Consider the following 72,089-nt stretch of genomic DNA (forward strand, 5'->3'; position numbering starts at 1 on the left):
AACGGTGATACAAGATATATAACAGATAGAAACAAGGCACAACATGTAAAATCAAAGCAGAGGGGCCTCCAAGAATCCTCTCAAATTGTCTTTGAGTGAGGATGTCATGTTACTCCAGAACTTAGTTTTACTGCCATCTATTTGTTTTTATGCCATATAAAACCATATTAACTAGGTCTTATTATGCATTTGTTCTTGGCCTCATTAACGTGCATTCAGCATGTCAAGCTGACATATTTGTTGCACTGATAACTGCAGAACATTCAAAGACCTGGAACGTCATTATTAATTCTTACATTAAATTTTTATGTGTGGGAAAATAATTACTATATCCCACTGTATTTACTGTAAAACAGCCTCCTGCTATAGCATTCATTACTTGACAATAAATTATAATAAGAGATCATTGGCAGTTCCCTCCTTTCCACCCAGGACATAGCACATAAGCGTTGCTTGAGCAGGGTCTGCAAGATTGTCTGGGACACTACACATCCTCTTCATGACCTGTTTTCTTTGTTACCTTCTGGGAGGAGGCTTCGTGGTATCTGAAGCAGAACATCCAGATTCAGTCACAGCTTTTTCCCATACAATATTAACCTTGTGATCTCTAAAGCTTCCTCCTTCCGTTATGTATTTATTTATTTATTTATTTATTTATTTATTTATTTATTTATTTATTTATTTATTTATTTATTTATTTATTTATTTAATTTATATACCGCCCTTCTCCCATAGGACTCAGGGCGGTTCACAAGGTTTTTTTTAAAAAACAATACAACAATTACAAAACTGAAAATTAATTAAAAAGATTATATAGACCTTGCAATAAAACCCCAGTTAAAAAACAGTTAAAATCCCAATTAATATGCTCAGACCAGGCCAGAGAGCTCAAAGAGCCAGGTCTTCAGGTCGCAGCGGAATGAACAAAGGTCAGGGGCAGTCCTAAGCTCTACAGGCAGCTGATTCCAAAGGGCAGGCGCACCCACAGAGAAGGCCCTCCCCCTGGGTATTGTCCGCCGGCAATCTTTTACCGGCGGTACCCTGAGAAGACCCTCCCTGTGGGAGCGCACAGGACGAAGGGAGCTTGATGCCGGCAGCAGGTGTTCCCTCAGATATCCCAGACCCAAGCCATTTAGGGCTTTATAGGTCATCACCAGCACCTTGAATCTCACCCAGAGGGCAACTGGAAGCCAATGCAGTTTGCGGAGCAGAGGTGTTACATGGGAGTATCGGGAAACCCCCATCACAATCCACGCGGCTGCATTCTGCACCAGCTGAAGCCTCCGGGTGGTCCCCAAGGGCAACCCCATGTAGAGAGCGTTGCAGTAGTCCAATCGGGAGGTCACGAGCACATGAGTGACCGTGCGCAAGGCATCTCAGTCCAGGTAGGGCCGCAACTGGCGCACCAGGCGAACCTGGGCAAAGGGCCCCCTTGTCACAGCTCCTATATGGTCTTCAAAACTGAGCCATGAATCCAGGAGGACGGCCAAGTTGCGAGCCCTATCGATGGGGGGTAACACCTCACCCCCCATCATTAAAGGTGGAATAGGATGATTCACACGAGATGCCTGTATGCACAGCCACTCAGTCTTGGCAGGATTCGAGTTGGAGCCTGTTTCTCCCCATCCAAACCCGAACCACCTCCAGGCAACGGGACATCATGTCGAGGGCATCACTGAGCTGGTTTGGGGTGGAAAGAAAAAGTTGGGTATCATTGGCGTACTGATGATACCCCACCCCAAAACCACGAATGATCTCACCCAGCGGCTTCATATAGATATTGAACATGATGGGAGAGAGGACCGACCCCTGAGGAACTCCACAAACGAGAGACCTCGGGGTGGACCTCTGCCCTCCCGTCAACACGAACTTCGAACGGCCCAAGAGGTAGGAGGAGAACCACCGTAGAACAGTGCCCCCCACTCCCAACCCCCTGAGACGTCGCAGTAGGATACCATGGTCGATGGTATCAAAAGCCACTGAGAGATCTAATAGAACTAGGACAGAGGAGCAATCCCTGTGCCGAGCCCGCCAGAGATCATTCACCAGTGCGACCAATGCCGTCTCCATGCTGTACCCAGGCCTGAAACCCAATTGGTACGGGTCCAGATAATCAGTTTCCTCCAGGAACAGAGGAAGCTGATGCACCACCACGCTCTCCACAACCTTCGCCAAAAAGCGAAGGTTGGAGACAGGACGATAGTTGTTTAAAATTGCTGGGTCCAGGGCAGGCTTCTTGAGAAGGGGCCTCACCACCGCCTCCTTCAAAGCGGCGGGGAAGACACCCTCACTCAGAGAGGCAGATATTACTGCCTGGAACCAGCTTCGTGTCTCCTCCCGAGCCGCATAAATCAGCCAAGAGGGACAAGGGTCCAATAAACAGGTGGTGGAACTCAGCCTCCCCATAATCCTGTCCACATCATCAGGGGAAACAGGATCAAACTCAGTCCAGATAACATGCTCAAGACCGTCCGATTCCTCCACATCCGACTCTGCCCAGTTAGAGTCCAAACCGGCCCGAATCTGAGAGATTTTGTCCATCAGATGATGACTAAACTCCTCGGCCCGCCCCTGCAAGGGCTCCTCTCTCATTGTCAAGATGGACAATGATTAATATTTATATGTTACTTATATGTAAGGGTGTAGTTGTACATAGTATGCTTTAAATGTGTGTTATGTATGTGTACACTTTGAGAGGAAGCAATTAAATTTCATTTTTAATGTGTGCCAGTGTCCACAGGAAAAAATGACAATAAAGGTAATCTGATCTAATCTAATCTAATCTAATCTAATCTAATCTAATCTAATCTAATCTAATCATAATAATATAATATAATATAATATAATATAATATAATATAATATAATATAATATAATAATATAATATAATATAATAATATAATATAATAATATAATATAATAATAATATAATAATATAATATAATATAATAATATAATATAATAATATAATATAATAATATAATATAATATAATATAATATAATATAATATAATATAATATAATATAATATAATATAATATAATAATATAATATAATATAATATAATATAATATAATATAATATAATATAATATAATATAATATAATATAATATAATATAATATAATATAATATAATATAATATAATATAATATAATATAATATAATATAATAATCAGTTGGGCCTATTGATCACGTACCTGTCTCCCAGCTGCGTGTCATCGGCCCTACCCAAGCTTCTTGACATCTTGTCCGGGTTGGCGATTGAGTTCCCCAGGCTTATAGTTCTGGGGGACTTCAATCTACCTTCCGTGGGTGAGGCGTCTGAGTTGGCCCGGGAGTTCATGGCTTCCATGACGGCCATGGACCTGACTCAAATAATTCAGGGCCTGACCCATAATGGAGGTCAAACACTCGACCTGGTTTTTATCTCTGGGCAGTGGATTAATGATCTGGGTAGGGGTGATTTAACCGTCCAACCCCTGTCATGGTCCGATCACTTCCTTCTCCAGCTAGACTTTCAGTTCGCCACCCCCCGCCACTGGGAGGCGGAACTGACCAGGTGGTTCCGCCCCAGGCACCTGATGGACCCTGAAAGGTTCCAGACTGAACTTGGGACATTTCCTGCTTCCCTTGCCCACGACTCTGCCGAGGCCCTAGTAGAAGCCTGGGAAAGGGCGGCTGCTGGGGCCTTGGATCAAGTTGTGCCTTTGCAGCCTCTGACCCGGCGCAGACCCCGGCTGGCCCCCTGGTTTACTGAGGGGCTCCGAGAGATGAAGCACCAGAAAAGACACCTAGAGAGCTGTTGGAGGTCCAGCGGATCCGAATCTGATCGAACACAGCTAAGAACTTATCTTAAGTCTTACCTAGTGGTGATGGAAGTGGCAAAGCGTGTTTACTTTTCCGCTCTCATTGCGTCCGCAGATAACCGCCCAGCCGCCCTGTTTAGAGTGACCCGCTTCCTGTTTAACCAGGGACAGAGGGATGACCCCTTGCAGGGTAGGGCTGAGGAATTTGTGCAGTATCTGCACGACAAAATCGCTCAGATCCAGACTGGCTTGGACCTCGACTGGGCAGAGTCTGGTGGAGTGGAGAGGGCAGGCCTTGATTATACCATTTGGGATGAGTTTGACCCTGTGACTCTGGATGATGTGGACAGGATCATGTGTAAACTGAGCGCTACCACTTGTTTATTGGACCCATGTCCCTCCTGGCTGGTTTCAGCTGCCCGGGAGGTAACAGGGGGCTGGCTCCAGGCAGTGGTCTACGCTTCTTTGACAGAGGGTGTCTTCCCCTCCACCTTGAAAGAGGTGGTGGTGAGGCCCCTCCTCAAGAAGCCTGTCCTGGACCCGGCCTTGTTGAATAACTACCGTCCTGTCTCCAACCTTCGCTTTGTAGTGAAGGTTGTTGAGAGTGTGGTGGCACGTCAGCTCCCACAATTCCTGGAGGAAGCAGACTATATGGACCCGTACCAGTCCAGTTTCAGACCCGGCTACAGCACGGAAACGGCATTGGTTGCACTGGTGGATGATCTCTGGCGGGCCTGGGACAGGGGCTGTTCCTCTGTCCTGGTCCTACTTGACCTCTCAGTGGCTTTTGATACCATCGACCATGGTATCCTGTTGCGACGGCTCGAGGGGTTGGGAGTGGGAGGCATGATTTTACGGTGGTTCTCCTCCTAACTCTCAGGCCGTTCACAGTTTGTATTGGCAGGGGGACAGAAATCTACCCCGAGGTCCCTCACTTGTGGGGTGCCTCAGGGGTCAGTTCTCTCCCCCCTCCTGTTTAACATCTACATGAAGCCGCTGGGTGAGATCATCCATGGCTTTGGGGTGAGGTATCACCAATATGCGGATGATACCCAGTTGTTCATCTCCACCCCGAGCCAACCCAGTGATGCCCTTGACGTGATGTCCCGGTGCCTGGAGGCGGTGCAGGTCTGGATGAGAAGGAACAGGCTCAGGCTCAACCCCTCCAAGACTGAGTGGCTGTGGATATCGGCATCTCGTACTGTCCAACAAGTTCCTTCTCTTTTGATGGGGGGGGAGGTATTGCCCCCCTCAGAAAGGGCTCGCAACTTGGGTGTCCTCCTGGATTCACGGCTCAACTTGGGTGATCATCTAACGGCCGTGACCAGGGGGGCTTTCGCACAGGTTCGCCTAGTGCGCCAGTTGCGCCCCTTATTGGACCGAGATGCCCTATGCATGGTTACCCACACCCTCGTTTGGATTACTGCAATGCTCTTTACATGGGGCTGCCCTTGAAGAGCAACCGGAGGCTTCAACTGGTGCAGAATGCGGCCGCACGGGTGCTTATGGGAGTATCTCGATACTCCCATGTTACACCACTCCTGCGCGAGCTGCATTGGCTTCCGGTTGCCCTCCGGGTGCAATTCAAGGTGCTGGTTATAACCTTTAAAGCCCTACATGGCTTAGGCCCGGGGTACTTGCGAGACCACTTGCTGCCATTGTCAACCTCCCATTGCCTGGTTCGCTCCTACAGAGTCGGCCTCCTCAGGGTGCTGTCGGCCAGGCAATGCCGGCTGGCGACCCCCAGGGGCAGAGCCTTCTCTGGGCATGCCGACCCTCTGGAATGAATTGCTCCCAGAGCTGTGGACGACCCCTGACCTTCAGTCCTTCCGCCGTGACCTGAAGACGTGGTTGTTCCAACAGGTGGGCCTGGACTGACTACGGTTTTAATTAGCTTTTTACTGGTTTTTAAATTGTCATATAATTATTGTATTTATTGTTTAATTCTTTTTAAAATTTTCTATTTTATGTTTTTAATTTTTATTGTTGTAAGCCGCCCTGAGTCCTTAGGGAGAAGGGCGGCATATAAATTTAATAAAATAAATAAATAAATATAATCAACCAGCAGAATGAAAAATACCCTGATTTACCTACTCAGACTTTACCTCTTTTAGTTGTTTAGCTTGGCTCTGATGAAGACATAGACCTTGTGTATGTTATAGGGAGGTTCCCAAGATATTTCAGTATCTGGGAAATAAAATCCAAATGGCAATTCTCTCTCTTCCTTTACCCCCCATTCCCAACCCTAATCAACCTTATGATCTAATATAACGAGTAAAAATTATAGGCTTCTATTTTATTAGTCAGATACTAATCTTAACATAAAAAATTGTTATGTGTTCATTACAAGGGCTTGTAGTGCAGAACAAAGTTTTCCTTTCCTTAAAAGGTAATTAGAAGCTTATAATACTTATCTAACATAGTTTATATATATGCATGTGCCTATAGGTTAAGCATAAGATGAGCAGGGGGTTGGACTAGAAGACCTCAAAGGTCCCTTCCGACTCTATTGTTGTTGTTGTTGTTATTTACATTTGAACAACAAAAGCTAAAATCTCAGTTAAGGTCCTACTGGTATGTTCAGTAGGATTCATATTTTAGTAATGGTAGAACTGTCACTTTAGGGAAGGTTTTGCTGTGACATATAAGTTACATTACCAGCAGCTGTTAGAATGCAGTATTGCAGGCTAACTCTGCCCACAGCCAGGAGTGTGATCCTGATGGGCTCAAAGTTAACTCAGCCTTCCATCCTTCCAAGGTTGATAAAATGAGGACCCAGATTGTTGGGGGGAATATGCTGACACTGTAAACTACTTAGAGCAGGGGTGTCAAACTGCTGGCCCGGGGGCCAGATGCTTTATCCAGAAGCCACGCCCACCCCATTGCCGGCAATGGCAAAACCGTCCTGATAGGTTGCGCAACGTCACATGACATTGTTTTACATGTCTGACTTAAAGAGTGCTGTAAAGCATTATGAAGTGATATATAGGTCCAAGTGCTATTGCTATTACTCAATCAGCTACTTACTGATTAGGGATAGTATGTCTCCAGATATCCAAATGCTAGGGAATAACTGTGGGAATAATGGTGGGAACCCCTTCATGGATTACTGCCTTGTCGTGGCGAAGTGGCTTGCATAATTCAATGAAGCTATGAGCTATGCCATGCAGGGCCATCCAAGACGGACAGGTCATAGCAGAGAGTTCTGACAAAACATGATCCACTGGAGAAGGAAATGGCAACCCACTCCAGTATTTTTGCCATGAAAACCCCATGGACAGTACCAAAAGCCAAAAGATATGATGCTGGAAGATGAGCACCTCAGGTCAGAAGGCGTCCAATATGCTACTGGGGAAGAGCAGAGGGCTAGTACTAGTAGCGGCAGAAAGAATGAAGCGACTGGGCCAAAGCTGAAAGGACGCTCAGCCGTGGATGTATCTGGTGGTGAAAGGAAAGTCCGATGCTGTAAAGATTTTTTTCTCCATAGGAACCTGGAATGTAAGATCCATGAATCAAGGCAAGCTGGACGTGGTCAAACAAGAGATGACAAGACTGAACATCGACATCTTAGGAATCAGCGAACTAAAATGGACAGGAATGGGTGAATTTAATTCAGATGACCATCAGGTATGCTACTGTGGGCAAGAATCCCTCAGAAGAAATGGAGGCCGGTGTGTGGTGTAGTTGGTTCACATGGTGTGGTGGGATGGAGGGTTTGTTGTCACTGTGTGTTGGGGGGAGAGAGCACGGGGGGAGGCTCAGCTAATTTCAATGTACACATGTTGTACTTTGACAATAAAGGTTTATTATTATTATTAGTAGTAGTAGCCTTCATAGTCAATAAAAGAGTAGAAAAAGCAATACTGGGATACAATCCCCAAAATGACAGAATGATCTCAGTTCGAATCCAAGGCAAACCATTCAATATCACAGTAGTCCAAGTCTATGCCCCAACCACCAGTGCTGAAGAGGATGAAATTGACTGGTTCTATGAAGCCTTACAGCACCTTATAGAACTAACACCAAAAAATGATGTCCTTTTCATCATGGGGGATTGGAATGCTAAAGTAGGAAGCCAAAAGATAACCGGAATAACAGGCAAGTTTGGCCTTGGAGTACAAAATGAAGCAGGGCACAGGCTGATACAATTTTGTCAAGAGAATACGATGGTCATAGCAAACACTCTTTCCCAACAACCCAAGAGACAGCTCTACACATGGACATCACCAGACAGTCAACACAGAAATCAGATTGACTATGTGCTCTGCAGCCAAAGATGGAGAAGCTCTATACAGTCAGTGAAAACAAGACCAGGAGATGACTGTGGCTCAGACCATGAGCTTCTCGTTGCAAAGTTTAGGTTTAAACTGAAGAAAGTAGGGAAAAGCACTAGGCCACTCAGGTATGAACTAAGTCATATCCCTGATGAATATACAGTAGAGGTGACAAATAGATTTAAGGAATTAGATCTGATAGATGGAGGTTCACAACATTGTATAAGAGGTAGCAACTAAAACCATCCCAAAGAAAAAGAAATGCGAGAAAGCAAAGTGGCTGTCAGAGAAAGCTTTGCAAATAGCTGAGGAAAGGAGGGAAGCGAAAGGCAAGGGAGAAAAAGAAAGACGCACCCAATTGAATGCAGAATTCTAGAGAATAGCTAGAAGAGTTAAGAATGATGTCAATGCTGCAAACATTGATGTTGCGATGAGCGACCGGTCAGGGTTCTGGCCTCAACTCTTAGAGCCCCGTAACAGGGGTGAGAATTTAGAGGGACCCTCGCAAGGGTGAATACCTTGAATATGGAAGGATCTTGCCCTTTGCCACCGACCCAGTGTGCCGGACGTTCCAACGGTCACACTTGGGAACTGCGACAGCTCAGGGACAGAGTCCTGGGACAAACTGAGGCACCAACACAAGTTTGTTCAAGGTGAGAGAGCACAAAGTGCCCGGGGTGGATGTTTTGCCCCCGAACAGCTCCGGACACCCTCCTTTTATTAGGCTGTTTCATTTGGGAGGGGGAAACACACTCATGAGGGAGGTCAAAGGAAAACATAACTCATTGTATACAACTGCTAATGAAGAGAGCAAAGGTCATCACAGGAAACAATAAAGCATAGCTTATCATATTACAAATGCTAACAGAGAATACAAGGGTTGTCATCAGTCAAGAAGGCATATCTTAACTTGAAAGGCATGACTTGAAAGGCATGACTTGAAACATAACTTGAAACATAACTTGAAACATAACTTGAAACATGGACAATTATAAAAGACAAGTCTTGTTATAAATGAAGCAGGGGACAAAGGTTTATCACAGGAATGCAGACTTCATAATTATAATTGGGGAAAGGCAGAGGTTTTATCTTGAAGCAAGGACAATTATAAAAAACAAGTCTTGTTACATACAAGTGTAAAGAGATTTATCACTACAACTCAAGAATGCAAAACTGTACAACTTTTAATATAGAAATTAACAAGTGTAAAGAGATTTATCACTACAACTCAAGAATGCAAAACTGTATAACTTTTAATATAGAAATTAAAAGGGTCTTTTGGAGTCTGGGATAACTACACATTGACATGTTTTTGCACTGACAATATAAGAGGCAGCCTTTTGCTTTAACTGTTGGGTTTTGAATCACTAAAATATAGGAGAAATGCAACCTGGATGTTTTGACAAGATAAGGGAGCTGCTTCAGAAGGGAAGTGAAACTTCATGTGTTGAATTAGTTGGTAAATGTGATTCATGACATGTAAATAAGGGAGGGAAATTCTGTATGATGTGGGGATCAAGGGGAGGAGAATTCAGATTCTGGCATCCATCCATGAGTGCCAATGCTTCGTTTCATTATTATAGACTTTTTAGATAAAACAATGCCTGAATGTTGTTTGAACTGGACTGACAGGGATTTTAATTATGTTTTTAATTTTTAACTTTAATTTTTAACTTATTTTAATTTTAATTTTAATTTATTCTACAGGGCCATTAATTTAATTTTTCTTTTAACTTCTGTATTATTGTATGTTATTGTTGTTAGCCGCCCTGAGTCCTTCGGGAGATAGGGTGGCATATAAATCCCAATAATAAATAAATTAATCGGAACCATGACAAATGCCTTCTTAAATGATCAGTAAATAGAAATAGAAGAAAACAATAGAATAGGGAGGACCAGAGATCTTTTCAAGAAAATTGGAGAGATGAAGGGAACATTTAATGCAAAAATGGGCATGATAAAGGACCAAAATGGCAGGGACCTAACAAAGGCAGAAGAGATTAAGAAGAGGTGGAAAAAATACACAGCTCGTTCTTATACAAGAACAAGCTTAATGTCTCTGATAACCACGATGAGGAGGTCACTGACCTCGAGCCAGACATCCTAGAATGTGAAGTGAAGTGAAGTGGGCCTTAGGAAAGCTGAGCAACAACAAAGCTAGTGGAGGTGACAGTATTCCAGCTGAGCTATTCAAAATCTTAAAAGACGATGCAATGAAAGTGCTACACTCAATTTGCCAGCAAATTTGGAAAACTCAACAGTGGCCACAGGATTGGAAAAGGTCAGTTTACATTCCAATTCCAAAGAAAGGCAGTGCCAAAGAATGTTCTAGCTATCACACCATTGCACTCATTTCACATGCTAGTAAAGTTATGCTTAAAATCCTACAAGCTAGACTCCAGCAGTATGTGGATCGAGAACTAACAGAAGTACAGGCAGGATTTCGAAGAGGCAGAGGAACTAGAGATCAAATTGCCAACATACACTGGATCATGGAGAAAGCTAGGGAATTCCAGAAAAACATCTACTTCTGCTTCATTGACTATGCTAAAGCCTTTGATTGTGTGGATCACAACAAACTGTGCCAAGTTCTTAAAGAGATGGGAGTACCAGACCATCTTATTTGTCTCTTGAGAAACCTATATGTGGGTCAAGAAGCAACAGTGAGAACTGGACACAGAACCACTGATTGGTTCAAAATTGGGATAGGAGTTTGGCAAGGCAGTATACTGTCGCCCTGCCTGTTTAACTTATATGCAGAGCACATCATGAGAAAGGCAGGGCTAGATGAATCAAAAGTTGGAATTAAGATTGCCGGGAGAAATATCAACAACCTAAGATATGCAGATGATAATGGCAGAAAGTGAAGAGGAACTAAAGAGCCTCTTGTTGCGGGTGAAGAAGGAGAGTGCAAAAGTTGGGTTGAAATTTAATATTAAGAAAACCAAGATCATGGCTTCCAGCCCTCTCAATTCCTGGCAAATAGATGGGGAAGAAATGGAGGTAGTGACAGATTTTATTTTCCTGGGCTCCAAGATCACCGCAGATGGGGACTGCAGCCAAAAAATTAAAAGACGCTTGCTCCTGGGGAGGAAAGCCATGGCAAACCTAGACAGCACACTAAAAAGCAGAGACATCACTCTGCCAACTAAAGTGCATATAATCAAAGCTATGGTCTTCCCAGTTGCAATGTATGGCAGTGAAAGTTGGACCATAAGAAAGGCTGAGCACCAAAAAATTGAGGCCTTTGAACTATGATGCTGCAGAAGACTCCCACGAGTCCCTTGGACTGCAAGGCGATCAAGCTGGTCAGTCCTAGAGGAATCAACCCTGACTGCTCTTTAGAAGGCCAGATCCTGAAGTTGAAACTCAAATACTTTGGCCACCTAATGAGAAGGAAGGACTCACTGGAGAAGAGCCTAGTGCTGGGAAAGGTTGAGGGCAATAGAAGAAGGGGACAACAGAGAATGAGGTGGCTGGATGGAGTCACTGAAGCAGTAGGGATGAGCCTAAATGGACTCCAGAAGATGGTAGAGGACAGGAAGGCCTGGAGGAACGTTGTCCATGGGGTCGCGATGGGTCGGACACGACTTCGCAACTAACAACAACAATGGTGGGAAAGAAATGACTCTACCTGGAAGCATGTCAGCAGCAACGCATCTGTTACACTTATAAAGAAAACATGGATTCAATAGTCTTTGGTTTTAATCTGGTATTAAAATGTAGATATGCTCTTGGACTATTGATTTTCAACCCCTTGTTCTAACTCCATTTTTCATCTAGGTAATTAACTTATTTAATAGTGTAAAAACTCCCATTTGTGTTTCTGAAGTTCTTGTCTTCAGATTTACAGACCAAATAGAAGAATACTATTTGTTATAATAGTTGTTTTTCCACTATCAAAGTAAAGATATAAGAATTTTCTTATTTGAACAACTGTGGAGTCCTTGGTACTCTCTGACCTTTGTAGTTTCCTTGCAGATGTTCATTACCAAATTTGGTAACCTCATCATATTTAAACAAGTATTTTCCCAGCTTTCAATCCTGTTGACACATTATGAATTGCTATGCAGATGTGCCTTTCTGTATCTCAACTACATGCTTCCCTGTCTCCCATTCATGCCTGAGAAGTTTGCTAGGTTACAGCTCTAAATGGTGCAACAGTCTAATTAATATTATTTGTTTGTTCTTTGGAAATATCTAGGGACCTCTTCAACAGGTACTGTTTACAAAAATGTAAAAAAGGATGAAGCAGACTAAAGCAATAGTGAAATAGAAAGGACCTGCAATGCATAGCATTGACCCTAATGGACCACAAAGAAGAATTCAATAATGAATAGATTCCTCTCTTATAATACTTAGAAGTCACTTGGATATAAATAGAATGTCTATGGAGATTCTCAATCGTCCAGGTCACGGTTGTCCCAAAAGTGTTTTTTCAAAAGGCAACTGGACTTTGGTTTTTCTTTGAAAACGTTTCGCTTGTCATCCAGGAAGCTTCTTCAGTTCAGCTCAACACCTGTGGGACAATATAAATAGAACTGAATGGTAAGGTTTGCCTAACAAATTGAGCTATGTGGCAGAAAACTCGAAAACTGGGTAATCGCTAATCTGGATAAAGCATACACATTTATTACATATGCATGGATGGGTAAATGTGTACCATGGTCCGATGACAGCGAAGGGAAAAAAAATTGAAAAAGAATTTGCATTCCTTATCAGGTCCTTATCATGCAAACCAAGAGCTGGTCTATTCTGCCTAGTGTTTTATTCCAGAAGCCTCGTATTGGAACCTAGCAACCAAGATGGAGCACAGGAAGTCAACAAGAACCCCGCTGGCTCAAGGCTCAATTCAGGCTCCGAAAAACCGGCGAGATCAGCTGTTGTCAGAGCAACCAGAGAGGGAGGAGTCGGCCGATTCACGGAGAAAGAGGAGGAGCTCTCTACAACAAAGCCCAGTCTTTCAGATTCCAGTGGGCGGGGTTTTACCGAAGCGGAAGTCAAAGAACTCTCGCCCCGGAAGTATTTGGAAGTGTTTATGGCTCGCCGGTCGAGGTTATTTGAAGTTTTTTTTAGACGGTTCCGTTTGCCATGTTCCTGACGGTGGTCAATTGTGAGTTGACTGGGAGTCCCCTTTGGGGGGGAAGTTTCGTGTGGTGCGGGTGCAAACGGTACCGAGCCTCCCTTGGTACGAACCCATTGCCCGGTTCCCCTGGGACACGGCTCAGGAACCCGAGGTTACGTCTTGGATTAAGCCTCTTAAGACGCTTCTCGTTAAGGCTGACGGGGAAGCAGCAACGGGTCCACGCTCCCCTTAGCGCTGGCGGGGTGGCTGCAGGGCGAAGGTCCCGTTTCTAAGCTTTCTGTCTGCCTGGTTCCTGTAGGGTCGGCCGCTTAGTGATTGCGGTCCTACATTGTGGTTACACTAACCCAGGAAGTAGGCAACCTCGGCTCTTTTATGACTCATGGACTTCAACTCCCAGAATTCCTGAGTCAGCGTAGCTGACTCAGGAATTCTGGGAGTTGAAGTCCATTGAGTCATAAAAGAGCCGAGGTTGCCTATCCCCTGCACTAACCTATCCCATCATTTGGGAATCGAGTAGAGATTTTTATAGACGTTAGTCGTCCTTTCTGCACAGAATGTAGGCTAAACGGAGGTTGCTTTCTGCTGCATTCCTGAGATAAGAATTGTTAAGGTTTACCCCTGAAGTAGGGAGAAGACTGAAAAAGTGGAGAAAAGCCAATGAACATAACAGGGATTTCAGGGAGGGAAAGGGTGCTTTTGGAAAATGTGGGCGACTTCTACAGAATCCGTTTGCATCTGTTTGATATAGCTACGGCTTTCCCTAGCATCAAAGGGCTGCCCTGTGCAACTGCACCACACACAGTCTTGGGAAAAGACGTTGTTGATATAACTGCAACATTTATTTTTTATTTTTATTTTAATTCCATTTATATCCCGCCCTTCTCCGAAGACTCAGGGCAAATTTCCTCCATATGAATAGCACAGAGGTGCTGCATTTTCCCATTAAAAGCGATGCCTCTGATTTAATTTTATGATCTGAAAAGCTATGAATAGCACAGAGGTGCTGCATTTTCCCATTAAAAGCAATGCCTCTGATTTAATTTTATGATCTGAAAAGCTAATGAACTATGGTTTAATGATACACAAATTATATTCTTAAAAAGATGAGAAATTGACTGTTGAGCAAAGTTACATAGGGAGGGAGAAGTTGTAGCTGTCATGATGTTACAGAGCTACAGCTGCCAGCAGCTTTAGTTAAGTATACAGGACCTTGGAATGTTAAGAACTGTTACTAGGCAGCGTACAAAAAACAGTGCTAAAAGCAAAATGTGATAATGGTAATGATAACAGAAAACATAACTATTAATAATCATGGACTTACATTTATTGCAAGTCACTAGATGGGAATCCTACTCATTCCTCATCCAAATGTCTGAGGAAAAAACCAAGTCTTCACTGCCTTTCTAAAGGCTTGCAAGGTTTGAGCCAGCTGTAAGTTGGGGAAGATTGTTTCAGAAGGCAAGTGCCACCGCAAAAAAAAGTATGCCTTCTGGGTCTCATAAAATGACCTTTTTTTTCAGAGGAGGGACCTAAGGCATTGCCCTTCTGCTGAAGTGTACGGCACAGGTAGAGGACTTGCAAATATTCTGTTTTGAAATCTGTTCAGAAATTATTGATAGCATCCAGGAGTCAAAATACTTGACTTGAAAGGACAAAAAAATGTATATACAATATATTTATATAGTGACATTGCTACTCACCAAGAATAGATAGCATACTACCTAAGTAAATAAACTATATCTTGTCTGGAATCTTTAAATTTGCATTAGAAAAGTACCGGTATGTTAAAAATATGGTGAGTCATGAGGGTTTTTTTTGAATATTATTTAAATGCTTTTAAATGCTGCTCATTTTTCTTCCACAGCTGGATTTTCAATGTGCTGTATGCCTTTGAAAACAGCCTGGAAACTTTAGTTAATTCAAAATAGACTGCTCACTAGGCTAGATTGCTCACTGAGATAGTTGGTACAAACATGTCAGTTCTTCACCATCTAGACTGGCTGCCAGCTCATTTTCAGATCCAATTAAAAATATTGGTTTTGATCTTTAAAGTCGTAAACAGCTTAATACTAGGTTACCTGGATGTGAGTACTTTCTATATGTAATGAGACCCTTCTCTCACCAAGCCTTCTCACCAAAGGAAATGAGGTGGGTCTCTACAGAGGAGAAGAGACTTTTCTGTGGTGGTACCCCTTTTATGAAATCCCCTCTATTGAGAGGCTTGACTAACACCCATATTGGTTGCATGTTAGTGCCAAGTAGAGATATTTTTGTTCTCCCAGGTCTTCTAATTAATTTCCATTCTTAGTTTTTGAGTGACTGCTATGCTGCTGCCTAGCTAATAGGTTTTTAAAATTTTATATGTTATTTGATTTTTATCATATTGTATGCTTTCAGTCAGATTATATTTTAGTTCATTTAATTGTAAATTGCTCATAGGTTAGGTTATTAGTTGGTTTAACAAAATAAAATATATGTTAGAAATAATTTGTATATTGGTAAATAAATTAAAATTAAAACATTTTAATATTTTTTCTTTTTTATTCTGTAATGCCAGTGGCCAAGAAAGCCAAATCAAAGTAAGTAAACATTTTAATTGCATTTACTACTCTAAAACTGTACAGTTCAGATAACTGCTGCTATTAATGGCAGTTGGGTTCTTTCTGTAATGGATTGCCATTTGTATCAAAAATAATTGTTAAGAAATCATATGAGATTATTTGAAAAAGAGCTGTTCATTTAAGTAAATATTAAGAGAACACAGCTTTTCCTTTAATCTCTCAGATTGATGTAGTGGTGGAAGAAGCAGAAATTTAGGAGACAAAACCAGCATGCTTAGTTATGTCAGTTATGCATTTTAATTCTTCCATATTTAAGAGCTAATGTAGTATCATATAGAATGTGGCCAATTCAGTTCTTTAGAGAATTGCTTTCTTGATTCCAGTATGGGTGGTTATAATAATTTATTAAATCTATATGCCACACAACCCTTTGTAGCACCCAATGATGGATAATGAAACTGTATGTACCTCACACTGTTTTCCCAGTAGCTCTTTATGGGTATTGGTGGGGCGGAGGGTTGGTAAGACATACAGGGCTACAACAGAAAAAAAAGATAGCTAATAAAGGCTTGCTTTTGGGACTTCTCATTGCAAGTAATTGTCTTATTTAAAAAAATCTTAATCTAAAAATATTATGGAAAATAGAGAAATTCTAAATTAAATATGTTAATAGGCAATCATGCATGCACCACAAAGACAAAAATAAAATAAAAAGGTGTTCTTGATGTTATTATTCTAGGTATATACTTGTGAGAATGGTCAGTGAAGCAGGAACAGGTTGTGCTTTTAATGTAAAAAGACTCCGACTTGAAGACAAGCTGGTAATGCTAAGATATGATCGCACTGGTAAGAAATTGAAGAGTGTTTTATAACATAGTATCCAAATGGTCTGAGTAGGAATATTCAAGGTATTTAAATCTTAAAAATCTCCCAAACAGTATGAAAAAATATCAGACTTTGGTACATACTACAGTAATAGATAAAATTGAGGCCTGTTAATGTAATGCATTTGTTGTTAAATAGAAGCACTGGTCAAGGTTGAGCTAAAAAGTAAAGTTTGAAAAAGGTAAAGGTCGATTCTGGTCAGGTGCTGGCAGTAATCTTCTAAGATACAAATAATTTTGCAAAGATACTGAGACACAGAAAGTTTTAAGGAGGGTTTTCTCAGTTGGAAAGAAAGTTATAAAGTATTCTGCCATAAATACTTGAAACTGAATGTTAGCATCAGAGCTTGTGGTTCTTTGGGTTGTACAATGTAATTGCAGCAACACGATGGCCTACATCGTCTTTGTAGCTATCTTGTATTCTACACATGTGAGGAGGTTTCCCCAGTACTGTCTGTTGTACTCAACATTTCTTAAAAGAGGTGGTTCTCTTAAGTAGCATCCCCTCCGTAAGGTGTGTGATTCAGCAAATCCAGTACAAATGCCTACAGAAACAATCTTAGAGCTTATATTGATATGCTGTTTCAGCCCTTCAAGCTAGAATAAGAAAGCAAAACTGAATGCTAATAGAATTTTATTGTAAGAATCTTGCAAGTCTGCATGTGCTTCCCATCCTCCCTCTTTATCTACAAGAGAACTAGGAAGGGTCAAGCCTGAGATGCTTTCTCAAATTGCAATTCTGTCTAGGATTCAAATTTCTTTAGCCTGTCCAATATCTTGGTTGCAGTTCTTCCTCCTGTTCCTCAAGATTACTCTTACAACCCATTACAGCTATTTGAATTCCTGCTTGCTTTCTCTACAAATATTTGTACTGTGTGCCTACATCCCTGAGGGAAGTTTATGTCCCATTTCTAATTTAAGGACCATATTTTCTCAGCAGAGATTTATTCCTAAACATTGTGATTATACTTCAGTAAAGCTGCAATCCAATTTAGATCTGTTTAAAATGAGCAGCAGATGATACTGATCAGTTCCTAAATAAATTGTAGAGTCCTTCCCAGAACTCTTGATCTAGTTGATCAAATGATCCAAGCAAGAAACAATATCTGATGTAAACTAGAAGGAACTGTATATACTTTGCTTTAGGTGAAGAATTATTTTAGAAGTTATAGAAGTTTAGAAGTTATATATCACTGATATAAATTAGATTAGAACTGTAAGAAAAATTATTCAGGGAAAATGTACAATTAATGATCTCAATATTTTTAAATTTTGGTGTTAAACCGTTGAAACCTATAAAGAATTTCATATACATTGATATTCTTTCTATTTGTTCCTTACCATTTAGGTTTCAAACCATAACGCTTTAAGTAAAATAAGTAAAGTTTTCTTTATTTATTTTGTAATATTTGTAATGCACTCTAGGTGGCCTACAACATATTTGTTGTACATCATATTCATTTCCTTCCTCATGTGATGAAAGACATACAATTGAACCAATCATTGATTTAGTTGTATTTATGTAAACATGTAAGTTGGCATAATTTTAGGGATTTTCTTTTCGTCTTTTCATAGTCAAACAGAAAGTCCTTTTCAAAGAGCAAAAAAAGATCTGTTCTGTGTAACTGATGCTTGGCTAAGAAGATTTGTGAAGATGTATACGAGGAAATACGAAGTTGGCAATGCTGAAAAGAAAATGAACTGAGATAGTCAAAGCCAATTGTAAATAAAAACATCATGGAAAATTACTGATATTTATCAATTATTTTGTTTTCACACTTGTGAATTAAAATTCTGAATCCTTTGTGTATGTTTCATTTCAACACGTGACGAAACCACCTACAAGAGGCTTCTTCAGTCTTTTGCACTGAAATTCTATAGATTCCAGCAAATTGTAGACACGATAGTTCAAACACATCTGGGAGAAACAGATTTAGGGAAGCTTATATTCTCCTGAGAAACATTCATTCCATGTAGCTACAAAACTGAACAGTGGAATAATTTGCCTACTTTGGTTGGCGGTCTCAGACATACGGGCAGGCAGATGGACTTATACTGCTTTTTAAGTAATTTTATTTAGCAGTTACAGTTGACTGGTGGTGTTATACTTTTATTAGATTTCTGTACCGCTGCAAAGATACTTTGTTGTACCCCCCCCTCAAAAAAGACCATATCCCATAAACATCCATAGCACAAACTGAAACAATCAGCAAAACAAAAAGTTTTTAAAAATTCATATCATGGTTTCATCTCAAATACAATAAGTGCTTCAGGAGAGTTCTGTGAAATCCCTCATCCCATGCATTTCAAGATGCTGGTCATTCCTTTTAAAGTATCACAAAGCTTAGGAGAACCCAGGTGTCTAACAGAATATTTAAATTCTATTCAAATATCCCAAAAGTGCTTTTTCAGGAGGCAACTGGAGTTTGTTTTTCTTTGAAGACGTTTCGCTTCTCATCCAAGAAGCTTCAGCTCTGGTTGGATGGTGGGGGATCCGGTCAGAGCACCATCCAGTCAGAACTGAAGAAGCTTCTTGGACGAGAAGTGAAAGGCCTTCAAAGAAAAACTCTAGTTGCCTCCTGAAAAAGCACCTTTGGGACAACCGTGACCTGGATGACTTGAGAATCTCCATAGATATTCATCAAATAGAATCTACACATCCAAAATATGCCTGCAGAATGAGGTGTAGGAGGGCACTTACATGCATTTTCTGGAGAAACTGCTTTCTTGTGGAATGGACTCCAACCAGAATTAACACATTCACCTTGTTCTTGATATTTAGGGAGTTTATAAAATTTGGCTTTTCCAAAGAGTACTTGGAATTGAGGGGTATGCAGTGGTTTTACTTGCGATTGTGGGAACAGATGAAGATTAATCCTATTGTGATTGCTGGCTGTATCAGTTTGAATGTTGTAAAGTAATTATGTTTGTAGTGTATTATTGCATATATGCTGTGAACTGCTTAGAGCGAGTGAAGCAGTATAGAAGCATTTTAAACAAACATAAATGAATGCCTTTTGGCACATATATTCAGGAAAGTAGAGGGATCATGACAAAGATTTTTCAAATTCCATAGTTTTTTAAAAAATTAACTTCTACAATTATGTCTGGAAGTTGAGAGTCATGGCAACTGGATTACCACAAAAGTGAAGCTTACCTTTTCGTGTATGCTTTGCCTAGGTATAAATATTAAACAGTTCTTTCCGCTTTGATCATCCTGTTTCTCAGTGCAAACAAAGACTTTCCAAATTGTGTAAAAAATTTATTCTCGGAGTAGGATTAAAATTTTAAAACATACATTAATAAAAGGGTCCTTGCTTAAGTGACCAAGACCTGGAAATAATCTTACTGTATCAGCTGAAATGCTGTATCCTAAACTGGAATTGCAGTGTGTGACACCATGTACACCTCATTCAGGATAAGGCTAAGCAAAAACATGCAATTTATACAATTTTCATTTTGGCATCCGTGTAGTTGGCATTTGTTTAAACGTTTGAGCAGAGAAATATCCAATGTTTTACCCAGATTAAAATAGGTTTTGTGGCAGATCCTTTCTGTAAGGGAAGGAAGTCTGTGTCCCAGTTGTTTCAGTGCTAATGGATGCTATGAAGTTACTTCTCCTCAGCATTTCATGTAGTGATAGATTGGGGTAGTGAGCCAGGTAGAATGCTAGTGCTCCAACAAAACTGTCACCAGCTCCCTAGAGAAAGTAAAAGGGGGAAAATGAAATACTGCAAGTGGTAAATAGAAAATACTGTAAACAATGTACTTTAAAAATTACTCATGAAAATGTATGCATTGAATTCTCAGTCTTAAATGCATAGATGAATGTGGATGAAATGGACATAACCGATAAGACTTGTTTAAAGATGACTCAACTTTTGCTATCTGTGGTTCCCAATTGATGCAGCCATACAAGGGCGGAGGATGTTTCTCCATCCCTAATTTAGAAAGGCTTTCATTCTATGTTTTGGAAATTACTTCCTTCATTGGCAAAACAATACCTAGAAAAGTATTTATTGGGTTGTTTATGGCTTGAAAATGATTTAGAAGAAGTGTTTTAGATCTTATTCAAGTGAAACCCACTTCTGCCTCTCATATGGGGGGGGAAGGGCAGTTTAAGAAAGCAATGCACTACATGAAATTTAAAGGAATTGTTCCAAATATTGTTTCAAGTAAAAGTTGGATTGTTTAATAGCATCTGCTAGAAAGGGGTTGTCATAAAAATTAAAAGGGAGGCAGAAACAGGACAAAATGCTCTAACTTTTATATAAGCATTGAAAATTGTATATTTTGTGTGCAGAAGCTATTTGCCTCTCAAAAGTTGGAAAAGAAAGGCGCACATAGGAAATGTTAAATGTAATGAAGTTATTGTAGCCTGTTTTTAGGAAGTATTTTACTTACCCAAACAAGACTGGGATATTCCTTTGCATGCACAGTTGAGCCACAGACTTCTACAGTTAATAGAAGCCTCATCCATCTATGGCTATTAGAATTTTACATTTCCCCAAAATATCAGCAACACTCAGAATTATGTTTCCTTTTCAGAGAATTTATACTTCCATTTTCTTGAAAAGTTCAGGTCTGATTCATGGTATTCTATATCCTTCATGCAGCTAAAACCTAGGTTTTGGTGAGGCTTAAATATTTAAATCCTTCTCTCATATCAGAAAAAGCTGTATTTGTTGGCTTGATTTGTATATAATACACGATTTCTTCATTACTTCCTCAGAATGTAATGAGGAAGAAAACATACAGGATGATTCTAGATCAAAGTTTTGCAGTTCAATCACTGCAATGGCAGGTTCAGATCAATGGTAGATTGCAAGATTTTAGAAAATTAGAAAATATGGTGGAATTACAATAAAACTCTGAAATGGCCACTATGTCCCATGTTCTTAAATTTTGAAGTTTCCATTCTTTTTTTTAATTCTCTTTTTAATTTTTATATAATGGGACAGCCAAGAAAAAGTTTCTACAAGTTTCGTTTCAACTTGTTTCATTCCTCAGCCAAATTCACACCAGAGTCAAATATATATCTAGTTTTATTTCAACCCTGACATTGTGCTTCTCATTTTCCTTTGGATGGAGTTGTTAAGCTTTATTCAAGTTAGTGCCCTCCAGTTATTTGGGGCTATAATTTCCAGTGAACTTAGTTACTATAGTCCCATACATGTGGAACATGTTCAGGGGTAGGCAACCTTGGCTCTTTTATGACTCGTGGACTTCAACTCCCAGAATTCCTGAGCCAGCTATGCTGGCTCAGGAATTCTGGGAGTTGAAGTCCACGAGTCATAAAAGAGCCAAGGTTGCCTACCCCTGCCCTATATTTATGCTTTCTACTCTTCTATTTAACTATCAGCCTTTTTTTAAACCTCTGGATTGTTTTTTAGGTAGTCCTTGACTTACGACCACAATTGAGCCCAATATTTCCATTGCTAAACAAGACAGTTAAGTGAGTTTTGTCCCATTTTACAATCTTTCTTGGCACAGTTGATAAGTGAATCATTGCAGTTGTTAGTAACACGGTTGTTAAGTGAATCTGGCTTCCCCATTGACTTTGCTTGTCAGAAGATTGCAAAAAAATCACACTACAATGATGAATGTGTTTATACATTTTTTTTTCAGTTGTGTTCAATTCTTGAAGAGTTTCTGAGTAAGTCTCTAGTTTTCTTGGCAAAGATTTTCAGAAGTGATTTAAGCATCAGAAGTGGTTACTTAATTATTAATTTAGAAGAAAGAATTCATAATAGGAAAGTAAATTTTATAATATTTTAAGAGCTATCTTAGCAATGCCTGAGAAGTTATAAAAATATCCAAATACTGATAGATAAACAGAAAATCCTCTATGATTATTACAATTTCTGCAACTATAAAATGGCAACTGCTTCCAGATATGACATGCATTTAGACAGGAAAGCTCTGCACAGGATCTACACTTAAGATAATTTTGCATGTGAAACGCTAACGTGATGGTAATTTTCCAAAAAGCTATGTAGTAGGGAAATGACAAAGCACAATGAGCACAAGAGACAGGCCTCATCACTGCTGATGGCAAAGCAGCAGAAAAATCTGGTTTTGAGATAATGTTTTCCATGAGTAAAGCAAATGACAAGATATAATGCCTATAAATCTGAGCCTGATTTGAAAACCCCAGCTGACTTTTGGCAGGTCATTAATATTACAAAAATACATAGGCTAGTATCACATTTATATTACCTTGAATCTTTTGGAAAAAAGATTGCAAAAGTACCGTAATGAGTCTCCCCCCCCCCCCCAAAAAAAAAAAAGATTTATGTTCTCAAGTGTTGGTCTGCAAAATTTACAATTCCAAGTTAGTATGATCAATTGTCAGAAATGCTGGAAAGCGAAGTACAACAACTTCTGTGGACAATAATTGGGAAAGATAGCTAAATGATACACAGCAATACAGACAGGAAAGGATTGTGCAGACCTATCAAGCAGATAGTTCGAAACTGGGAAGAAGAAACAGCATTGGTAAGCAAATGGTCCATTGAATGTGCTTAGAGAATTTAAAAATGACTTTTTCACAAGCAAACAACTCCCAAGAAGCTGGGAAAAAAGATTCTACTATTCTACATTCTTACCCAGCTGGATGTTATGAAGAAAGCTCTTGGGCTGAAAAGACTGCTGTTTTGAATCGTTAAAAATCCATAGCTAAGCAATCACATATGTAACCCTTGGTGTCTTCAGTAAGGATTATTTAATTCAAAAATAACAACTGTGTTGTTAGAGAAGTATATCCATGCAATACTTTGCATCAGTGCTCAGGAATCTAGATCCATTTCCTGGCTGATTTCCTGATAGGTCATTTGCACATGATTAAATAGTACTTAGTGTTAGCCTCATACATTCCTAAAAGATGAAGCCAGATAAAGTGTCTGCTGTATAAATGATTTTTTTCCCTACTTGAAAATATCTTACTGCACAAAACCATTCAAGATCAAAAGCTAGGAGACTTTGGAAAGTTGTCTAGTTTGTGGTTTACTTTATAAAAAAAACCAGCAGTATAAATCTCTCCTTTGACATATAGCTCAAAAAGGTCTGCAACTTGTTAATTCTTGTCATCTCCGTAATATATATTTTTGAAGTCCATTGAGTCAGTCACCAGTCAGATAGGCAATAGACCGATTTCTGGACAGACTTGAAAATAGGTAGAGTAATAAAATGAGTATGCCATGCAAACTGCTAGTTGTCAACATCCAGAATAACACGCCCCGGTGATTTTTAAAGGGTTACCACAACACTTCTCTTGCAGCAATTTTAAGGGTCATGCATCAAAGCATAGACTTATAGTTTCCTAGCTCTGGCAGAATTATTTTGTGCTCCATGATGTTTTGCATGTAGCATCAAATTGAATGTGGAATGTTTTATTATATTAAGAAAAATGAAATGTACAGGGCTTTGAAAGGTAGCATAGAAACAGAATAAATAGATTAAATAAATAAGTAGATCAGTTATCATCTGCTATGGAAAATAATTCTGCTAACACAGAGCGAAGAACACTGCTATTATTCATAAAATACCATCTGTGGGCCTGATGTTGTGCAAACTGTTGTACGTCATTTCCCAACTATCAGAACTGTGATTGGAACTAAGAAATAGTATTTCAATTATGTAGATATTTGCTATTTCCAATTGGGCAATGTTTAACAAGAATTTCTAAACATGATGGGCTGATTTTCATGAATTTTGCTTTATGTACTTTGGAAAAAACAAAAGATGCAGCTTTTTAATTTAAATGTAATTTTGCAAGGGAAGTCCTTTACTTTTAACTGTCTGAAACTTTAATGATTGTAAGTTTAATTTTCATTTCAAGAGACTAATGATATTTATCTCATAACCAATGTATTCTTGACTGTCATTTGAACTCTGCTGCCTTAAAAACAAAGGGAGTAGTACATTTAATCTAGAAGGCAGGTTCCATGGGGAAAAAATGAAATTTTGCTTGTGGGCTTTACCAATTAGATAGATTTGACGTTATTGAAATGGCTAGTTTATATTATTTTGTAAAAGTAAAAAGTTGAGGTTTGAAGTTGATACTTTATTGCACCAAAGAAAGTCGGAAGTCAATGCCTTTTTTCCTTTTTTTTCTCCCTTACCTCACTTTGTATTTTGATTGTATCGTATATTATAAACTAATAAAACTTTTTTAAAAAAAATAGAAGGCACGTTCCGATGGCTGTTGTGGTGAAGCTATTGATACAGATATTGGTATCTAATCAAACCAATGACAAACCAAAATATCTTGTGGTACCAAATTTTCTAATCAATTAAGAATTTTATTTAGTATTCTGTATTACAAGGGAGACTACAACTGTACAATTTTTATAACGTTTTATAACATTCACCATTTGTTTCATTTATTTCGATAATATTCTTCATTCTAAATTATGATGTGCCAAGAAGGAAGTCCTTTTCAGCAGTGTTTTTAATTACACCACAGATTTACCCAGAACATTCTTGTAGCTCTGTTTAAATTTTCAATAAACTTTATGAGTTGCCTTCTTAAAAAAAACCTGTAGTCATACAAGAAGTTCATGTTTTCATCAAGTACCCAATACAATAACAGCATCTTTCACTTGCCCTAGGCAATTTGAAATTCATTCAATATATAACCAATTGGGGATTTCCTGATAGGTGGCAAATACATTTAATAATAAATAAAAATAGATAATTTTTAGCCATTGTCCTCTCATACGATCATATCTAGGAAGGGGAGGGGACAGCAAATCTGTTTTCTCCCTCCCGATAAAAAATAATTGCTCTACTAATGTTGATGCTCAACATGATTTGGACTCCTGTATAATTAATATTCTAAATATGCATAACAGGTTCTCTCCAATCACCCCTACCCTGACTGCATGGAACATGAGCAAAAAATTGTCAAGAATGTAGGTGTACTAAGTAAGCATGGATGTAAAAGTAAAATCCTTATGTTACTCTGCAATCAGGTGCCCTGAATAATTTGGTAACAAGCCTGGCTACGATGTTACTCATCTCTCATTCTAAATCATTTAAGAATATTAAATTGTATCTGTTCTAAAGCAGATCTCTGGAAAACTCTTAACAGAAACTCACTAAAATTATTATTTTTTTGCTATCTCCTTTCATCATTAGTCATTTAATGATCCAACCATTTCTCTGCTGATTTTGTGTTCTAAGGTATTCCAACAAAATATTAAAAGCATATTAAAAGCTTATTTAATATTCCCAGCAAAAAATCTCTTTTTATTATAAGATTTTTTTGACATGGTTTGAGTTCTTCTATATAGGAGTTGTGGCCAGGAGGGCATTTGCCCAGGTTCGCCTGGTGTGCCAGTTGCGCCCCTATCTGGACCGAGATGCTCTACGTACGGTCACTCATGCACTCATTACCTCCAGTATAGATTACTGCAATGCTCTCTACGTGGGGCTGTCCTTGAAGACCACCCGGAGGCTCCAGTTGGTGCAGAATGTGGCCGCATAGGTTGTGATGGGAGCATCCCGATGCTCCCATATTATACCCCTCCTGCGTGAGCTGCATTGGTTACCGGTTGCCCTCCGGATGAGATTTAAGGTGCTGGTTCTTAACTTTAAAGCCCTACATGGCTTAGGCCCGGGATATTTGCAGGACCGTCTGCTGCCAGGAACGACTTCCCATCACCCGGTGCGCTCACACAGAGAGGGCCTCCTCAGGGTGCCGTCGGCCAGACAGTGTTGGCTGGCGACCCCCAGGGGGAGCGCCTGCCCTGTGGGAGCGCCTGCTCTGTGGAATCAACTTCCCCTTGAGCTCCGGATGGCCCCGGACCTCCGGTCCTTTCGTCGCGGCCTTAAAACATTTCTTTTCCATCAGGCTGACCTGGACTGACAATAGGGATTTTTAAAAATGTTTTTAATATTTTATCATTGGGGCTTTAGTTTAATTTTTTTTTAACATTTGTATTATTGTCTTTTATTGTTGTTAGCCAACCTGAGTCCTTCAGGAGATAGGGCAGCATATATAAGTCCCAAAAATAAATAAATAAATAAATAAAAGTTTTTTTTTAAGTTCCAAGCACACCCATTCATTTTCCTTTTAAGTTACGGGATCAGTGAAATAGTTGTTTGAAATTATTTCACTTAAGATACAACTATAAATTTCTAACAGGTTATATGGAACTTTGTCAGTCAGACACATTTGTAAAGAAATTTAAAGTTTTGATTTTGCGAGTAAAGGGGCTTTCCTATGTTTGAATCAATTATTTCATCTGAGCAGAAGAAAAAGAAATTGGTCAAATTTCCCCACATGTAACAAACTATTTTACTATTTTTGGACATGTTTAGTAGGAATTCCATTTTAAACTAGTAAAAAAGGTGTATTTAAAATGAGGAAAGTAAATAATACAAACATTAGTCTTCAGCTGTAAGGTTTGGAAGCAACCAGATCACATTAAAAATCTGCTATTCTGCTTAGCACGCCACATCGGCAGATTGGAAGGAAATCATACTGGAAATTGTCTAATAGAAGTTAGCAAAAATATTGTAAATCACCTGGCAGTGCCATTCAGTTTGTATCTGCCAGTCTAAAACCTGAAATATTTAAGACAGCCAGAGGGCAGCAGATTGCCAATTATTTATTATTGTGTTTTGATTGCACAGGTGAGGTGAATTTTCCATCTCAGGCATCTGAAGTTTTATAAACATTTAAAATTACAAAGAGGCAACCTTTGAATTCTAGGCCTTTGGGGTTTTCCCATTTCTAGCTACTGCTCATTTCTATATTTAATTTGAAAATAACAAATTCATAAGATGATAATTGATATTAAGTAAATTATCAAGCATGTAAGTTAAGCAAGGGAGGCAAGACTTTGCTATTACTTGTTTGCCTGCAAGTATTCAAATCCTGGACCTATGCCTTAACATTCCATTATCTTCAGGGCCCCAAGCTTTGGTCCATAACACAAATACTCTTCTCTAAGGATTAAATGAGCATCATTAGTCATTAAAGGTGGCAAAGAAAGTAGTCAGACAGAGCTCCTACACACCTAATTAGCAAATGCTTCTTTACAATCTTTTTTTTACTCCACAATGAAACAGCAGATGTCTATTAGGACTTAGATTGTCAGTTACATTAAGCAGAATATACGTTTAAAAGTCCAACAGAAGTGCCTGCTGTTCCGAGAAGTTACACCCACAGCCTATTAGCCCTTTTCCTATTTCTACCATGCAATGATAAGCTCTACTGATTCATTAATGAGCAGAGGGCACTCTCTATATTCCTATGAACATTTTCTATTATAGCATTTACCACCGGGATTTCTGATTCTGAAAACCATGTTTTGTGTTAGGCCCAGAGCTATATTATGAACGGCAAGGCTTCTTTTAAACTCAGAGGGAGAAAATGACTAGACACTGATTTTCATCAACGTCTTGATTTATGACACTGCTCACAATTCACATGTTTCCAACAGCTGGATCATCATTAAATTACGCATTCCCATCTGGAAGAAAAGTAGGAAAGCTGCAGGCCCTCTCCCCTCCCCTGAACACAAGGAATAGAAAGGGATTTAATTAGGTAACTGGATGATTTGGAAATAAGATCAGACCTTGACCTGGGTGGTCCTTTGCTTCTCCCGCTGCCTTATGTTAAGACCACAAGCTGTACACGTAGGGACCTGTTTACATTTGCTCAATTTGCTTAAATTACATTTCCATTCATTATCAAAAAGCCATTTCAACTGAGAGGGAAAAGGTCTTTATTAAAAAAAATCATATGGTTATGTCTAGAACTAGTCAGGACAAGACCATGGGATCCAGCATTATAAGGTTACATATCTGGCTGTGCACTGATGAATCAAAGAGGAACCTTCATTATGTGGAAGTGATATTTCAGGGGTCAAAATGCCTCATTTTTTTCTTTCTGGAAATGGGGGAGAATAATACTTTTTTATCTCAGTAAGTAGCCAGATGCTTCAAAGCTTATAAAATGCTTCTCAATCAGCAAATGCATAGAACAAGGGAGTCAGCAAATGGAAGCAGATGAAGTATTTTTCCACTCATTATTAAACAATCTGTTAGTTCTGGTAATAGAAATCCTACAGTATACTGCAAATACATTTAAGCACATCACTCATTAGCCTTTCAGGCTATTCTTACGTTAAAGTAGCAGAAGCACACATAGGCTCAAGCATGTTTGATGCTAAGCTTTATTAACGATTTCAACAATATTTTAAGGTGTTTTATTGTTAATATCATTACTGCATCAACTCAGTTTGTTATCAATAATATGGTATCCTGTCCCTGTGACTTAAAATGGAGAAGCCAAGCCAGAATGGTAGTCATTTGGTGATCTGGACAGGATAAAGAACTATTCTGGGACAAATACTGAGTAAGCATCTTTTCATGCCAAAGCAGTTCAAACTTGGCAAAGTATCGTTGTAGACAAGCAAAGATTCTCAAAATGGTCTTAAAAGGTTGAGAAGGAACATTGGCAGAACTCCAAAAGTCTGATGGTATCCAGTTGTGTCTGGAGTTGCAGGGCAACTTTCCCTAAAAATAAAAAAGGTTGGAAACAAGCAGGGTTGGCGGAGAAATCTGACTCCACCCATGTTTATTTTCTGAGAAGCACTTTTATGTTGTTTTCTCCGAGCAAGGTGCTGTAGCAGCACTAGTGACTATACCTATACATCAATTCTGTGGAATGTTTAATCACAAATCATTGATTAGGATAAGACTCTTAGGAAAGTTCGCTTTCATAAAACTATTCAAAGCACTTCTTGGAGGAAAGCCCTCTAAATTTATCTTAGCAAATGAACAAATCCTTGTTTCTTTCACAGGGGCAACAATGTTACCAGGAAAGGCCCCCAGCTGTCTGTATCAGGATCAGAAGTTAGGGTGACCTATTCTCTGTCTAGAATAAAAGCAAGACAAGTCAGAGAGAATGATTTCAGCTCATGCTACATTCACAGCCAAGTTGAACTTTAGCAAATAATAAATGCAGTGTTAAAAAAAATAACAGTTGCTGATTGGAGCAGCTGGTGGTTTATTTTATTCTGTACGGCTCTTTGTATTTCCAAAATTCATTGGATTGCATATTTGAGGCAAGAAAGCAGAAGGCTTAAGTCACAGGGTTATTTTGGCTACCGGATAAATAAAGGCAGCTATTATATTATCACTATCTGGGGCATAATTTTCTACAATAACACCCTCCATTTCGCCATACTTCTGTGCAATTAGCCACAATTAAACCCCAACTGCTCTCCCAAATTAAAGTTTCCACTGTTAACAAGCTTCCCACACTGTGGTCAATGCCATATTTTGCTATTATGCTACCAGCCATATCCAGGAGAAGCTGAACTTTAGTCTGTCCTCGCTTCTTGGTGAGCTGAGGAAGTTGCCCTCAGCACTCTCTTTGCCAACGGCTTCATTTCCTAGCAGCTGCTGTTTTTCACTGTCAAAAGGTTAACTAAAACCAAAGAAACTCTGCAAAAAAGATAGACAACTCCAAGGGATATTATTGAATAGCTAAGGCATTTGATAGTATTTGAGTTAACCACAGGTTCCACTTCTGCTGATGCACAGAGTTTTCAGCAATTAGTCATTGGATTGAGCTCATTATTTATAGTTTTTTAAAGTCGTTGCCGTTAGGCCACAAAGCCAGGAAACAAAGAATGGATGCTTTTAAGAAAGGCCTGGCTTTTTGGTATGTTGATAAGATTCCATTTTATTCCAGTCACAAGTGAGCTTTCCTGGTGTAGGGTTAGGCCAGAATTTGGAAAGACTTTCAAGAATATAATCAATGACCATAGATGAGGCTGAAAAAGGATGTGTGGTGTCAAGGTACAGGCCTAAACAGGAAATGGATCTGGTAAGAAAAATCTTGTGTGTTAAAAGCAAACAAACACTACTGTATGAATTTTGTTCTAAGGAATTGTTAGTCAGTGGAAAGGGAGACAGAACACTGAGCAACAAAGATTGGGCAATAAGAAAAAAGCGCCGTAAGAAGCACAAAAGCATAGTAGTGTTGAGCTGAAATAAGACAGTGATCACCTAGTAACTCAAAAGTCCAAACTTGTCAAATCACAATTTGTCTATTGGACATCTAAGTGCAAGCCATGAAAATTTTCATGAAGTCTATATGGATTTCCATATTGTGCTAAACCATAATAGCTTATCTTGTATGAACTCAGCCACTGTGGTTTATAAATCATGATTTATGACTCAGTGTCTTAGGCGAACCCAGAAATAAATGAGCCAACTTATTAATTTAACCAGCTGACAGGGATTAATTTTTACAGGCACTATCATTGTTCTTTTTATTTATTCAATTTTCTATGATAAGATCCAACGTAACCGTTAAATAAAAGGATAAGTAAAAAAAACTGAAGAAAAAAAAGAACTAGAAGCAAACTAGGACAAAATGACACAAGACTCATTCTCAATAATACATATAACAAGAAGGAAAACAAAAACCTTTCAGAATAAAATAGCTTTAAGAGCCTGTTTAAAAGGAAGCAAAAAGAAACTCGCTTGGGAAGATATTCTATACTGAGAAAGCCCTTTTTCATAGCAATACTGTAAAACTGATGCTGGAAAATAATCATTGGGAATGTTTCTGTTTCCCTCCATTTACTGTTGCTATACTGCAGACATGTCAAACACAAAGACCGGGGGCCGGATCTGGCCCACAAAGTGGTTTCATGTGGCCCACGAAGCCATCCTGGAAACAGTGAGGGAACAGCCCCCACTGCCATCCTTGATGTGAACGATGTAGAGCTGGCCATGCCCACCCAGTAGGCCATATGCACTCTAGCCACGCCCACCCAGTAGGCCATGCCCACCCTGGCCATACCCACCCGGCCCCTTGTGGGCAACCGCAATGCTGATGCGGCCCTCAATGAAATTGAGTTTGACACCCCTGCTATACTGCTTCTTTTACTTTTTTCAACATAATAAAGAAAGCAAGCTAAAAAACCAACAGTAGACCTGCACAGCTATGATGTGGAGGAAGCATAGGTCACTTAATTTTTTGACAATAAACAATTAACCTCTGGCATCTTGCTCTAAAAAAGGAAATGTGGGAAATTATGCAGAAAACTCAGTATTCTAGCCGTGTTACACATGGCCTATTGTAGCTATCGTTCAACACGTCAGACAGAAGGCAATTAGACAGAAGGCATTTTGGACTTGTTGCAACTCTCAGGTTGGCATAAGAGTAGCTGAAGAGCTGGTGTTTTCATCTTTAAGAAGCCATTATCTTCTAAACCAACTTAAATATACACCTGTGTATTACATGTTATTTTAAAGCAGAGGGGAATATTGTTGAGGGGGAAAAAGTCAAGGGAAGACATAGTAGTTGAGTTCCCAGGAGAACTTTTTAATTCTGTGAATTAATTTTAATTTTACATAGTAATTACTAAAACTGCAACACAAGCTTCTGCATGCTTTCTCAAGAGAAATTCTTACTGTTTTCAATAAGATGACCTTCTTTGTAAATTTAAGTGTGATTAGCCAAAGGAAATTCTACTCAATTCAATGAGAAGTAGATAGAAGATTGCAGCTTCATGTCCTAAATATACTGAACAGCTAACAAGTTCTGTCCTTATGTTTTTTACTTTTAGTAAAATATATATTAAGAAAAAACCACATACTATATAGTTGTGTGTGTGTGTGTGCGCGCACGCACGCGTGTAGTATATACTGTATAGTGGGTTTGGGGGTGGGTTTTTTTGTGGCTGGGTGTGTATCTTGAGCTCTCATTAGGTCTGACCTTACATTGTTATAAAATATAGGGCTGCTGTTTCTAAAACATACAAAATTATTTTTCTGTAAGCATTTTGTTCTTTACAATATTGTTATGAGCTTATAAATCAACAATTCATTTGTTAAAACAAGCTGCAGTAACAAGTTTCAATCATTCAGAAGTGTCTATCCTTTTCTGATTCATCATCACAAACACATGATGGATGAATAGATCTATCTATCTTATTGTGGCTTGGAATGTGAAGTTGAGATTTTTTTTTACAGCCCCATGCAACTAAAGTGACCGAAAGGGATAGACTTTCTACTAAGGCTGCTTGTTCTGAATGAAAACAACGATTCTCAATCTAACTGTATTTATTAAAAAGTCTGTACTTTACTCCTCTGAAGCCTCTATAGTAGTGATGGCAAACCTTTTAGAGGCTGAGTGCCCCAAAATCGCCCTGCCCCCTGCTGCTCCCCGCTCCACTTACACCCCGCCTGCCCGCAGGGCCACCCACCGCCTCCACTGCCTGCCACAGCAGATTGCCCAGTCAGTCCTGCAGCACCATGGCGGCCACAGCCTCTGTCCGCGCCTCACAGCAGCATCTGCATACAAAGGGGCATGAGGGCAGAGTCTTATCTCTGTTGCCCAGCTGCCATGTTCTTGGCTGCACTACTCTGTGCAGGCCGAGCCTGGGGGCGACTCTCCTCCAGGGGGGCTGCTGGTGAGGAGGGGGCTGTGGGGGAGGTGGAGCTGGGCCGACGGTGCACATGCCCACAGAGAGGGCTCCGAGTGCCGCCTCTGGCACGCGTACCATACGTTCACCACCACTGCTCTATAGGATTGCCTCCAGAAGGTTTCTCTTTCTCAACCCACACATAAGCTACATTTTAAATGAATTGTCAATTATTCAGTCCCTTGATAATGGGAGAAAAGCCTGTTGGGTTTATGTTGTATTATTATGTATTTTGAGAAAATCATTTTATCTGAGATCCTTTCTGTCCATCTTAAGAGAATTGTGATTTTGGAGTAGCATTTAAATTATGTAAATAAGTAAAGATATCAATGAAAAAAACTAAAAGTGGGCTAACTAGTAGACTGTACAATAGAACTGTTACTGGGCAAACGTCAAACAAAAACTATGTTTTATTTATGGGATGAAACAAATACACTGTCATTTAGAAATTAAATTGAACTATTCCAGGTAAGTCAAGATTCAGCCAAATAAAACATGAGTTATCTTTATGTCCCATATTGTAGATGAAAAAAAAGCGAGGAGGATCTTATGGGATTATTTGCCTTGACCCCATTTTTCCTCCTTTTTTTGAACGGCCTGCTTAAATACATGTGTGCTCCTCTCATCAGTCTTCCCCATGCTGTTCCTATTTCCCCTCAGAAGCTGCACATGGTTGATGATCTTGCTTTTTTCCTATTTTCTCCACTTTGGAACATTTCTGCTCAGGATGTTTATTTTTATTTCTTCCAGTTTGTAAGATCACCAAAGTGACAACTGTCCTTGACCAAACATGTGCTTTGATCCAGAGCTATGTCACCTGAAAACTAGATGTTCTATGTATGGAATGATTCATGCATGCAATGCTTTGCACATCCTTCACTACTGTAATAATGATCTGGACGCAATCATAAATCTAACCATGTAGTTTTCCCAGGTAGCAACATGACTGTGGCTTGCTGCTGCCTTCCGGCACTTTTCTAAATTCTCCCGTCTAGCCTACAGTCATTGCATTTCCTATTACCAACTAGGTCCACCCTTGATTAGCATTCTGGGATTAGCCAAGGTCATTTAGGTGCTGCCACCTTCTGTCATGTACAGACATTTGCACATTCAGGCATACAATCAAATGTCAACCATTTAATGGATTCCATTAAAACCTATGCTTTGTTGATCTGCTTTTCATAGCAACCTCAATATTGTATGGTTACAGAGACATCATTGCAGTTGACAATAGCAGCACCTGCTAAAGGCCACAACCCTGGAATATCCTAGTCTTGCTACTCTGCCTTTATTGCTACCAATACAGTGAGTCTTTCTGAGCTAACCAGTAATATCTGAAACATAATTTTGCTTCTTCTCCCAAGTGCAGAGAAAGTACAGTAGGAAAGTATTTACATAATCACAAAGTGGAGATAGTGATAACTGAAGGATACTTTGTCCAGAGACTTCAACTAATATTGAAAGTATATCTAAAATTCAGATGCTAAAACAAAGAAAATGGGCAGATTAGTGCCGTTATGATCCATTTGTGAGTTTTCCCCAAGAAAGCTGGCTGCCCATTGTTAGAAGTAATCTTGTCTACCAGATGGACACTTGGATTTGATCAGATAATCTTTTCTTAATACAGTTGTAGGCTAAAATAATCTCAGACTACGGTTAGCAAGACAAGTTGAGGCTTACAGTAGTTTCTTTTAGCTTTAAACTATTCTGAGGTACATATAATAATTTGATAACATTTAATACATTTAATAACAAACATTTAATGACAAACATTTAATAATTTGGTGTGATATCTATGAAATGAATTAGCTTTACTTGTACACAAAAGTGGGGACTAAGCAGTCAGTGTTGAATATTATCAGTAGAAATAGCATTTACATTTTTCTTGACAGTCTGCCATTAAAGCAAGGTATTCATGTACTTCTGTTGGATGACTAACTTGCAACATTGTTTCATTACACCCCTCCATTGTTATCTAATCAGTAAAAATCTAGCTATGAAAACTCCTAGCTTAACCAGAGAGAATTGTCATGGATTAAAAAGTGTGAAAGAATATCACTTTACCGAAAAGAACAAAAGAAAAAAAGGAAAAGAAACCTGCCTGTTAAAACAGCAATGATAAAAAGGTGTATTGCTTAACCAAACAATAGGAACATTCATTCGCAACCTCAAACAGAAGCACTTCACATTAACCTGAGATCAGTCTGAGATCAGATTCTGGATCTGATTTTCAATGCTGGGACAATCCTGGTATGTGTGGGGAAAAAATGTTTCTTAGCATATTAAAATACTTAAACCCTCATTCCTGGGGCAAGCAAGTCACATCCAAGATTTTAAAATATGGTTTCCAGAGAGTAATTTCCAGAGATTTTGATTCATGAAACATCTCTGCACGTCTTTGAGTAAGAAGATGATAAACAATCATATAAAGAAGGTCACAATCAAATCTGTACGTTACTTTCCATGCTGACCACGAGGAGTGAAAAATGTGCACAAACACAGGGAAACTACCATCTTGGCAGGATAATAATAATGAAAATATCCAATCAGCTATAACGATAGAGGAGAGGCAGTTTCCTCCAAACCAATGTACAAAGCAAATGCCCTAAAGAAAAGAACCTGCAAACAGAACTTACTCAGTTTTGGTTTATGTCAGCATGGAACTCATGAGCTGCTACTTCAAAATTGGAAGTTGACAATTTCAGACAGAAAATGCTCAGAAAATTCTATATACAGAGCTGCATAGGTTCTCTATCCTTAGGACTCTGCTGTTACGAGTCTGCTGTTGGGCATTTGGGGTTAAGGTTGTTTTCCTGAGAAAAATATATTTTACCTACTTGGGCACAAAACAATTAAACAATATCAACACTGATTTGTTTACTTCTGATCAAATCTGCTTTTCCCTGAATTAAACCAGTTATTCTTGTTTTAGGTACATTATAGCACTGTGCTTAGCCTCTAACGAAAAGTTACAATTGCTGGAGGAAAACAATTAATGACGACATCAGGCACCTAAAATGTATAGCTGGTACGTGGAGTGCTGTCAGCAACATCATGTTCTGCGTTTACATCAGGGGAAAAAGAAAAAAACACAGTACAAGATGTCCCAGCATAGTGAATGTGGGTGAGATAAACCAGCTATCAGGAACTTAACTACTGTCCTTCTTTGGGGCTGTTACTAATAATTATAGCATTCCACCCTTCAGTCATCACTTGGGATTATAAACGGGGGGGGGGGGAAATTGGAGGACAGAGAACCCCAAGTTCTCCAGTATAAGAATGCTCAAGTTAATGGCCGTATAAATTACAAGAAAACTAATTTGGTATGGCACACTTTTTCTGATATTTTATTATGCCCTGTGGAAGCTGAGTACCAGATACTTCCTAAGCACTACAAAGTCATAGGTTCTGCAAGCACATATACCTCAGGCATGTGAGGACACAACCAGTTATTCAGTTTGGGGGAGACAGAAAACTACTGGGCGTCTCCCTTCTTTTTCCAGACAGGAGAGTAGGTAGCTGAACTGAAGGTGCTGAGGGATTATGTCGCCATCTTGCACAAGTAATAAGAACATTAGTGTTGCAATACAGAAGAGACAGAAAGATGAAGGAAGCCTAAAATAACATCATCGGTACATGCTGCTCTCTTCCCTATCAAAAGAAATTAAACCTTAGGTGAACTCACATTCATTGTATAATAGGCTAGATGGCCGCAGTTTGATGATATTTTTTATTTATTTATTTAAAAATTGTAGTGCCACCCATTTAAAACACAACTCAGTAAAACTCAGAACAATAAAAGCCAAACCCCAGCACCTCAAACATCCCCCCCCTCACCCCAAACCAACTCCAGATATACTCATTCTATCTCAGCACCTGGATAAAAAGCCAGGTCCTGATGGCCTTCCAAAAGGCTAAAAAATGGGGGGCTTTCCCAATCACCGTGTGTGTGTGTGTGTGTGTGTGTGTTAGGGTTAGCATACCGTAGTATCCACAGCAGAGATCTTCCTGACAGGAATGTGATTTGGAGTTGGTTCCTCTTTGGAGACTATCACACAACCCTCTGGTCCCAAAGTTACGACGACAGTCCTGCAGCCTCTCTCTAACAATTTAATTCCGACTTGTCCAGCATCTCCAGCATTACCAACTGCAATTCCTGTTAGAATTTCTGCCTTGAAGGAAATATTAAAGCCAAATGTTTAAGCAAGCAAGCAAATTGTAGCTGAATAGCAACAGCATCTATAAAAACCATATTAAAATGATAAAGCTGTTCAACAATCAGTTCTACAAAGAAAATATGTAAATATTTTTAGTATCAAACAGAGAGGGAGCAGGCATGCCTAATTGCAATGGAAAAATAAAAATATCAGAATTTGGTTTCCTTTGGATTAAGGACTACTGGACTTCCTAGCTGGTGGATTGAGACATGGACATGGATTGCATAATTGGTTCCATAGGGCAAATTCCCAAATTCCTTGGGCCCTCCTTGCGGTACTGATGAATAAAGCATTATTACTTACATGACACTGACTGACTCAGGTTCATGGTAATAATTTAAGTTTCCTAATGCTAATATGAACATGTACATTTGGCAAAGTTTTGACACAGTGAAGCTTTCAATTTAGTGAATGAAAGCACATTTGTGATACGCTAACAGGCTATATTTTAGATGTAGATAATACAATGGCATTATTATGAAGCTGTTAAACATACAAATAAAATTAATAATAATAATAATCTATAACTGGGATTTTCAAAGAGTTCTATTACAAGGCTATCAATTAAGAGGGGTAAGAGTTTTACTCCTGCTTTGCCTAATGGGGTACTTTGAAGAGCAACTTCTGGGAAAACCATCCTTGGGGTTCTTTCTTGTCTCATGTGTCCCAAGTGGAGGTAAATTTTTCCCTGTCCTTCCTGCCAATTTTCCTGGAGGCAGTTCTCCAAAGCAGTACTCTAAAAAACCATGGAAAAAAATATGTTGCTTCTGACTTAAAGGGTGAGGCTTGGGAATGGTTAATGAATATAAATTAGTTAATACAAATTAAGTGTGCTATTACTCCGATTCCAAGGGAAAGTGTATGGGGGAATAGCATAACTGCTAAGCTTGTAAGCCGCCCTGAGTCTTCGGAGAAGGGCGGGATATAAATGGAATTAAAATAAAAATAAATAAAAATGACTTATTACCCATTTGATTCTATGCAGACAGTCCTCACTTAATGACTATTCATTCAGTTCAAAATTACAGTGGTGCTAAAAAAAGAGACTCACAACTGGTTCCCATTTATTATAACACCCTTGCTATCATGCGAACATTAGAGGTTGGATCACACAATGGTTGCAGCATCCCACAGTCATGGGATTACCATCTGAAACCTTACCTTCCGGCTTCCCTTAAGTAAAATCAATGGGGAAGCCAGCAGAGAATGTTGCAAGTTGTTTTAGTAAGTTGCTTGTACTCTCTCCCACCTGGCAGCAGCCAACTCCTGACTTTGCCATGCTCACACTACACCTCACAGGCCGTTTGTGCACCCTCCTTTGCCCAGCAGCTGCAACTCTCAGCCCCGACATACTTCATGTTTTACCTGTCTACCAGGCTGCTTTACAAGGCTACTGGGACTTGCTTAATGACCCAGAATCCTTGCTTAAAGAAGGCAATGGAGAGGGTTGGGATTGCCATCACTAAGCAGTGCAGTTACACAATATTGTCCTTTATGACTGCATAGCTTAGCGATGAAAAATCTGGTCCCAGTTACCATTTAACTACCTGTATCTGGGAATGGATGATGTATTTTTAAGAGAGGTTTTGAGAGCGTTAGAGGTAGCAAGAAATGTTTCTATACCGAATTATCTGACCAAAGGGAAGTTGTTTTGAAGGGGGCCTAAACAATTCTTTGGGAATTTGATCTGTTGAGCCATTTGTGCTTTCGATGTCTGTTTTTAAATACACTGCAGGCAATCCTTGACTTATAATAGTTCTTTTAGTGACCGAAGTTACACAGGCACTGAAAAAGTGACTTATGACCCGTTTTGCACACTTACGACCATTGCAGCACCTCCATGATCATGTGATGAAAATCCAGATGCTTGACAATTGATTCCTATTTATGATGGTTGCAGTATCCTGGGGACATGTGATCACCTTTTACAACCTTTTGACGAGCAAAGTCAATAGGGAAGACAGATTCACTTACCAACCAAGTTAACTAACAACTGCAGTGATTCGCTTAACAATTGTAGCAAGAAAGGTTGTAAAATGGGGCAAAACTCCCTTAAAAAAACTGTCTCACTTAGCAACAGACTTTTGGGCTCAGTGACTACCTATATTACCTCATCTAAGAGGAACAAAATTCATAGAAGAATGGGTGTTTAAAGTTTCGAATCTTGCAGAAATGTCTAAGATTTCTGCTTATTTGAAGGATCATTCACAGGAAAGATATATTTCAGTTTGGAGGAGATGGATAAATTATATTCAGAACAAATATGGGACTAAAAAGTTCCATTTAGCTTATGAGTAGATTTTAGTGGGATATTGTTATTGCTACATTGTTTGTAGTTATGTTAAAGGGGAGTTAAAGCGCATTATGAATTTGGTTAATTGTATATTATGCATAATTTTTATTTAGAATATGATTATTGTAACTATAATCCTGTATTTAGCTCTGGGAAGTGGGGGGGGGGGAAGTGGGTGGGTTTGGGGTGGGAGGGTGACTTTTTTAAAAGAAAATAAAAAATAAAAATATAAGAGGAACAAAATTCTGCAGCACTGATCCTGGCAGTTTTCAAGATTAAAACAAACAGAACACATACAATAATATCACAATAAACACAGTGAAGAAAGGTAAAGATATATAGCAGATACTCTATCTACGTATGGTTCAAAAATGATAAGGAGTAAGTGCCTTGGAACTCATGCAAATGCAACACCTCTCTTAATTAAAGTAAGCTAAATTAAACTAATTCTGCAGGATCCTGAAAAGGCTGACAAATGAATCAATTAATTAAAGCAGCTGCATTTCTTTTTTCCCCCCTGTCTCCCGTAGAAACCTGAAAAAAAAATATTTGGCTGCTTTAACAAGTAAGAGACAGAACTTGTATTGCACAAAGTTCTGAACCATCTTCTAAAACATTCATAAAATATGCACTGCCCTATGTTGATATTTCTTTAAGCACAGAGAGTACCCAAAGTTCTTGATCAATGTTTGTTTGTCTCGCCTTACATGTCACGTAGATTTGTGGTTGTGGAGTTATCAAAATATCACTTGTTTTAGGAATTTCTGCTGTATCTGCATTCTGCAGAGCAATGCCTCCAGCTACATGCAGCAACTGAAAGAACGGGGGTAAGTCAGGACACCACGGAACAATCTGAGAGACACTTTCCTGTTAAGGGTAGCAGATACCAGACGGTTGATACATGCCAAAAGTTAAAAAAATGTATTTCTAGGTCTCAATTGTGAAATTCAATCTAAAACTTCTGGTTGTGTTGGAAAGTTCCTCCCTCTAATTTTTAATTAACAAAAATGTACAATTGGAGGAAACAACTAATGGCTGCTTTTAAAAAGAGAAATAAAACACAATAGCAGGAGGCCAATTTTTAAAGAATAGTTTTCAGGAGAATTTTTTAAAAATAGTTTTCAGCACTAGGCACCCCTACCATCCCGCTCCCCCCAAAAAATTCTCCATTCCCTCTTGTTAATTCCCCATAAAACATTTAAAGTCAAATGAACAAATGTTTAAGGAAATAAGCTAATCTATGTAAGATTCTACCGTAAATAACTTTTCTGGTAATGCAATGCTGTCATTGCAGACCAAGCACTTACAACTGAAAATCCAGACATTGGCTCAAACCTGGAAAAAGCTACACTGAAATGAATTCTTTGTTTATCTATACTTCCGTGAAATATTTGATTGTTAAATCTTCAAAATGATGATTAAACATGTATCTTCTTTAAAAAGGACATTGCGGTTACAAATACAGATTAGGCAAAACCTGGCTCAAAAACATTAATTGTGAGAGGGACCTTAGAGTGCTAGTGGACAATCACTTAAATATGAGCCAGCAGTGTGCAGCGGCAGCCAAAAAAGGCTAATGCAATCCTTGGTTGTATAAACAGAGACATAAGTCTCCAAATCACATGAAATATTAGTACCGCTTTATAAAACGTTAACAAGACCACACCTGGAATACAGCATCCAGTTTTGGTCACCACATTACAAAAAAGATGTTGAGACTTTGAAAAAAATGCAGAAAAGAGCAACTAAGATGATTAAAGGCCTTGAGACTAAAACATATGGAGAATGGTTGCAGGATTTGGGTATGGCTAGTCTAGAGAAAAGAAGGACTAGGGCTGACATGATAGCAGTATTCCAGTATTTGAGGGATTGCCACAAAGAAGAGGGAGTCAATTTATTTTCCAAAGCACCAGAGGCAAGACGAGAAACAATGGATGGAAATTAATCAAGGAGAGAAGCAACCTGGAAGGAGAAACTTCCTAACAGTGAGAACAATAATCCAGTGGAACAGCTTGCCATCAGAAATTGTGGGTGCTTCATCACTGGAGGCTTTTAAGAAGAGACTGGACAGACCCTTGTCTCAAATTGTATAGGGCCATGTTTGAGCAGGGGGTTGGAGTAGAAGATCTCCCTTCCAACTCTATTCTGATTGAATTACAGTTGAAGATGTAGTATGAAAATAATGAAGATAATCCATAAACTAGACCTTCATGTCAACTGATGGAATTGTTCTACTCTAGGCAAAAGTCTCAAGGCCTGAGAGCCTGTTTAGAAAGTGTGCTCTCTCCTACTCCTCAACATAATTCCACAACATTGTGGATTACATTAAATTCATCTTTACATCTGAACCAAATATCTATGGCTTATTCAGTATTTAGAAGCTGTGTTGGTTTCTTGTATATTCCGGATCATGAGCCATGATTAAATAGTTTCAGACTCCTGGTTTAACAGGAATGCCCAAAATGGTTTTATGTAATATTACAGTTGTTTTATATAATATTACAATTTCTTCAAGCAGCTCAACTGGATGACTTTGAATCAGTCAATCTCAGTCTAATCTAGCTAATCTCACAGGAGGAAAAAAAAGGAAGGAGAGCAATGAATGCTATCCTGAGCTCCTGAATGAAAGGCAAGTATAACTCTAACAAATATTTGTTCTCTCACATTTCTACATTAGTGTGCACATTCTCATTCAAAACTTACTCACAAAAATATGCATATTTATTAAAGCACACTTTATGGACTTGTAATTTTTGCAACAATTTTCTCTTAACATTTACCTTTTGCCAATTGTTTTCCTAATGCATGTATTTCTGGAGACAGTTTTGTCTTAATATATGGCTTTTGCATATTCCAGATAAGAGTGACACGACATTTGGAAAAGTACATGTCCTCAAGAATAACCAAGTCTTGTAAATATTAAAATATGATTCAAATGAATTTGCCCTTCTTTAAGAAGTAGTATCTACATTCACATTTTATATGAATAAGAGAAATATATTTTATTGTCTGTTAAACACAGACGTGCATTCACCCTCCATGTTGCTTTTTAATTTTGAGACTGAATGCCTTTTAAGTACACATGCTTGTGTTTCCCCCCCCCACTGTATTACTGTGAATACTACAGAAATTGATGATATAACAATTTTCCTTGCAGTTTAAAATTATTTAGCAACACACAGCCTGAAGTTTGGCTTTCACACAGGCCCTAAATTTGATTTACTTATTTTGCATTTCTTTCATTAAAAGTATTAAGGAGAAAGAGAACCAGTACATTCCTGGGCAAACCTCAGGGATTAAGTTATGCTACATCTGGTGCACAGTGAATTAACGAGCTAGTTTCAACAAGTTTGATCATTTCTGGGAAAAAGAGAAGGAGAAAAAACAACAACCAAACAAATGACAAGCTAAGCAAAAAATCAGGACCTGATAAACATGCAATATATATTTGCATGAACTGTGTATGGAGAATTAAAACCACACAAATAAAAGTTATTGTTAAAGCAATACATTAAACATATCTAAAAGCCACAGCTTGTGAAATATCCCTCGTGGGTAGATAAGCCATTGATATCCAACCTCTAGTGTTCATTCCTTCATCCTAGCACACAAATGTGTAAAGAACAAAATGTGCTAGAATATAGAGTATCTGTGGTTGTCAATACACCGACAATACTCAGCAGACCAACACTATGAAGCATGTATTTTATCTAATATTGATGTGATACTCCTCACATGAAAGAATTTTCAAGATCTGATGCTTTCAAGGATTCAAAATGCCACAAACTGATTATACGGGGTGGGTGTTGATAAGATAAATAATAGTCATGTTGTTAGATGGGGAATTCTCTTATCAGCCAATCAAAAATGGACATTTTATTGTATATTGTACTACTTTAGTAAGACACCTGTCAGAAACTTTACACTTTGCACTGATAATGGGGCATACATTTCTATTTCCTTTTAAACTAGAAAACTAGTTTTGACACACTCTGAATGATATTTTCACAAATATTTTAAAAGGATGATTGGCAAGGCAGTTCTTTCCCCCACCCCACCCCTATTCTATATAAATAAAGGATATTTTATTTCAATATAAATAAACTTTGTCTTCAGAACATTTTATGTATGTGAGGCCTGGCTGTGTGGCAAACTATTCCTCTTTCAACAGAAATAGCAATATGTGGAAGATTCTTATGGTAAACTCCTAGTTCTGCTTGAAATTAGCACTGAATCTGTTTGAACAACAAAGCCGTGTCAATAAGGTTTTTAAAAAGTTCAAAAGTTTTCAAATTGGATTTGTGTGCAGACTAGATATAAAAGCTCAGAAAGTTATGTTTCTTTTCATTTTAAAAAATGTAATTTGTTGTTGTATAATCAACAGAGCATACCCAAAGCACTTCTCCATCCACAGGAGCTATAGGAGCTAAGGAGCTAGACGTGGATGTGAATTTCTTGTCTGGACTTGAGAACACAGTATGGAGGCAAGACAACACAAACTAGATTTCTAACACATAGCCGGTCACTCAAGATAGCCTTTACTTAACAACCATTCATTCAGCAACTATTTAAGTTATGATGGCACTAAATGAAAGTACTTACGAACACATGAACAAAATTCAGGCCTGCCCACATTTAAATTACCCACCCTGTCCCCATCCTTCCCCACCCCATCTGACTTTTGTCTTCACTAGCCTCCCCTCCACTTGCCTTCCCCCTGGCCACTTATGGGGGAAGCATTGTGGATATTTCCGCAGGCAAACAGGTGATGGCTGAGTGCTAGCCGTGCATCCCTTTTGGCTGAGTCCTTCTTTTGCATGCCAGCCAGGTCTTCTTTCAGAAAAGAAGGACCTGCCTAAGTGCACGAAAGCTCCCAGCAGCACAGACACAAAAGAAGGATCCAGTTAGTGGAGAAAAAGAGGTCCTGGTCAGTGCACAAAAAAAAGGGACCAAGCTGGCATGTGAAAGAAGGTTGGTGCAAAGGAAGACCCACCCCTGGCTGCACAGGTGCAAAAGAAGTGGCATGAAGTGATTCGCATTTAAAGTATGTGTGAGATTTGCTCAGTGACACTAACCAGCATTGCTGTTGCTGAGCACAGTGGACAGGTGATGTTTCATTTAACAGCTGCACTGCTTAGTGACAGAATAGCTAGTCCCATTTAGGGTTGTTAAGTGAGGACTACTTGTATAAATGTTACTTTCAATGAAATGGCTTACAAAATGTAAAGGAGGTTTAGAGTGATAGCACAAAATTACTTTGCCCCTGCTCTGAAAAGGCATTCTGGGCAATCTGCAGTTGACAGAGATCTTTTAGGAATGTCTGTTTTGGGTCTGCCGCTAGCCATGCAATGAAAATAAAATCAAAATGTTCACAATCTGAATCCATTACTTGTCCTATAATACTCTCCATGTTTTATTTCTTCAGAGTCACTCTAATGATATTTACCTCGCTTTCATTGCAGCAGATGATGTCAGAATAAGTGTAAAATTGTGAGTCTAGGTCAGCAATTGCTGGAGCAGGATTAAATAAAGTCTTCACTGCAAGAGAATGGAAAATTCTGTAAAAGTAGTATCATATTATGCTTAAATATAAATGCCCACAATTCAGCAAACACTATTGTTATAAAGCCTAAGGCGTTTTCAGCTCTATATTTCCCCTAGATACACAAATTACTTGCTGACATAAACAATCTAAGCAAAATACCCTATTTTCTGCTGTTGTAAAGTACTGGTAATGCAATGATATTGAATTAGTTAAGGATTTCATGAGAATAGCTTAAGTATTATAATCATGCCTCTGCCATGAAAGAAAAGAGGGGGGGGGGGGAAAGGAGAAAATGAAGGCTTAGCTGAATTTGAAAAAAATAAAACCTACTATTTATTAGCATTTCTTGAAGACTGTATTTCTAAGAATCATAACGTAGATTCTTGTTGCTGTTGATTTAAATTCAGATATGCACACACTGGGTTAACAGAATTTCAACAAAGAACAAAACACAAAATTATTCCCAGATGTATTACGATTGTGTTTTGCATTTTTCTGCTGGGAATTCTGGAACTTCATTCTCATCACAGTTAAAAGGCCTCAGACTGGAGGAAAGCTGATATGAACCACAGACAGACATTCCTAGATTAGAATAACCCAGAGGACAATTTTTATTCCAGTTACTTCACTTTTAAGTTCAGGGAATCTGCAAAGTTGTAAAAGGGGAGGAAACCTCTTTTCCAATAATGGACTACTGAGCCAGGGAATAAGTCAGTGGGGGTTTCCAACTATGGTAGGCGAAACCAGAATCCAAAATCCAAATTGCCGCAGGATAGGATAGTATGCATACCCACAGTCATCATATCCCCCATCTTTCAGTATCATTCCAATAATGTATGTTAAAAAGGGTTGCCTCCGAATTTGTGTGGCGAAAAGCCTTTCCCCTTGTTTAGAATTGAAAGAGCACCATCAGATATTGAAATGCTTCCTTTCCTTTCCCTTCAAACAAATGGACCTAGTATTCTCATGATTGAAAGGAATATTAAATTTGGAAAGCTTTGAAACCTAACAGAGCCTAAGCAGTTATTCAAACAGTCTACAATTATTGACCTACAAATGTTTCCAATGTGTTTTGTAATTAGCTTGGTTCTACGTCCACTGGTGTTGGAGCAATGTGTTTCTTTAGAATCCGTTAAGAAGCCCAGACTTTTCATGGTGCAACTTCAACTCACCATGAAAACCTTGGTGGAGCAGTGGGCTAATGCCTCCTTAAGTAACACCAGCTGCCTGCAATTAGTGCAGGTTCGCGTCCCACCAGGCTCAAGGTTGACTCAGCCTTCCCTCCTTCCGAGGTAGGTAAAATGAGGACCCAGATTGTTGGGGGCAATTAAGCTGACTTTGTAATAATGCCGCTTGGGGGGGGGGCGAAAGCCCTAATAAGCAGGCATATACATAGAATGAAGGCTACTGCTAAGCTTGTAAGCCACCCTGAGTCTTCGGAGAAGGGCGGGATATAAATGGAATTAAAAATAAAAAAAAATTTTTTTGGTAACTGCACAATTGTTCTGGTTCACTTTAACTTATTACAAGGTTAAAAAATAAAATAAAATAAAGTGACCCACAGAACGGTGCTTTTATCAAAATGCTACCATGAGGTTGATATATCAAGAGTTAAGACAATGCTTTGGCATCATGACAATCAAAACAAAGGCAAGAAGCGACAGAAAAGCTGCCACGGAGATCTTTAATGACTATTAGTGGCACAATGATACAGACAGTCCTCGGCGTACGACCAGAGTTGAGCCCAAAATTGCTAAGGAAGACATTTGTCAAGTGAGTTTTGCCCAGTTTTACGACCTTTCTTGCCAGAGCTGTTAAGTGAATCACTACAGGTGTTAAGATAGTAACATGGTTGTTAAGTGAATCTGGCTTCCCCATTGATTTGGCTTGTAAGAAGGTTACAAAAGGTGATCGCGTGACCCTGGGACACTGCAACCGTCATAACTGTGAGTCAGATGCTAAGCATCTGAATTCTGATTACATGACCGTGTGCATGCTGCAACAGTCATAAGTGTGAAAGTCGCTTTTTTTTCACTTTGAACAGTCACTAAATGAGCCTTTCTAAGACAAGGACTACCTGTATTTCAGCAAGTATAAGACTATCAATCTGTAGTTTAAAAAACACAACCCAAGTGTATGGGAACAAGACGGTTTATAGCCACAAGCTTCTGTTTCCCCACTTCCCTTTTTCTTCTGAGCCTTGCATCTGGGTGTGCATCTGTTAAACACACATAGTCTAGTGGGCTTCCGAACATAAACTACTGCATTAAACATAAGAATCGGCAGACTAAAGGAAAGGAAGCGCCAGTAATACTCTCCAGCTGTGAGGATGTTAAAGATTGTTTCTGTATTAGCAAAGGGTTTACCGAGATTTCATTATACAAGGCCATTCAACATGTCTCACAAAGGCGGACAGAGGTTTCCTGGTATATGGGACAGGCTTCTCTACGGCTTCTATTGAAGAGGTAATCTCCTGCATTAAATGCAAATATATTCTATGATCAGGCAGTGGAATTTGAAGTTATTGTTCTTTACCCATATTCCTGAAGAATGGGAGAATTAAGTGTCTTTCCTTCTACCAGTCAATCACCTAGCACAAAGAAGTTTCTAGCATTGGAAAGATTAACATTCAGATTAGGGTGCTAACTTTTAATGAAATGAGCCACTTTGTGGGTACCCAAGTTCTAGGTATACTTATCTGATGTTCTGCACCACTGAAATAAATAAGCCAGTGAAATAAATGTTCTAGAGATTATGTTATATATATATATATATATATATATATATATATATATATATATATATATGTATGTATGTATGTATGTATGTATGTATGTATGTATGTATATATATATATATATATATATATATATATATATATATATATATATATATATATATATATATATATATATATATATATATATATATATATATATATATATATATAAAAAACCTGAATTTGTGACACAAAGATTTATAAATTGGGACGACTATCTCAGAATATGGTATTGGAAGAAATAATGTTTATTTCTGTCTAACTGGATTTCTGAAAAGTTTCTCTTAAATTCAGAAATGTTTTCCTTTCAAATAAAGATGGTGCTTGGTATCATCTGATAGCAGGCAAAGGAGAAGTGGTGTGCCCAAGGCATCTTGCATTCCCAGAGATATACAGTAGAATGAGGGTCTATAAACCCGGATCCATTTCACTGAACGATCTCAAGTCATCTGCTGCTGCTAAGGAAGTTATCTGCTACTCTGGCTTGATCAAAAATTACACTCAAAAGGTAAAAAAAAGAAACGAGAGCAAGGTTCACACATGGTACCAGGTTCATGCCAATTCAAGTGAAATTCCAACTGTTCTTCACAGGCCCCATTGTTTTATTAAATTACAGTATATCGCTAGTGCCTGGATTTAGGTCACTTGTCTTGGCACCACCATGCTTTAAATGACTTTGAAACACAGCTACATTAAAAGGATATGAATGAAAGCACTCATGGAATGAAGCAAATAATTCGTATTATTAGATTACCTCCATTGGTATGAGCCATTTTTAATGCTTCTAAAGAAATTGCTGGGGTTATTTCAAGTTGGCAGACCATCACTTTGGCTTCAGCGATGACATGAGCAGCCCTTTTTAAATCACTGGAATTCAGAAGTAAATTCGCCCCCGCAACAATTACAATAAAGTTTTCTCCTAAAAACAAAGGTGAAATTTTAGAATGACTAAAGCTGAACATAAAATGTATTTTCTTGACACCATGACATATATGGTTCTTAATGGCTTTTTAATACTATAAAGTTAATAGCATGTTGATTTTCAAGGGGTGTCTATGATAAGAAATCCTAGCTTGCACAGAAATGGTGAGAACGCCGGGGTAAAACTAAGGTTTCATTGTACTTTTTGTTGCCTCTCACAATTGGGGTGGTTTAGATTTATATGCAAGAAATACCATGTTTGCTGAGAATTTGACCGATTGATGCAATAAGGAATATAGATCTGAAAATAGGTATCAAAGGACAAGACAGTTGTGTCTGACAGAGAAAATACTGAATGTTTGCAAGTTATCCTTTTTTAAAAAAAGGGGGGGTATGCCGTAAGTTGCACCACTACCGTGACTGTTTGTATTTTTATTTTTTTATGAAGTCATATAAGGTCTGTGTCATGTTGGAGGACAAAGCACAGGCACAGGGAGTCCTCAACTGACAACAACAACTGAGCCCAAAATTTCCACTGCTAAGCAAAGCAGTGGTTAAGTTAGTTTTGTCCCATTTTATGACTTTTGAGATGCATACAGTATTGTTAAATTATAGCAGGAAATGGGAGAGAGCTTCAGAAAAGGCAGTGATTTTTGGGAAAACATTGCATGTGGGTATAGGTTGTTCTAAGGAAATGTTATCCCCTATTGATTAATAAGAGTCAAAAAAAATCCACTTTTTGGGGGTGGGGGTGGGGGGAATGGTTGCATTCCTCTCAGGGACAAACACCCAGACCCCACATGCAGAGAGTTCAAACTAATGTTCTGCCTACAACACAGGAATCTCTTCAGCCTCCTCTTGGGAACAGTTAGATCAGGGGTCTTCAAACTTGGCCCTTTTATGACTTGTGGACTTCAACTCCCAGAATTCCTCAGCCAGGCATGCTGGCTGAGGAATTCTGGGAGTTGAAGTCCACAAGTCATAAAAGGGCCAAGTTTGAAGACCCCTGAGTTAGATAAGACTCCAAAGAACTTGGGGCGGGGGGGGGGATTCAGTTCTAGGCCTTTTGTGGTTGTACAGTGACTCCAGGCTAATTCCTCCCTGCCAGGCTGAGAACTTCCCAACAACTCCAGCTTCCCTATAGCAGCAACGTTCCAAATTGCAGTATTAAGGTAGATAAAACCATCTGATGTAATTATATTGTTAAAGTTTCCATACCATCAGGGAAGAGGGTATCAGGGCCATATCAGCCGATCACTTGGCTTTTCAGTATTAGCCCACTTATCACTGTCTCTAGGAAATACCACTATGGCTTTAATCCTACTAAATTGGACTTTAAAGTACAGATAGTCCTTAGTTTACATCCATTTGTTCAGTGACCATTCAAAATTATGAAGCACTGAAAAAAATGGATATGCCAGCAGTCCTCAATATTCCAACCGTTGCAGCACCCCCATGGTCACGTGATTGTGATCCAGGTACTTATGTGCCCAGCTCAAGATTATGACATTGGAGGGAGCTGCAGTCACAAGATTGCCATTTGCAACCTTTCTGCTGGTTTCCCATAAGCAACTCAATGGGAAAGCTGGTAGAGAAGATCAGAAGTTGCTCCGGTAAGTTGCTCCCACTTTACCTCTCAACTGCAGCTCACCTTGCCCGTGTGCAGTCTGCAACAGTGCTCTCCTAGGTTCTCACAACTCACTGTTGCCTGTACTGGCCTTCCCCCCTACTTGGCTTCCCAGTACTCTTTACCTGAGATTCCTGCCTCTTCCTGCCTAATGAGGGACACGTTTTGGGGTCACAACGGGAACTGGACTGCCTCAGATTGCTGTCACTAAGTGTCATGGTCATGTGACGTATTGTTTAGCAATGGAAATCCCAATCTCAATTGCTGTCATAAACCAAGGACTACCTATATGAGAATATATAGTTCCCACAAGATGATTCTGTTGTTCTCCTCCAAGGATTTGTTGAGATTAAAGCTGCTAAGGTAGTTCCTGAAGTAATTATGATGGCAATGTCTTCCCAAGCTTTGGCATCTGAACCATGTATACCCCAAGCAAATCTTCTAGTAACAAGAAATAAAACCCCAGTATATTGGTATTTGCGGCATTATATTTGTTCTAGACTGACTTTGTTTATTCCTACCTGTGCAGATCGTGCAGCAGATGCATTTGCCAACAGTATAGTTCTTGACCAATTTTCATCAGTAAACTGCTCAACGTTCAAAGTTATTTTTTCTTATAGTTGCTGCTATCAAATTCTAAAGCGGGGCTTTCAAATCATGTATAGCTATGTGATTGTGGATTGTAAACCTCTACTTTACAAAACATTCCTTCGGAATTAAACCTCAGAGTGTCTTATTTCAAAAGGCCTCCCTAAGATACAATTATGGGAATAATATAATGATCATTCTCACAGAGGAATTTAATTTCCAAACAATGTTGGCTAAAGCCCAGATTTTTCTCCTCCCAGATACATTCAGTGAAAGATTGCCCAACATAAAAAAATGCCAACCTAAAATCTCAGGATGATCAGCATACTTTCTGAAAGCTTCTACAGTTACGTTTAGTAGCACTTTGAAAGACTGCTATTAATGGTGCATTACCAAAGGGATAGTAAGAGATAAAGTAGGTGGAATGGTCACCTTAAGGCCATAGAATTTCTTTTTGAAGATCTAAATGTCATCATGAATGGGTTAATGATATAACATGGAAGAGATATGTGGTTTATGTGTACATGATTGAAGTTTTTCATTCTCTCCCCCCCCTAGATTTCTGAGGTAAAGTTTTACAGTTTTTGTTATTTTTGTTGTTTGTGGAATAGTGATGGGGCTGAAGCTGAAGAGAAAGCACGCCATTTTTTGCCATTGCTTAAAATGTTTTTTAAACATTTTTCTTTAATAGTTATCATCCAGATATCACATGGAGGTAACTAATCCCAATGTTTATGCCAAGGATCGTTCAGTTGGAGGCATATTCTTTTACCACTAGATCCCATTTTTAGTTATTATGGCCATTGCTAAACTTGTCATTTATTTCATGGAGCTTCAGAACCAGGGGCTATCAACAATTTCTCATGACACTATATCGGATGACTACAGAATGCATAAAATATTTTCTTTTGGTCAGCTTGGAACTCTCATCAGTTTCTCACCCTATTCAGTACTGTCAGACCAATCACAGTTCTATAAATGTATTAGATAGTTGTGGAATTTATTTTCATTTGACATCTTTGTCAAAATGGTTTTTTTTTACTTATTCTTTCAGATACATAGGAGAGCTGAAACAAGACTAGGTATACTTTCTCACAAATTAAGCCAGAATCTAGAGCACTGATCTTCAATTAATGGGTTATAATACCCTAACTTAAGCTATGGGGCTACCTCTATAATCTTCTCTCTTATTTTTAAAGATAAGCATAGATAGGCTAGTGTAAAATGTGTGTGTGTGTGTGGGGGGGAGAATCTCAGGAAAGACAATTAGAAAAAAGAAACCCAAATGAAATACTTGTCCCATTAATATTCTATACCGGTTGGAGGATTCTGGGAACTGGATTCTAAACATTTCTAGACAGCATCATTCTGGAAAAGGCTCAAAGACACTTATTTACAATTGTCACACCACGAAGTACTTTCCAAACAATTTTTCCCTGCGGCAAAAATAAGCAAATTAACAAAACAGCAGTTCAACACCCAAAGCTGAGTTCTGGAGATAGCAGTGTGTGAAAACTTTTCTGTGTCTACCAGATGCCTGGAGGGGAAAAAGCCAGCTTCTAGTCTGCAATCTGTATCAGCTACCAAGTTCATTAAACTAATATTACATCCAGAGAACTTTATTTCCATTCTTTAATCTTGCACGTCACTCTTTTACAGCCATTGCAATTCCCAGTTTGCATTTAAGATTTTTGCACGCAGACTTCTGTGTGTATGGAAAAATAAGACTGACTTCTTTGAACGGCAATTATTTGAACAAGCCGGCCTGGTCTGATGGGTTTAGGGGTATTTTAATGTTTTGTATTAATTTATTGAATTGGGCTGTTTGTATTTAATATTTTTTAATTTTTATATATTGTATTTTATTGTATTGCCCTGTACACCGCCCTGAGTCCTTCGGGAGAAGGGCGGTATAAAAATTAAATTAAATAAATAAATTAGTAATTAATAGCTACGCTGAAACAAGATTTTCAACTTGAAGGGGCTCTCAACATATAGAAAGGTGTCAAGAAGTTAAATGATGGTATTCTATGAACAATAAGCTGGTGCTTCAGTGCCCTGTAATGTCCAAGAATTGTGCTACAATACTATTTTAGCAAACTGATATAATGAGCTGCTCTAAAATTCAGTCACTGAAGACATGGTCTCTCAAGTGTAGAATTATAATGTAAATTACATTATACTGGTAATTAGAATTGCGATCATTTATGGCTGGGAACCCCTTAGATTATTGGGCAAATTTTGGCTACAGAAACAAAAGAATGGATCTTTCTTTTTGTTTCTGTAGCCAAGTTTGCCCAGTAATCTAGAGGGGTTCCCAAGCCATAACTGATCGCTATTCCTCACCAAAATTCACTACCTACAACACCAGGCACAATCATTTTCAGTGAAATGAAAACAGTACTACTGAATTTGATCATGAGATATATGAGGAAGAGGACTACCACTAATCCTTCTTTAATTGGACATGAATAGGTCTGCAGGATTTTGTAAGAGCTTAATCTACAGTTCACTTTGCTTCCTTTGAGTCATTCTATATAAAGCATATGAAATATGTGAGACAGAGAGAAAAAGAAAAGGTATTAGCTGTGTCCTGTAATCCTGTTGACGTCGCCAAGTCTCCTCAACCCCCCAACACACGCCATCCAAGTTTAGTGATATAGGACACAGCTTATGTGTATTTGCTTCTGGGCTCAATGGTATAGATATGTATCATGTGTGAAAACTAACTTGGTTATATTTTTAAAAAATGAAACTTGACAAAATTAATATGCTCATCATATATAATTCCAAACTAATAAAATTCAGCTTATTCCTTGATATGTACCTTCACTATTCACCATGATTGAAGCAGCTCCAGTTGCAGCATCTTCTGTCTGACTTACAAATTCTAGAGTAAGAAGGAAAAAAGTTTTATACCTCTTTCAGCAAATATACAAACTAGTGAGTTACATCAGCAAACATTACAGTTGAACAGCTGGCGTTTAAAATGTTAATAATGAATACCAATGCCAGAAGCGGGGAAAACATAAGTGCTAAATTACACCCACATGACAGCAAACACAAGCTCAAGATTAATTAATTGTGGCTAATTCTGTATTCAGGAAAAAAAATGATCTAAATTTAGTACAGACATTACTGGCAGCTGTAGTACGCTTGTTATTCACATAGACATGTAATGAAACTCATGGTTAAAAGAGTGTGCATTTGCTATGCTTATTTGAGTCACCCATAAAGTGACTCTTTTAGCTCAGGAAACAGAGTAACCCTTGTAAAGCCTTGGCTGAATTAGAATAATAGCACACTCCTATCCATGTTAGTGACGTGGTGGCTCAGTGGGTTAGGACGCTGAGCCTGTCGATCAGAAGGTTGGCAGTTTGGTGGGTTGAATCCCGAGTGCCACGTAACAGAGAGAGTGCCTGTTAGTTGTCCCAGCTTCTGCCAACCTAGCAGTTTGAAAGCACGTAAAAATGCAAGTAGAAAAATAGGGACCACTACGGTGGGAAGGTAACAGCGTTCCGTGCGCCTTTAGCGTCTAGTCATGCTGGCCACATGACCACAGAGACGTCCTCGGACAAGCGCTGGCTCTTCGGCTTTGAAATGGAGATGAGCACCGGCCCCTAGAGTCGGAAACGACTAGCACGCATGTGCGGGGGAACCTTTACCTTTATCCATGTTTATCTGGAAGTTACGGTAGTTTACTCTGCACAAATGCATTGAAGATAGTAGTTTAAAAGTGGATTTTGACCTAAATTTAACAATGTCTAGCCAAATCCTTCATGGAAGCCACATGTTAGTAGCTTATAGCCTGTTCAAATTTTTACCTTTCTATAAATTATCATAGATGAAATATTCCCCAGAATATAGATTCCATTTATGTACTTTTATGGTACATACAGTAAATATAAACCACAGATGGGGAAGCTTTGCTTTCCATAGTTTCCCATTTCCCATTAACATTCCCCAATGCACCCGGTAATCAAGAAAAATGAGAACCGCTCTCTATCAATAAATAGCAGGAGATATATTCTCCCAGCTTTGTGTAGAAAAAAAATATACTTCATGATTCTGTAAAATTCCTTCTAAAACCACCTAACCAATGGCTGTCAGATTCCTCCGACCAGATTCAGCAGTAAATCACATATTTCCTAACACTTCATTACTTAGATTGATTCCTTGGCTAGACTTGGCAGAAGATTCACAGTTCAGCTAGATCAGGAGTGTCAAACTGCCAGCCCGTGGGCCAGATGCGTCATGGCAAAACTGCGCCCACCCCACTGCCGGAAATGGCAAAAAAGTCATGATACGTTGCAACATGTCACGTGACATTGCAAGTTTGACACCCTTGAGCTAGATGAAGCCTTAAACTCTGCAGCTGATTGCTGACCACTGGTGAGAAGATGTCAATTACTATTACAGTCTTGATGTTTAAACTTAAGGTTTGATGGAATGCCTAATAGACCCTGGGAAGGCAAAAAAATAAAAAATAAAAATCCGAGGGGGGAAACATAAGAAAGACAATGAGCAGCTAGGTGTATATTAAATGGGAAAATTGCTTTGATAAGCTTTTAACATTGTTACATTACCCAAGTAGCTATAAAGGTCTGTTTAGAAACCCAAATAGTTCTTGTTTCCTGAGACTACCACCCTTAGAGGGCTACACTAAATCATCACTAGCATCACAACCAAGCTCAGAGAGCATCAGGGACCCCTCACATGGCTTCTTTCCTATTTTTCTGAATTAACAGATACTTTATGTGACGCATAGTAGCCCTGAAGCTGAACGGCTGTTCTACATTAACATAACAGCCATCTTTGTCTTAGGAATTGCTGGTTTCCATCACAGATATGCTAAACCACAATATAGGTGTTAAATCCATTTAAGCTGAGAGATTAATAAGCTGTGAGGTAACCAAGTGGTTGAATCAAGTCTAAATGTTATGTAGAAAGAAGTATTTTTTTTGTCTGTCTTGTGCTGGCGGTCACTTTTACCGAGTTCTAGCCACTATAACAACATTCCGTGTGCCTTTGGCATCTAGACATGCCAGCCACATGACCACGGAGACATCCTTGGACAAGCGCTGGCTCTTCGGCTTTGAAATGGAGATGAGCACCGGCCCCTAGAGTCAGAAACGACTAGCATGCATGTGCGGGGGAACCTTTACCTTTAGTCACTATGAAGGAGCCAGGAACTGGGAGACTGTGAGGTCTAGTCCTGCCTTGGGTACAAAGCCAGCTTAGGTGATCTTGGCCCAGTTACTTTCTCACAATGCTGGGAAAAGAGGCAATGGCAAACTACTTCAAACATGAAAAAATTCAAATATCAAAGCTGACTGGGTGACTTTGGTTTACTCAGCCTTTCTCTGTCCAACCTGCATCACAGGATTGTTGGTGTTGGGAAAAATAGGAGAAAGAAGGAATATTAGGTATATTCATTGCCATGAGTGATGTACAAAAATAATAAAGGTGGGATTAAAAAAAATCTTTAAAAAAGTCTGAAAAATCTTGCCAAGAAAACTGCAAGGACTTGTCCAGTCTTTGAGAATTGGACACAATAGACCACAAAAAAATATTATGAAGAATGATAGTCCTTTGTTTACCACTCTATTCATTTTCGCATTGAGGGGAACTTTGCAAGTCTTATATTCAGTATATAGTGATTACTGGTATAATTTGGATCTGAATTAAAATAAGGAAGATACCTGTTGGAATCCCATTTTTTTTGAAGTTTTCAATGTAGTCATTACCAAAAGAATCCTTCCCAACCTACACAGCAAAAATAAACAACATTACATATTTCAGATTACCCAGCTCATCTTGGACAACATTCTCAAGGATGGGCAAGATATGAATTTCCATGTTGCTGAGCTTCCATTAACCCTGAAGACTACCTCTGAAATATCTGTTTTGCAGTCATTAAAAATATTTCAAAATGCAAACCTTCTGAATATGCAAAAATGAAAACGTGTTCATTGTTTTTAAAAACCAATACAATTTTATTCTATATTACCTCCACTGTCATCATATTTTAGAAACAGGAGCTTTATATTACTCAATATTGCTACAACTGATCCATAAGTCATATCAATGGCTTTATAACATGATTAAAATTCCTTTTTAATATCTTCCTCAGAAGCAAGAAGTACTGAATCCAGTGGGGAGTCCTCCTCCCCTCTATAGAAATATAGCACTGAAGACTGGGAGAGTAACATCATTTCTCTCTCGAACAAGTGCATTTAAAGTGAATTTGGGCAGCCAAGTAATTTAAATAAAAATAATTTTTAAACAGTAGCATGTTACAGAATATTTAAAAATATGTAATAAGAAATCCAGATTTGCTGACTATGCATTTAATATCTTTGATAATGAAATCACACAACTTATGGTTTGTTGAAAATACAGTTAAATTATGGAACCAAAGAAAACTAAACAACATGATATGCTCTGTGACCTGTGAAATGATGGACATGGAAAATATTTCTTAAAGAATGAACCCGTGGGAGAATCGTATCTATGCACCATTTAATAATGGCAGAGGATGCACAGTAGTCACCAAATGCTGAATGTCAGAGAAAAACAATACATAACACTGTAAAATGAGGTCAAGTAACAAGGATATGAAATGGAAGCCCTGAAGTCCTGGACAGTGTATCTCACATGGCAACATTTTATTAAGGGTTCCGCTTAACAAATTCTTTAGTTTAAATCATGGATAAATTATTGTTGTACATGTTAAGATACACTATAAGAGGCTGGTGGGCAAAAAGGAAATCGCTGTTGGTTAATTATAGATAAAATTCCTTCATACCTACTTCTGAAAAAGCACAGACTTACTTCCCTACATTTTATATCAACAACTATTCTGTATGTCTTTAGATATCCCTGAAAATAACAAAAAAGCTCTTTGGGAAGTAGACTGCAATGTGGATCCCTCAACCTTTCTGGCTCTGCAGAACGGCAGCAGCAGAGGGAAGGGATGGTTGTGGAAACGTGTCTGCTGCTTGTGCAAACAGAGCACTGCGCCCTCACCTGCTGCTTGCACAACTCAGCTCTCAACTGGCCGCAGACCAGTACTGGTCCATGGACCAGGGGTTGGGGACCCCTGGCTTAAAGGACCACGAATTCAGTTTTGACACTGAAAGATGTTCTAAGTCTGCTCCATGTGTTCAATTACACTAACTGATTCATAAACTGCATTAAGCTGTGGTTTGCTTAATAAACAACAACAATCTGAGATCATGCTAAGCCACGGGTCGGCAACCTGCGGCTCCCAGCCGCCCGGTGCGCGCGTACCTCTTCGAACGGGCAGTGGTGCGCGCGCACCTCTCCAAATGGAGAGTGGCACCGCCCGTTCCGAGAGGTGCGCGCGCACCTTTCCGAAGGGCGGAGGTGCGCGCGCACCTCTCCAAGCCGCCGCCGTCCCGTCCGGAGACCTGCCGTGTTCGTCAAACATTGATAAACATGGCAGCTGTGCAAACGGGATTGCGGCGGTTTGGAGAGTGCGCGCACACTCGCCAAACCGCCGCCATCCCATCCGGAGACCTGCCGCGTTCGTCAAACATTGACGAACACGGCAGCTGTGCAAACGGGATGGCGGTGGTTTGGAGAGTGCGTGCGCACCTCTCCCAAGCCGCCGCCGTCCGGAGACCTGCCGACGTTTGGGGAGGTTTGGGGAGGTGCGCGCGCACCTACGGTCGTTCGGAGAGGTGCGCGCGCACCTCTCGGAATGGGTAGCGGCGCCACTTCTTGAGAAAGCTGCCGCGGCACGTTTGCAGGCTGCCGAAAGCGGCAGTTTTGCAGACGGGCCGTCGCCGTCGCGCAACCGGTTCCATCACACATTAAAAAAAAGGCAACCGCGCGCGTCCGCGCATGAAAAACCCGTTTTGCGCATGCGCAAAACTTTTTTGCGCATGCGCGTGCATGGACGCACGCACGCGGCTCCCACTTTTTTTAATGTGTGATGGAACCGGTTCCCAGTGGCTCTTTTCCTTTTTCGGGTTGCCGACCCCTGTGCTAAGCCATACAAAACTGATACTTTCTATTGTTTATTTGGGAAGATACAGAATAGACCGATACATTAATTTAGCATGTCATAACCCTGTTCTCAAAATATATTAGTATTACTATATATTAACACTACCGGCTGCTCTACCAGCTTGCTCATGGGATGCTATGGCAGTCCTAGATTGCAAAGGGTCCATCATTTGTCTATCCCTATATTGTACTAATCTTCATCCAAAACAGAATACATGTATTCCGTTTGCTACTTATTTTTTTTTGTCTTAGATAAGACAGTTGTTAGTTGCTAAAATGAACTCGTAAATTTTGTCTGCATTAATACTTAGGCAATTTATTACAAGAGAATATACTGACAATAGCATATATAAATTAGTTCTTACCTTGCAGATCATTGAGGTTTTAGCTCCAAGCCGAACTGCCTGAATACATTGGTTGGCACCTTTCCCTCCAAATCCAGTGAAAAATTTATATCCATGTATGGTTTCTCCAACTTTGGGTAAACGTTTAGTAAGGCTGTTGAAATAAAGTAGTAAAGGTACTCTTTATTGCGTATTAATAACTAAATTCTTAAGAGTTTTTAAATATTAACCACATAGAATTGCTAAGGCCATGTGCTATAGATATTTAATTAAAAGTAGTTCCAATAGTAATCAAAAAATGTGTAAACGCAACCTCCTTCACACTCTTATAAGAACCAAAAATAAAACAGACCTCACAATTGTTTCACTATTCCAGTAAAAAGCAGTGAGCAAGACCAACATTTTTTAGGTCTTGGGGAAGATGGGGGGAAAAATACAGAATAGGTAACTAAGCACAATATATGCAGGACTGCTAGAAGGTGTATGCAACCCACACAGTTACTTACATAATACCAAAAGGGGGGCCATTCCAGTAAACATGCCCATTCACACAATATGCATACACTTCTGAGACAAAAACAAAATACCGTAGCTCCTCAATTATTTTGGGATTCCACAACATTTGAAACCTCTTTTTAATGATAACGGGCAGTGATTACTTAGGTGTTACAATGGCACAGATCAAAGTCAACTTGGAACGGATTATTGAAGAGAATACTTCTCAGCCTAAGGACGGCCTTGAGTTAATTTTTAATATAACACAACAGAATCACGATGCAGGAACTTTACAATCCTATTTGGGAAGTTAAAAATGCTTTTTCTTTTTGTTAGTTGGTGTTAAGTTTGTATGCTTTTTAATAAATTATTAATAGAAATGTGTAAAATTAAATATGACCTGTAACACTGAATCTTATAACAGTCAAGATAACTGCTTTAAAATCATCTTACAACAAAATTCATGATTATCAAAAGAAAGAAAGAAAGAAAGAAAGAAAGAAAGAAAGAAAGAAAGAAAGAAAGAAAGAAAGAAAGAAAGAAAAGAAAGAAAGAAAGAAAGAAAATGCTTCATCATGCTGCACCATCCTTTGCACTACAAGGCAGGCACTGAAGTATAGGAGTACCCCTCAAGAGGACCATGCTTTCTGGCTTCGGCTGCAACCTGGTATAACCGCTGCTTCAAGCTCACAGTTGAGAGGAAGTGATAGAACTGGTCTCTCAGTAGTTGCAAGAGTTCAAAGCCGATTGCAGAAGACAGGAGACATCCAAAGAGGTAAAAGAGACACTGGAGAATTTAGGTGGGAATAGGTAGCATAGGAAATCAAAAGCTCTTAATCAAGGGGCGTTCACAAACACATAAACATTATTGATACAGCAAGCTGGAAAAATTGTAATACTTTATATAGCAAGATATGTTCTGCTGAACAGAGTAGAAAAATAAAGTCTTAAGAAAAAAAGCAATAGCAATATCACTTAGACTTATATACTGCCTCATAGTGCTTTACAGAGTCAGCATGTTACCCCCCAACAATCTGGGTCCACATTTTACCGACCTCGGAAGCATGGAAGGCTGAGTCAACCTCGAGCCGGTGAGAATCGAATTGCTTGCAGTTGGCAGAATTAGCCTGCAATGCTGCATTCTAACCACTGTGCCACCAATGATACTTGGCCAAGACGACAACAAGTCAAAAGTTGGCCAGCTATGCGGCAGTATGCAAGAGACAGACTCTTTCTATTTTAATCTTAAATTTCCTCTCTCATATCTGAACAGTGCAGGACAGGGCATAAACAAGTGGGTTTCTTTGGCAGATCTATTGTATTAGCCACATAAATGAGATTAGACTGTCTAGAACAGGGGTGGGAAACTATGGTCCTTTTATGACCTGGCTGTCTCAGAAATTCTGGGAGTTGAAGTCCACAAGCCATAAAAGGGACGTAGTTCCTGACCGCTGGTCTAGAACATGAAATAATAGGGTTGGAAGAGACCTTGGCAATCTTCTAGTCCCACCCCCTCTCAAGCAGGAGATCCCATATTTTTCAGCGAGGGGATGGAAGGATGGAGTGGGGAAAAAATGGTTAAGTCATCATGAGTATCCTTTATTTGGTTCAAAAGATGGTAATTGAGTCAGGTTCAGATTTTTGGATTGCTGTATCTCACTGACCATAGGGACGCGGTGGCTCAGTGGGTTAGGACGTTGAGTTTGTCGATCAGAAGGTCGGCACTTTGGCGGGTCGAATCCTGAGTGCCACGTAGCAGAGTGAGCGCCTGTTACTCGTCCCAGCTTCTGCCAACCTAGCAGTTCGAAAGCACGTAAAAATGCAAAATAGGGACCACTACGGTGGGAAGGTAACAGTGTTCCGTGCGCCTTTGGCGTCTAGTCATGCTGGCCACATGACCATGGAGATGTCCTCGGACAAGCGCTTGCTCTTCGGCTTTGAAACGGAGATGAGCACTGGCCCCTAGAGTTGGAAACGACTAGCACTCATGTGCAGGGGAACCTTTACCTTATCTCACTGACCATTAAAATAAGAAATTGTGTCAAACATCTGGGGAACCAATCAGCATAAACCTTGCCTAAAATATCTAGCTTAACTTGAAAGGTCACATTGGAAGTACATATGTGCATTTCCTCCTTAAACACACTTCCATCTTGCATGTTAAACCTCCTGCCAAACACACCTTAACAGACAGCTCAGGAAAATTCACTTTTAGAGATAGAGATTTAAGAAAAGGAAGCCGTGCTATAATGTAATGCTGTTATCTTGTCACCAAATTTTGTAATGAGAAGCAATTACTAGATTTTGATTTCATTAGGCTAACTTTAAAAGCATTTCAGCCTTCTGTTTTGAAATGACAATTATGAGTAATTTCTACGATTAAGGAACCATCTGTTACTGTGCATCCTCCATTCACACGTACACTCAAATGTGCATTTTCCCCGAGGAGTTGAGCACATATATTGCAGACTTAACTATGTTTTGAAGGGAAACAGCTGCTTGTATAACAGAAAAAAACAACCTAAACAAGCATTTAAGTCCAAAGTCAGAAGCTTTTATTTTAATACAAGCATGTCTGCATACATATTACAAAAAGTAAAACAGCATGGTTATTTTTCCAACTCCAGAATACATGGTCCTAACATGAAAGAAAGACAAAAATGGTAGAAATTAATATTTATCATTTAAAGCACGGTGGGGCAGGGGGGCAACAACGGCCCTTTTATGACTTGCAGACTTGAACTCCCAAGATTCCTGAGCCAGCCAGAGGTTCCCCACCTCTGATTTAAAGAGTAGAAGGCAATACAATAAACATTGCAAGACCAAGATTGTAATACACCTGGAAAGCAGGTGAAAATGATGGCACTTGAGATGCAAATAACTTCCAAATAAATTTGGAAGCACCTGAAGGCAAACAGCAATGGATGGAAACTAATCAAGGAGAGAAGCAACCTAGAAATAAGGAGAAATTTCCTGACAGTTAGAACAATTAACCAGTGGAACAACCTGCCTCCAGAAGTGGTGAATGCTCCAACACTGGAAGTTTTTAAGAAGAGACTGGACAGCCATTTGCCTGAAATGGTATAGGGCTTCCTGCTTGAGCAGGGGGTTGGACTAGAAGACCTCCAAGGTCCCTTCCAACTCTGTTCTTCTGTTGAGGAGGAAGTAATAGTATAGAAGAGAGAGTGCTAACTCTCCCATCTGGTCTTACATACTTAAGAAAATAATGATTGCAGACTATTTCCTGGTCTCCAAGTCTTTAGTTATATTCAAACATAAAAAGAAAGTATCAAAGTGTTCAGAAAAGCTCCATTTCTATGTCCAGAGGCCAACTGGATGATACAGTTAATTAGACTGCTGGTACTTGTGGTGACAGTGAAGAGGACCAAAGAGGCTTTGCAATCATTAGGGTCCCAGAAATTAAAACAATGTTAATTTTTTTATTAGAACGTAACATGGAAATCCTCAAACTGAGACTTCATCTTAAGCCCTGATTATGCCAGAGAAAATAACAAAGGAAGTTGAGACTTGATTAAAGGAGGAAAACAAAGCACTATAACTGCTTTCAGGTGCTTTTGGGAACAGCAAAAGAGTCTGATGAGTGAAGCTCCTAATTAGGGGAAAGATAGTTAATCCAGTAATTATGACCTCCTGGCCAGAGGATATGGTCGTATCATCATTGTCTAAGTTGCAGAAGGAACTCTTGCCAGAAGCTCCTCGTCTGCAGCCTCCCAGAAGTCTAAGAGAGCAAAATGAAGTTTTGTTTTGGTTTTTTTTAAAAAAAAATTCAGCTAGCTCATGTATGCAGGCCAAGTGTGAAGCAAACTACACTGCAGACTATGATGGCCTTCAATTAACTGTAGATGGACACTATTTCTATCGGGGAGATTGCCTATAGATAGTAATCACTTGGAGTTTTCCAGTCTTGTTTCTCATTGCCTTCGCAGGGGCATTCTGCTTCTTCTTGCCTGCATTTGACCTAGTGGGACTGGATTTTCTTGCCTAGATCTGAACACTACTTCCTTTGGGGGAGTTCAACAGCCAATGAATGGGATCGGATGAATTTAGAAAGTAGCTCCAATGTATATATTAAGAAGTGTTTTGACAGCAATACAGCATGCTTTTCTTTGATAGACCTTTACTACAGGAATTTAGCAACTGCAATTGGGACTGATAACTGGATTGTTAAGCAAAGTGGTTGCTAAATGAAAATTATGTGACAATGACTATCCTTAGGATTTTACTTCGGTTTTCCTTTGCTTTTTGCAATTTCCTTCAGATGAACTGGGGTTGTTTCTCTTTCTCTCCAAAGACATCTTAGTATGGGATAAGTTAGAGTGAAAATAAGATGATAGAAACAGTGTGAAGGTCATAAATGTGAGGACTGGTCACTAAATTGGGTTGGTTTTTTTTAGCACTGTTGTACGTTTCAATAGTCCTTAAATGAGGCAGTCACTAAGCAAGGACTATCTGTACTAGTCTCTAAGCTACCACTATATAATAGTACGGAGCTGGGACAAGATATCAAAAGCAGATAGGGAACTCAAGTTTATGTTACATCAAATCTAAAACGGCTCAAAGGCTCAATTGGTAGTTTTTTGGTTTGTGTGTGGGGAGGGGAAGCTTTGTCTCTTGGTATTAAAAGCTCAATGAGATGTCTCACAAAGTGGTTCAATATAAGAAATTGAGGAATGCAGGCAAGGTACACGAATAGAATAGCTCCAGTGGTAAGAAAATAACACAAGCCATTTCTTATCTCAGAAAAATACTGGGTTAATGTTAAATCTGAATTAAAGCTTTCTGATATGGGATGATCAGATAAAAATAATGAACTGATGTCTAAATACAAACCGTTTTAGAACTAAAACTACACAGGACTCAATAGTTTTGGAGAATGGCCTCAGAAAGGGACAAAATCTTTTTTAAAAAGTAAATTCTGGAAAACTAAAGAAAACCTAGAGGCTGAAACCAATCAACTAACTTATGTCCATACAGATAGCTACCGATATAGAAAACTATAAGTGCTGAGAAGGTTATCTATCTAGTTAATCATTTTTATGACTAAGTAACTGGGTCTGAATCTAACAATGTTTAATAAGAGTCTTAAAAGAATAGTGGTGCATAAAATCTGTTACAGATCAAGAGTGTTAAAGTAGAACTCTTAAATAATTAAAGACTATACTGTTGAAGACAATACTTAATAACCAAGGAAACGGGCAGGAATACTGGCAAGCAAGCCTATAAAATGCCACATGGCAGAAGATGTTTACGCAGGACTTTGTTCCTGGCAAGAAAAATGTTATAAGGGTGTTGACAACACAGCATAATGTTCAGTTTGTGAATATCTTGAAATATGGTGAAATAGAATAAAAGCCTTGCAGGAGATCCAAAGCATGCCACTCCGTCTTCAAAGTCCAAGTAAATGTAATATCAAATGAAGAGAAAGCAAAAGGAACATTTATCTGAGAAACAAACTTTGTGGATTTTATTGCTATCAAGTAATTCTTATGCTAAGGTCTGTCAGGATACTAACAACAGATGTACACATTTCCAGCCCCAAATGCTGCTTATAATTTTATAATTTAATTGATTGTACTGTACTGATGTCTGAGTGATAAGAAAGAATGAAAGTTCCATAATGAAAAATCAAGATGTGCATGAGCTACATTTCTCATTTTTCCCCAAATTGAGCAGTTGAGAATACAAAAAGTTCAACATTTTAAATAATAGGAGGAAAAGACACAAGTGAAGCATGCAGTTAAAAGACACAATTAGGAAATACCTACTTTGAACATATTTAAATATTAAAGGTATATTAATTAGCTCATTAATCATAACAAAATGATCATTTTATAAGCATATTGAAAGCAATGTATCAATTGCCATGAGTCAGCATAGATTTATCAAGAATTAGTTTCACAAACTAACCTTAATTTTTGATTGAGTAATTTCCTTAAAAGATTGTGAGAATGCTATAGACATACTATAACGTGACTTAAGCAATATATTTCATAAAGTATCACATGGCAGGCTGCTTACCAAGCTAATTAAATGTGAGCTGGATACCATGACAAATATATATCTGGAATGAAAATCATACTCAGAGTACTTATAAATATAAAACAAGTGTACATGATGAAATTTAGTAGAAGAAAGTGCAAATGTACTCTCCTTGGAAAACAAAAATGCGCAGACACAGGGGAGGAAACTCTGGATTGGTAATAGTGCATATGAAAAAGATCTTGGAATAGAAAATTACTGCGTGTTAAGTATGACCAACAGTAGTAAGGCTGCAGAAAAAACAAATGTGATTTCAGTCTGCCTTAAAAACAAGTATCTCTGTATTATGGGAAATACTAGTTCCATGTTTTTGTATTTTTCTTTTTTTCTATCTTATGATTTATGATCTATGACTTACCACTTTGTTGTTTGTACACTGAGAGCTTATGCACTGCAGCCAAATTCCTTGGGTGTCCAATCACACATGGGCAAGAAAGAATATTTATATTCCTATGAGTTCCATTTATTTCACTTTGTTCAGATCTCACCAGCATCTGGTTCTGGGTACTGTACTTTTAAGTAGGATCCAGAGAATTGGAACAGGTTCAGCTAATAGTTATGAGAAAGGTTAGGGGGCAGGAAACTACCGTAAATTCTATGAAGAGAGAGACTGAAGAAGCTGGGTATGTTTGCATTTGACAAAAGGATACCAGTCATCAAGTAGCTGAAACAAAGTAGTTTAAAAGTTGATGAAGACATATCTCTTGTTTCATAGTAAAGGGCATAGAATAACTTTATCTAAGTTAAATGGCCTCCTCCAGCTTCATAAATGTAATTTTATATTTTGTACCAAGGAGAAATAATAGCATCATTATCAGCCTAAAAACAACAGATAAGACAAGAATTTCAGCTATACTACAGTTTCTCTTGGATAAGACAGTTTTGATCAGTTTTTCCATTCCCTAAGTTTCTTAAAAGCTGTGATGAATTAATCACCTATTCAAGATCTACAAATATCAATCATAATTCTAGCAACCAAAAGAGGAGAGAGCAACCTCAGTACTTGATTTTTGCAGCCTGGCAGCACTTCAGCTGTTGGCACCATCCATTTCTCTCTCTGACCATTTCAATTTATTTGTATTTATTAAAGCATTTATAACATTTTAACATCAGAAATGTATTAAAAAAAAGGAATGAAGGCACTGAAGGCAATGAGATCCTACAGCTTATAACTCTACTCATAGAACTTCATAAGGTCCATCAAAATTTTAATCTAAACTAATTAACAGAAAAAGGTGGTGGAATCCAGAAATAGTACAGATTATAGTACCTATCACACTCACTTCCCGTGGCCTGCAGATACTAAAATCCAGGGCTTTTTTTGTCATAGAAAGCACCGGGACGGAATTCCGGCATCTTTTGTTGACAGATTTTCCAGACTTGCGTTCTTTTCCTATTGTTGCCCTTCCTATCCTTGTTGGCTTTTGAAAATGCCCTGCTGGCGGTACGGTGCGAGCGGGTTCCCCTCTGGCACTGTCCGCCACCTCTAGGAGAAGCCGTGAGGCACTGGAACGCCACAGCCAGAGTGTGGCTTGATTGGCTGGGTCGGACCATGTGGTGTGGAAGCCGATGGTGGCAGTGGGAGACACATAAACATGGACGCCATCTTTCACGAGAGGGTGAGTGAGTCTTTTGACTTCCCTTACAGAAGGTGGGGTGTGAGGTTAAAAAGAGGCGAAGCGAGAGGAAAGAAAGGCAGCTGGCGTGGAAGCTTGCCTGACAGTGAAACTTTGCTGTTTCAGTTCCTTGGGTAGTTCAAAGGCTGGGAGGTCTACGAAAATCTCTTTTTAGTCTTTTATACTTTATATTCAAACTGCAGAGGGGACGAATAAGAATAAAGCCTATGTCTTGTGATTTGGAGGTATTATTATTAATAATATATATTAATTATGTATTGGTCAGATGTAAAGGTAGACCTACAGTATGAGGTTTAATCAGATCTATTTATTAAATTGGGTTTAACTTAAAGGTAAATTAAAAATAATCTGTTCACTGACAAAGTTTCAACTTTAATTTGTTTCAAATCAATATCCATATTAAACTCCAAATGTAAATTTTTCCACCTTGTTTGACAACGTCTTAAAAACAATTCAGTCTTTTAAAGGTAAAGGTTCCCCCGCACATGTGTGCTAGTCGTTTCCGACTCTAGGGGCCGGTGCTCATCTCCGTTTCAAAGCCGAAGAGCCAGCGCTTGTCCAAGGACGTCTCCATGGTCATGTGGCCAGCATGACTAGACGCCAAAGGCGCACGGAACGCTGTTACCTTCCCACCGTAGTGGTCCCTATTTTTCTACTTGCATTTTTATGTGCTTTCGAACTGCTAGGTTGGCAGAAGCTGGGACGAGTAACAGGCGCTCACTCTGTTACGCGGCACTCGGGATTCGACCCTCCAAACAAGCTCAGCGTCCTAACCCACTGAGCCACCGCGTCCCTCAATTCAATCTTTTACAAGCAACCAAATTTTATTGGGCCAATTTCATTCCACATATAAAACTGACATTTCTACTCATTAAACTAAATGGGTATGCCAGTGGTAAAGGTCCCAAAAGATTAATAAAATGCCTTCTTGTAATTTAAAGCCACACAGTGCATGGTAACATTAATAGTATTAACTTACCTTGAACAAAATCCTAGTCTTTTAGATACACTAAAAATTGAAGGGTGTTTTTTTTCAACTACAAAGGTAAACCTTGTAGGGTAGGCAAGGCAGGTTGTATGATGTTGAATTCTGGCACTTTTTTTTTTTACAAAAAAGCACTGCTGAAATCTAATGTTTTGTTAAAATTTATCCATTTATGCAAAGGGATAGCTTGAGACTATGATGCAGCATCATATTTTTAAAGTCTTAGGCCTTTCAAATAGAAAATGGGCATAAAATGAAGGGATAGCTCAGCAGTAGTCTCCCCCGCTGTTACTTTGTTAGGCACCACTTTATTTTAGTATTTGTAGAAATACTAAATATTATTTAAAATTATACTAAATATTATTTAAAGAAAATCACCTTCTCCATGATTGGCTGGAGATTTCTGCTGCTTGTAACTGGCTAATCAAGTATTACTTTGAATAGAACAAGGCTTGCTGATTTTATTGCTAAAGGTTTATCAATGATGAGTAAAAACACTTCTAAAAACCTCTAAATGAAGACTAAAATCACAAACATTTTTGAGAGAAAACCTCACTTAAAGATATTTTAGGTTTTTTTAATGTGTGGGAAAAATCAGCACTATCTGACAGGCAAATTGCAGTGCTCTAAAGTGCTGCACAGCAATAGAAAAAAACTCTAGGAAATTCGATGCCTAACAATAGTTATTATTCTTGAACGTATATTTGTTCTTTCCATCACCATACAGAAAGCCATTTCAAGTGGCTAATTTTGTTTTCTTTTAAATGCAATAATTTTCTTGCTGGGATCGAACAACACAAACATATTTATTCCCTTACCCATACTCAGTCCCTTAAGAATTAAGCAATAGTTTCTCAGCTTCATGTAGGCTATAATGCCAAGGAGTTTGGTAAATGTGAGCCTTATCTCCTGATTTTTAATTGCCCATGCCCAATGGAACATTTTACTCTTCCACTGATGGCATCACAGTCTACTGCCATGGAAATAGCTAATACTACAAACAACCACCTCACCTCTTTGGAAAATAGAGAGACTGTGTAACCTGGAAATGACAGCTAGGATAAATCAATTTTCAGGTATAATAAACATTTATAACAGCTTACCTAAACACATGTACACCACATACAGACATACACACATCAGTAATTCATACCAATCTGGGGGTCACTGTGGGACAAGAAAGGCTCCTTTAAATGTCAATTTCTTCTCCCACTCTCATTTTAGTTGCAACTTTTATTTAAACTCAAAATTTCCTCTCAACTTTTTAAGATGGGCCAACAACCATTGCGTCATCAGCTTACATCTCAATTGACTTTCATCATTACTTTTTATTTGGCTAATGTTGTATGCTCATAATTCTTTCATACCTCGAAATATATATATATATATATATATTTACATATATATATGTAAATTACTAACAAAGAGTTAAGGGAGTAGTAATTTACATAAATATATATGAGCTGTCCGGTGTGACTACTGCCTGTTCGATGGCCTTCAAGATAGGCTGAAACAGGAAATAAAGATTTGCCCCATGTTTGGGGCCTAGCAAGGTAATCTAAATAGTTAAGTATTTGACATACATATATATACATATATATATATATATATATATATATATATATATATATATATATATATATATATATATATATATATATATATATGTGTGTGTGTGTGTGTGTGTGTGTGCAAATTATTCAAATTGCTAATAAAGAATTTGGGAGGCTAAGATGATCATTTCGAACTCATTTATGTTCTCATCAGTTAGTCATACCCTTTATCTGAGATTCGAACCCGGGCTGATTGTATATCAGGCAGTGTTTTAACCTCCTGAGCCACGGGGTTCTTTCTCTCTTATATTAGCTGGAAGGCAAGGCAAATGTATGTTTAAGTATTTGTCAAGGCTTTTTGAATGGACCTTGCTAATTAACTCTTTCTTGACTAGTTCCTGTGGATAAGCCCTGAGCCGGGCCAAAACAGGAATGAAAGAGTTAATTAGCAAGGTCCATTCAAAAAGCCTTGACAAATACTTAAACATACATTTGCCTTGCCTTCCAGCTAATATAAGAGAGAAAGAACCCCGTGGCTCAGGAGGTTAAAACACTGCCTGATATACAATCAGCCCGGGTTCGAATCTCAGATAAAGGGTATGACTAACTGATGAGAACATAAATGAGTTCGAAATGATCATCTTAGCCTCCCAAATTCTTTATTAGCAATTTGAATAATTTGCACAAATAATGAGCTGTCATAAGTTGACTAGTTCCTGTGGATAAGCCCTGAGCCGGGCCAAAACAGGAATGAAAGAGTTAATTAGCAAGGTCCATTCAAAAAGCCTTGACAAATACTTAAACATACATTTGCCTTGCCTTCCAGCTAATATAAGAGAGAAAGAACCCCGTGGCTCAGGAGGTTAAAACACTGCCTGATATACAATCAGCCCGGGTTCGAATCTCAGATAAAGGGTATGACTAACTGATGAGAACATAAATGAGTTCGAAATGATCATCTTAGCCTCCCAAATTCTTTATTAGCAATTTGAATAATTTGCACAAATAATGAGCTGTCATAAGTTGACTAGTTCCTGTGGATAAGCCCTGAGCCGGGCCAAAACAGGAATGAAAGAGTTAATTAGCAAGGTCCATTCAAAAAGCCTTGACAAATACTTAAACATACATTTGCCTTGCCTTCCAGCTAATATAAGAGAGAAAGAACCCCGTGGCTCAGGAGGTTAAAACACTGCCTGATATACAATCAGCCCGGGTTCGAATCTCAGATAAAGGGTATGACTAACTGATGAGAACATAAATGAGTTCGAAATGATCATCTTAGCCTCCCAAATTCTTTATTAGCAATTTGAATAATTTGCACAAATAATGAGCTGTCATAAGTTGACTAGTTCCTGTGGATAAGCCCTGAGCCAGGCCAAAACAGGAATGAAAGAGTTAATTAGCAAGGTCCATTCAAAAAGCCTTGACAAATACTTAAACATATATATATATATATATATATATACACACACACACACACACACACACACACATACATACACGTTTTCGTAGATTTTTACTATGGAAATAGAAGCTAACAACCAACTCCCCTTTCTGGACGTCCTAATCTACAAAAAAAACCAATAGTTCCCTAGGACACTCCATCTACCGGAAAAAAACACACACCAACCGCTACTTAAACGCACAATCCCATCACCACCCAGCACAGATCAACTCCGTAGCCAAGACCCTCATCTCCAGAACCAAATGCCTAGCCGACAAAGACCACCTGAAAACCGAATTACACACTCTCACAAACGTATTAATTTCCAACAGATTACAAAGAAACACAATTACCAACCTAATCCAGAGACACCCCACAAGAACTAAGACACAGAACAGGACAATGGCATTGCCCTTCTCCCCTACATTAAAGGCACCACAGATAAAATCAGCAAAATTCTCCACAAACACAACATCAAGACAGCCTTCGGCACT

The 72,089-nt window shown here is 38.9% G+C and overlaps 1 protein-coding gene and 1 long non-coding RNA gene across 2 annotated transcripts; one reads left to right on the forward strand and one right to left on the reverse strand.

Annotated features, from left to right (window-relative positions):
- The first annotated feature begins 13,137 nt into the window (after positions 1 to 13,137).
- Positions 13,138 to 18,417, forward strand: LOC308660641. Its single transcript, XR_014024768.1, has 5 exons — positions 13,138 to 13,195; positions 14,689 to 14,734; positions 15,726 to 15,747; positions 16,469 to 16,575; positions 18,189 to 18,417. It is a non-coding gene; the product is annotated as an uncharacterized lncRNA (long non-coding RNA).
- A 285-nt stretch (positions 18,418 to 18,702) lies between these two features.
- LOC308662969 (ribokinase-like) lies at positions 18,703 to 59,571 on the reverse strand. The gene is made up of 7 exons (XM_081319114.1): positions 59,443 to 59,571; positions 56,746 to 56,809; positions 53,871 to 53,933; positions 48,662 to 48,826; positions 45,030 to 45,121; positions 37,057 to 37,245; positions 18,703 to 20,313 (listed from the first exon to the last, which is right to left on the reverse strand). The coding sequence occupies exons 1-7, from the start codon at positions 59,452 to 59,454 to the stop codon at positions 20,140 to 20,142; spliced, it is 759 nt and encodes a 252-aa protein (XP_081175240.1). The 5' UTR covers positions 59,455 to 59,571; the 3' UTR covers positions 18,703 to 20,139.
- Positions 59,572 to 72,089: the final 12,518 nt, after the last annotated feature.

Source organism: Vipera berus, assembly GCF_964194415.1.
Source record: "Vipera berus genome assembly, chromosome: 1".
NCBI classification, from domain to species: domain Eukaryota; kingdom Metazoa; phylum Chordata; class Lepidosauria; order Squamata; family Viperidae; genus Vipera; species Vipera berus.

Coding starts and splice junctions, on each gene's coding strand:
- LOC308662969 (XM_081319114.1), bottom strand. Junction 37,246..45,029: donor TCTGCTGCAATGAAAGCGAG/GTAAATATCATT, acceptor ATTTCCTTCAAG/GCAGAAATTCTAACAGGAAT. Junction 20,314..37,056: donor TCTCTGCTGTGGATACTACG/GTATGCTAACCC, acceptor TACTTTCTCTAG/GGAGCTGGTGACAGTTTTGT.